Source organism: Sardina pilchardus, chromosome 1 (genome assembly GCF_963854185.1).
Source record: "Sardina pilchardus chromosome 1, fSarPil1.1, whole genome shotgun sequence".
Classification (NCBI taxonomy): domain Eukaryota; kingdom Metazoa; phylum Chordata; class Actinopteri; order Clupeiformes; family Clupeidae; genus Sardina; species Sardina pilchardus.
Window position 1 is genome coordinate 15,164,732 of NC_084994.1, and position 72,089 is coordinate 15,236,820.

Consider the following 72,089-nt stretch of genomic DNA (forward strand, 5'->3'; position numbering starts at 1 on the left):
CACATGATTCTGCCATCTGCTGATTTCACAGGAGGATCTGCTGAACTACAAGTACCCAGTGCAGCCAGTGCTTATGTGAACAGCACTAGCAGGGTGGAACCAGAGCTGCAGTTCTGGCCCAAATCCACATGATTCTGCCATCTGCTGTCTGGGGGCCTTGCTGTCCAGCCCTTCATCTATTGAGGTGTCCAGCACCATGGCAACCTTGACAGGGACAACAAGGAGGCGGACATTCCCATCCGCATTCCCCCTCCGGACAATCGCACTCATTGATGCACTTATTCTTACAGCACTCTACTCTACCCTTTTTAATGTTTTCCTAGAATTGTGGTGAGAATTGCTTTAAAAGGCTTACAATGTTTACCATGTTGTAGGTCGTTTTGCCTGTAAAGTATCAGCCAAATGTAATGTAATGTACTGTAATGTAATGTATTGTATTGCACCCCTCACCCCGGACCAGCCATCTATGGAGGGCTTATGCCTGCTGGAGAACAGCATGAACCCAACTGAGATGAGGCCCAGGAGTGTGCAGCCCGTATGTCTTCGACAAATTGATATTATATTTTGCTATTCTTAATTCTGTTAGGGAATATGAAGGCCTGATATGTAATGTAACTGCTGTCCTGATATTGCGGTATTGATACTCTCCCTTCATGCCAGTGACCCCATTACTTCCATCCTGGTACAATCTGTATGTAAGTCTTGAACACATTTTGCTATTCTTTATTCTGTTAAACCACTTCCAATTCTAGCATCCTCGTTTGTTAAAGACGCTCTACATGAAGGGCACAGTTGATTTGTGGTTTCTGGTGAATGACCAGTGACTCTGTTCAAATACTCTGTGTCCACGCCCTGCTCACTCTGTGCTGGAGTGTCCATGCCCTGCTCACTCTGTGCTGGAGTGTCCACGCCCTGCTCACTCTGTGCTGGAGTGTCCACGCCCTGTGGTGAGCTCTTGGGCAGCTCCATGTCAGACCGGTCATCTCCTCCCACTCCCCTCCCATAAAGAGCAGCTCGGTCCAGCACTGGTCCTGCACCTTCCTCAGCAGCTCCTCCTGCACCTTCCTCAGCAGCTCCTCCTGCACCTTCATCAGCACCTCCTCAGCACCTCCTCCTGCACCTTCATCAGCACCTCCTCAGCACCTTCATCAGCACCTCCTCAGCACCTCCTCCTGCACCTTCATCAGCACCTCCTCAGCACCTTCATCAGCACCTCCTCAGCACCTCCTCAGCACCTTCATCAGCACCTCCTCAGCACCTCCTCCTGCACCTTCATCAGCACCTCCTCAGCACCTCCTCCTGCACCTTCCTCAGCACCTCCTGCACCTTCATCAGCACCTCCTCCTGCACCTTCCTCAGCACCTCCTGCACCTTCCTCAGCACCTCCTGCACCTTCCTCAGCACCTCCTCAGCACCTCCTCCTGGACCTTCATCAGCACCTCCTCCTGCACCTTCATCAGCACCTCCTCAGCACCTTCATCAGCACCTCCTCAGCACCTCCTCCTGCACCTTCATCAGCACCTCCTCAGCACCTCCTCCTGCACCTTCCTCAGCACCTCCTGCACCTTCATCAGCACCTCCTGCACCTTCATCAGCACCTCCTCCTGCACCTTCCTCAGCACCTCCTGCACCTTCATCAGCACCTCCTGCACCTTCATCAGCACCTCCTGCACCTTCATCAGCACCTCCTCAGCACCTTCATCAGCACCTCCTCCTGCACCTTCATCAGCACCTCCTCAGCACCTCCTCCTGCACCTTCCTCAGCACCTCCTGCACCTTCATCAGCACCTCCTGCACCTTCATCAGCACCTCCTGCACCTTCATCAGCACCTCCTGCACCTTCATCAGCACCTCCTCATCACCTCCTGCACCTTCATCAGCACCTCCTCCTGCACCTTCCTCAGCACCTCCTGCACCTTCATCAGCACCTCCTGCACCTTCATCAGCACCTCCTGCACCTTCATCAGCACCTCCTGCACCTTCATCAGCACCTCCTGGACCTTCATCTGCACCTCCTCATCACCTCCTGCACCTTCATCAGCACCTCCTCAGCACCTCCTCCTGGACGTTCATCAGCACCTCCTCAGCACCTCCTCATCACCTCATGCACCTTCATCAGCACCTCCTCAGCACCTCCTCCTGGACCTTCCTCAGCACCTCCTGCACCTTCATCAGCACCTCCTGCACCTGCTCAGCACCTCCTCCTGGACCTTCATCAGCACCTCCTCAGCACCTCCTGGACGTTCATCAGCACCTCCTCAGCACCTCCTCATCACCTCCTGCACCTTCATCAGCACCTCCTCAGCACCTCCTGGACCTTCATCAGCACCTCCTCCTGCACCTTCATCAGCACCTCCTCAGCACCTCCTGGACCTTCCTCAGCAGCTCGGTCCAGCTGCTCTCCCTCTCCATGTCCACATGTCTGTTGCCACTCTTCTCCAAGAGCCAGTGCAGGGGCCCCAGTGCCTTATTGGCTCTCAATGTGTTGATCCGGGGTCCATCCTGCTGAGGAGTAAAACAGCACCATGTTGTGCTGCCAGACGCCCCTGCAGCAGCCGCCCACTGCTCCAGCTCCAGCTGCTCTTGGATCTCTCTCCGCCACTTCTGGGAGAAGGGCAGGTCCGTGCACACGGCCGTTATAGGAACGCACTGACACTGACACGCCCGATGCTAACTAGACTACACACTCACACACTAACTAGACTACACACTGACACGCTAACTAGACTACACACTAACTAGACTACACACTCACACACTAACTAGACTACACACTGACACACTAACTAGACTACACACTCACACACTAACTAGACTACACACTGACACACTAACTAGACTAGACACTCACACACTAACTAGACTACACACTGACACGCTAACTAGACTACACACTGACACGCTAACTAGACTACACACTCACACACTAACTAGACTACACACTGACACGCTAACTAGACTACACACTGACACGCTAACTAGACTACACACTGACACGCTAACTAGACTACACACTCACACACTATCTAGATTACACACTGACACACTAACTAGACTACACACCCACTACAGCTAACTAGACTACACACTGACACACTAACTAGACTACACACTGACACACTAACTAGACTACACACTGACACACTAACTAGACTACACACTCACACACTAACTAGACTACACACTGACACACTAACTAGACTACACACTCACACACTAACTAGACTACACATTTGGGGTTGATCACAGTATACCCACTACAGCTAACTAGACTACACACTGACACACTAACTAGACTACACACTGACACACTAACTAGACTACACACTGACACACTAACTAGACTACACACTGACACACTAACTAGACTACACACTCACACACTTCTGGGAGAAGGGCAGGTCCGTGCACACGGCGGTCAGGAGCGCGTGTGGGCCCGGAACACACACTGACACACACACGCCGGACGCCGTCTGGCTCCTGGTCAGCTCCAGAGCCTTCCTGCACGGGGTCATAGAGACGGACGCCATGGTGATCTGCTGCCCACAGCACTCCCACCGCCTCGTCGCACAATCCATGGGGTCTCGTCCGGTATCGGAGTTGTCCTCGTTGTCTTTGTTTTCAGTGCCATGAAAACTTCTTGGAAACATGCACATGAAAATGCAGGTACACACACACACACACACACACACGCACACACACACACACACACACACACACACAAGCATAGACACTCTGTTTAACCCAGCATGCATCACATCAAGTCAGATCTGCGCAGATTTTCGTCAAGTCAAACGCACCTAGATTCAGCGCAGATCTGACTTGATGTGATGCATGCTGGGTTAAACACAGTGCATACTGGGACAAACGAAATGCAAACTGGTTAGAAATCATGTCCGACTTCTTGCAGTCGCGGTGGGAGTTACCACCGTGACATCATGTCACATGTCCTTAAAATATCGCGGGCGTCTGCGTCTAGCCAGAGCCCCTTTAGGGAGAGCCGGTCCACTTCCTATTAACTCCATTGTACCGGATTGTTCATGCAATCTGTTGAAATTCCGCTAGGGGCGTTGCCGAGCAAGTGATACATGAATTGTGGTCTATGGGGCTAAGCGGCTAGAACTCGTTTTTTTCACAGTTGACAACTTCATTTCTTAATGTACATTGTCGTAGTAGCTACCTGAGTATAGGTTTTCCACTGGAAATTAAATGAAAAGTCACTCATGTCCTTTCTGCTTTTCATAGGATGGGCCGTTTTCCCTGTAACATGCTAGCATTTAGCTCATGGATGCTCGCGACACTCGCGACCGATTACGACCGTCGTGAAGCTGAACCTTCTTTTAGGTGTATGGCCGTAAAGTGGTTCGCTTGTGTCACGTGACATGAAAACTTTGAAAGGGTTTTTAGGAATAACAACACATATTGAAAATTGTATTGGTCAGCTGATTGTCAAGTCAAGTTATCCTGCATCGCATGCATTAATGCAATTTCAGGAGAAAAAATTATATAACGAGAAATGTGGTACTGGGGGGGTTCAGCTCCATTGCTACCCATTCATTCATCACTTGCTCGCGATCGCCCTCTAGTTGCAGTACCATGCGGAAGTGTTTCGCTAGTGGTCCTTCTCCCCTTATTAGACATTCTCTGGTCTAGCTTAAGCCAGCGCAGTTGTCTTCTAAGCAACTGCGCTGGCTGAAACCCACCCCAATGACGTCAGTTCAAATTTGTGATAGGGCCGTTTGGAAGGAATCTCCCCATGCCAAGTATGACAGGTGTCTCATTCTGCCTCCTTACCAAAGACTCTAGAGCGGATCAAGACGGATCAGTTCAACAGCACTGTAACCAAAGATCCTTCCGCTTTAACCCTCTCTGCTGTAACCATGCGTCTTGGACGACGCTGGAGCTTATCCCTGTGATCCATCTTGCTCTGTTCTAGAATATTTGCTCCTTACGTTAGAATCTGCTAAAATGAACAGAAATCGAAGGGATACCTTCTTATTTGTGATTTCTGGAACAGCGGTAGGCTAGCCTACTGGAAACGTGAGGATATTCTGCTATTTTATGCTGTTGGTTAAATAGATACGTATACACTTGATATTTAATTAATGTGCTACAATGCAGGCCTATAACTGTATGACAACAGTGGTTTATTTAAACACATCATATCAATTTATTTCGTCAGTCACCATGCTCATTTTAATGAGTAAGAATACAAGTTTTACTGTAGGCCTATTTAATACAAAATCCCGCAATATCTCCCGCGAGGTCTCCTCCAGCGAGGTCTCCCGCGAGTGAATTCAGTCACATGGCATCTCAGGTGGAGTGTCCGGGATCAGCTACGTGTGCTAGTTGCCCCACCCACTACTCTCAAGCTCTCGTTGACGTATGAAGCCAGCCTAAAAGTCAGCCGCAGCTCATCGCCAACGCACCTACTGTGTAGCCTACGCGGGGTTACACCCCGATGACAGAAGTGAAAGCTGGCAAAGTTAACACAATTTTAGAGATTTTGTTCGACGGACGAAATGGACAGTCGTTGTTGGACTTAAAACACTGATATTTTGGAATAACCTATTTTGTGGTGAGTAGACGTATGTCCTACAATCTATGTTTATTTTGCTTCTGAAATGGCCTGATTAAGAGAGATGGGTGGTCCGTGTAGGCTGTGCATTTGATTCAAGGTTGAAACAGTTATCAAAAAAAGGATTTTAAGACCTTTACCTAAAACAGTCTACTACCCAGAGAAAAATAAAACTCAAGTAGGCTATTGAAAAAAAAAAAGGAAAACATAATCCAATATACAACTAAGGTTTCAATTTCAATATTGTACATTTCAATTAGTCTTTATCCCTTTTATGTCAAGTCAAAAATTAAAACCCAGGCGCGCAAGACCACGCACCGAACATTCACTACTGCATGCTGTCAGCAACATGTTTTCCACTGACCGAATGGATTATTAGCCTACTATCCTATATGTTCATTAAAGAGAGCAAGATCCAGATGTTGAAGGAGATTGATCTGCACAATAATCGCCATAACATTCCAAACTTCTCATTTTGATCGATAGGCCTATGTATTTAGCCTATGCCCAGGTGTGCTGCATCGGGAATGGGATTAAAGTTGTTCACCCTTCGAAGAAAGAGTGGAAATGTCACTGAAAGGACAATCGACATCATGCATTTATAGGCTGTTTTGGAGGCTAAAGCAACAGTTTAAACTGCAATACATTTTATGACGTCGGTGCGTGTATTGGACTCCCATATGTGTACGCCTATATGTTGGAATGTAGGCTATAATGTCGGTTTTAGCCTAGTCCTAGTTGCAGGTTATTTGCGTTTACCTTGTGGTGTATGCATGTGTAGGCTAGTCTTTCCTTGTGTGTTTATTCCTGTGCGTTGTATGTGACCCCGCTCATCTATTATGCATGTCTTAGTGACTACTGTGTGTTCTTTAAAGATGTTTTTGATCTGTCCGTGTTCCCCGCTCCTGACCCAATAAACGTGCTGATTTGAGCCTTGACGCCACGAGTTGTTACAACATTATAAATATGAATTATAGGCCTATATGTTACTTTGAACAGAAGCGTCTGCCCAATAGATCTGCTGCATAGGATAGGCCTGATCACGTCCACTCCACTCCACCCCCCAATCCAAGGACAGGTAGCGCATAACAACAGAGGAGCCCAAATGCATATTTTCGTGCCTCATAAACCGGTTCTAAGAATTTTTCCAACTCTGCGTTCTTCTACGCCTCCACTCCCCTTGCTACTTGTTGAGACAACGTGTCTGACATTTCTGCCTTAGAAACGTGTACAAACATGTCTGTTACCAGAGTTAATACGAGGGAGACGTACTCAGAAAGACTATCCTATATCGACTTGACAGAGGAACTACGCTTCACACACAACTTGTGGAGAGTTCAGCCAAAGAGAAAGTTTATTGTTGCACACACACTTTTATACTCGCACATCACGTGCCCTTATTAAAGCATATTATTGGTTCTTAACAACCAGCATTTATAACCATAAAATAAAAGGTGTATTACGGTACAATTGAGGGCATAATTCTATGTCAACACCCCCACTTGCACTCACATTGTTAGCTAAATAACTGAAAACATTCATTTCAACTGTGTGCTGTCTAGACTAACAATACATTTATTCTCCAAACATATATCAAACTTAATCAACTTTTGCTTTGTTACAGGCTTTGTCATTGCATCTGCAATCATCTCCTCAGTTGGGCAATATTCCAGACTCACTTTTCCATCATTCACAGCTGACCTCACAAAATGATATTTTATGTCAACGTGTTTGCACCTCTGTCTATTGACAGAATTCTTGGCTAAAGCAATAGTGCCCTGGTTGTCCTCGTACACTTTTGGTGGCACACACTGACATCCATCAATGCCTTCCAGCAGTTGTACAAGATACATACTCTCCTGTATAGTTGCAGCTAATGCCATGTATTCTGCTTCACAGGTAGATAATGCAACAGTGGGCTGCTTTTTGGTTTTCCATGAGACCAGAGGTCCATCCTTATTAAGACTCACACAATAGCCTGTAGTGCTTCTCCTGTCTGTCTTGTCACTTGCCCAATCTGCATCACTGTATGCTTGTAACCACAAATCAGTATTGTCACATTTTCTGTAACACAATTCTTTCCCACTAGTGCCCTTAAGATATCTCATAACATGTTTTGCAGTAGCCCATTGCTGTTCTGTTGGCTCTGCAAAATATTGTGACAGTTTGCTAACTGTGAAGCTGAGGTCTGGCCTAGTGCATGTAGTAAGATAAATTAAACTACCCACCACTTCTCTGTATTTCTTAACATCACTCATTTTCTCTGCATCCTCAGTGTAATTCAGCTCTTGTTCACAGGGTGTGGCCCTAGGCTTACAATCTTGCATGTTAAACCTCTCAAGTAATTTTTCCACACACTTCTTCTGTGACATTTTAACACATCCATCACACTGGTCAAAATTAATCCCAAGAAAATATTTCAGTTGACCCAAATCTTTCATTTTGAATTTAGATGTGAGCATCTCTTTCACCATCTTTAGAGCATTTTTGTCACTGGCAGCAATGATCACATCATCCCCCCACATTATCATGATCACCTTTTCATCACTGGTTTCCCTTGTGTAAACACAATGATCAGCTTCATTCAATTTGAAGTCATTTGCAATCAGGTATTCATGAAACATCTTATTCCAATTCCTGCCAGACTGCTTTAATCCATATAGTGACTTTTTCAGTTTGTACACCAACTTTTCATTTCTGTTTGTTTTAGTCTCATATCCTTCAGGCTGCTCCATTTATATCTCGCAATCTATTGGTGCATGCAGATAGGCCGTTTTGACGTCCATCTGATGCAGAATCAAATTATCCTGAGCTGCTTTTTGCATCAACACCCTGATGCTAGTTAAAGGGATAGTTCGGGTTTTAAGACACGAAGTTATATGGGTTCCCCGTCAGCAACGTTGTGCATCAGCACTGACTTACCCCGCAACAGCGTCCTGTGAGCCGAGATCCAGCCGGTTTTTGATGGTGAAGAAAGTAGTCCGGCAAGTTTCTGGGGTCACGAAAGTAAAGTGTTTTTCTTCTCAAAACCATATGCGTTCAAAAGAGTGATATATTTGCACCACAAAAACGTTGTCCAGGAAAAATTCAAACCTCGTTATCACTTACTTATTTTTCGCGATTCCTATCACTGCGCGCTACTGACAGCTGGACAACGTTTTTGTGGTGCAAATATATCACTCTGTTGAACGCATATGGTTTTGAGAAGAAAAACACTTTACTTTCGTGACCCCAGAAACCTGCTGAAGAAAATAGTCCGGCATCAAAAACGATCAAAAACCGGCTGGATCTCGGCTCACAGGACGCTGTCGGGGGGTAAGTCAGTGCTGATGCACAACGTTGCTGACAGGGAACCCATATAACTTCGTGTCTTAAAACCCGAACTATCCCTTTAATTTGGCAGTAGGAGAAAAAGTCTCCTCATAGTCTATACGATCTTTTGACTGTATCCTTTGGCTACGTAGCGTGCCCTGTATCTGTCTGAACCATCACAATCACTCTTCATTGCAAACACCCATCTACCCCCCACTGCAGTCTTTCCCTCAGGTAAACGTGTCATTCTCTCTCAGTGATTGCATTTCTTCATCCATCGCACTAACCCATTTTTGTGATTCAGTTGAGGCTACTGCTTCCCTGAATGTTAGGGGTACATTGCACATCAGTCTGTAACAGTAATCTATGTTGACCAGAGCTTGATCTTTCTTACCATCAGTAACATATTCGGTCAGATAGCTTGGTTTCTTCCTCTCTCTAGGAGGGTATCGCCCAAAGATCCTTAATTATTGACAAGATAGAGCAACGTAATGCATCTCTATGGAAGCAAAATTCGAACAGTTCCGGTCTGCTTAAAGGGGCGTGTTGCAAAGACGTCATAGTGGGATATCGATCTCTGTCAGATCGGCAAGCAGTTCAGTTCGAATGTTAGCAGGTCTGCTTAAAGGGGGATTTAGCCCCCCTCCCCCTTGTGAAGACAGAACGCGGAAATGATCGAACGTTTGCGCCTCTCGCTCCGCTTTAACCCTCTCTGGTATCGCTTAGTCTCCTGGTCAGTCTGACTATCCTGCATCTGGTCACTCTGACTATCCTGCATCTGGTCACTCTGACTATCCTGCAACTGGTCACCTGTTTCAAGCTCTGCTCCTGGTCACCTGTTTCAAGCTCTGCTGCTGGTCACCTGTTTCAAGCTCTGCTGCTGGTCACCTGTCTCAAGCTCTGCTGCTGGTCACCTGTCTCAAGCTCTGCTGCTGGTCACCTGTTTCAAGCTCTGCTATTGGTCACCTGTTTCAAGCTCTGCAACTGGTCACCTGTTTCAAGCTCTGCTACTGGACACCTGTCTCAAGCTCTGCTACTGGTCACCTGTTTCAAGCTCTGCTACTGGTCACCTGTCTCAAGCTCTGCTACTGGTCACCTGTCTCAAGCTCTGCAACTGGTCACCTGTTTCAAGCTCTGCAACTGGACTTTGGTTCTCAGTGCGCCCAGCACTAGCATCACTATCCTGCCTGGGCCTCACAACTCTTCCCTGAATAACGTCATCGTTATTGTCATCAGGTGTTGCGTTGGCTAGGCTACTTGGGCCACCGAGGAGCACAGGGAGGGAGCAAACGCTGACGCGCAAACAGTCTTGTTCAGAGTTGTTCTGTCGTTTATTAGCAAAGTTTAAAAACATCCAAAAATTCATGTTTAAAATGCAATCCAATGCAATCCAAAGTATCCGTGCAGTGCCAGTGCTAGTGCCAGTAAGACGAGATATTAAATGATACAAAAACTGATACGGTCAACGAAAAGTGTGCTCTCCCTACTGAGCCCCTCTCCAATACTGCAATACCAGTGCCCAGGTGCCTATATTGGCTAATTGGTTCCCACACCCTGCACTCACGTGACCCACACACCGCGGGTGGATATCAAAACCCCACACAGACTCACATACGGAACAGTCAAGGCATAAGGCTACATCAGGTGTCATGTCAGTCTGTGTCTGTTGTTCTGCTCTCGTCTTAGAAACAAACTTCACTAATCTGTGCTTCTGCACTTTTCTGCTTCCAGGATAGTAAACCATGTAAGCTGGACTATTTTTGTCGTATCCAACAAAGATCCCTTTCTCACATCTTGAGTCAAGCTTGCTCTTGTCTTGCTTGTAAGCGTAACATGCTGACCCAAACTTCTGCATCCTAGAAACATTAGGTTGCTTTCCTGTGAGCATGAAGTAAGGCGTCTGCTTTGTGCGATTGTTATAGCATCTGTTCCTCACTATAGATGCAGTCTGTACTGCATAGGTCCATAACACCTTAGGTAGCCCACTCTCAATAAGCATACACCTGGACATGTCAAACAAGGTCCTCCAATTTCGCTCGGCGGTACCATTCTGGTGTGGGGAATATGGTGCCGAAGTCTCGTGCCTAATCCCATTTCTGCTGAGTAGTGCCTGGTAATTTCTTCCCATAAACTCTGTACCATTGTCTGACCTGATACATTTAACTTTCCTGTATGGGGCTGTGTCAGCTAGACATTTCTCAGTTGCTTGTACTGTGTCACTCTTATGTTTTAGAAAGTGCACAAAAACGGCACTGGAATAATCATCAGTGAACGATACTACCCATCTATACCCATCTCTGGACTGTGGGTCTATAGGCCCTGCTAGATCGGTGTGTACTAACTGCAGAGCTGCTTTGGCTCTTGCATCAGGCTCTCTGCTTCTAGTCTGAACGAATTTCCCCTGAGTGCACACATCACATAAGACAGACTTATCTACCTTCCCCTTAATTGTCATGCCATTAACCACATACTGCCATTTTTGCACATCATCATAATTGCAATGGCCTAAAATCTCGTGCCATGTCTGTATGTCATAACACCCATTGCATTTATCATCACACTCACCATGTACAGTCTCTAAGTAGTAAAGTCTGTTGTGTTCGTGAATGTGGAATTCGGTACCGTCTCTGTCCTGTAGCACACTTTTCTTTTCTCTGAAGATCACAGTCGCCCGCTCGCTGTTGCGGGTATGAAGGGATACATAACGTTTGCTTCAGCGTCACGTTGTGGCTTCGTCCTCCGCTGTCCATCAAGCACACATCCGCATCTCCTCTGTGCTCTGCGATTCCGTTGCTCCTCGTGCCGTCAGCCAACTCAACGCAGTGTGTCTCTGACTGGAAACTTTCGTCGAATCTTTTGAACTTTGCAATATCCGTGATGATATGCGAAGTCGCCCCTGTATCCACCATCAGACCTTTCTCCTTGACACCGCGGCCTAGCTGATAGGCCTTGGCTGGTTCCACCTCCCTGTCGCTCGTCAGGAATGCATACGACTTGGTTGACTCCTCAGACACTTGCCGCGCATCATCTCGGCGCTGTTTCTTTCTGCAGTTGAAGTCCCGGTGCGTGGTGGTCTTGCAGTGACTGCACCACTGCCGGCGAGTACAAGCTCTCGCCTTGTGCCCTTTCTGTCCGCACTTGAAGCACACGATATCCACATTTACCTCGGCTCCCCGGTTACTTGCCACCTATGGTCTCGGACTCGGCTGTGCTCGCGCCTTCATGACGTTGTCATCAGAGGCTGTTGCGCGCAATTTCTCTGTGTCCTCATAGCTCCGTAGCTTTGTTTTAAATTCGGCGAAAGGCATGGTCACATCGGCCTGTGTAACGTGAATGGTAAATGGTTTGAATGACTCAGGTAGTCCTTTCAAAACCATTGCCACCAGCAGTCCATCACTCAACGTTTCACCAGCATTTCTCAAAGCAGTGATCACCGTCTCTGCACGGATAACGTATTCAGTAACGCTTTCGCTATTCGACTTCTGCAGTGAAGTTAGCTCCGTGTAGAGGCTGACTATTCGTGGCTGTCCCTTGCCCGCATAATAGTCTCTTAGGATCTTCAATGCTTTCCGACCATCATCCGCCCCGTCTCGCATAACCAGCGATAATCTCTTGTCATCCAGGAACTGTATTAACTCTGCAAACGCCTCGCCGTTTCTCACCCCGTCTACTGGCCAGTCGCTGTCCTCAGTAGGTTCTCCAAGGATAGTATCTTTCAATCCTTGCAATCTTAGATGTCCTAAGAATTTCATTTCCCATAGTTCATAACTCTTTTCATCTCCGTCGAAAACTAGCCGGGACCAACGGCTGCTAATACTCGATCTGTCCATGGCCTTCCTGCTAGCCATCTCGGCTCTTCAAGCACGTTGCTCAGCTAGCTAACACGCCTGGTACTTACTTTCGATATTTCTTTTCGTTTATCTCTCTGAGTAACCCTGGGCCCATAACCTGTTACCAGAGTTAATACGAGGGAGACTCTTGCGTACTCAGAAAGACTATCCTATATCGACTTGACAGTGGAACTACGCTTCACACACAACTTGTGGAGAGTTCAGCCAAAGAGAAAGTTTATTGTTGCACACACACTTTTATACTCGCACATCACGTGCCCTTATTAAAGCATATTATTGGTTCTTACCAACCAGCATTTATAACCATAAAATAAAAGGTGTATTACGGTACAATTGAGGGCATAATTCCATACATGTCAACAATGTCTCTAATTAAAATGTCATAGGTTTCAATGTAGGACAGCCTGGGGGATAGGCCAAATGAAAAGAATGAGACAAGTTCCGATTTCACATTATTGTTGTGCGGATTTTGGATTTCGGTCGTGGGTATACAAAGTGTAATATTCAAAACAAAAACACGAGGAAATTTCCTATTTTGTTTTTAAAAAATACAGATATAAGGTCGTTTTTCGATTTTCAATTTTTGTTTTGAATTTAAAAATCAAATGAACAGAAGGTACACGGACCATGGGTATCTAGCGCACTTAGTTTTCAGTAACGGAAAGAAAAGGTGCACGGAAGGAAAGGGAGTGGTGTTATCGAGTGCACAAGATGTCAAGATGGTTTGTCGATCTTTGAAACACAAAGTCGCCTAAAGGAACAACATGGGTGGTTTATTGTAGCATGACTTTTCCTTGAATTGTTCCTTCCCAAATGATAATCTGTGTAATAATAAGGGTTGAACATTGGCAGACAGGTGACACACACACATACACACACACACACACACACACACACACACACACACACACACACACACACACACACACACACACACACACACACACACACACATAGACTACAGAGAGCATAACCTTGTGAGTCATCTAGGCTACCAAAATTGTGGCAGGCTATGTCTTAATAGAGCCCTACCATGGATTATGATATTCATCCCTGATATCTGAAATAACACAAGTTATGCTGTGTGATTATCATGCTTTGTATGTGGCATCTTTTTTTCTACAGCAAGTTGCCTTGAATCAGTTAATTATTATTTAGGCCTAATAGTCTCAATCACAACCATTCAAGTCTCAATCTGTCCATTTAATTTCACAAAACTCCATAAAATGCCCCTTTATCCCCTAAGCTCAACTGAGTTACCAACATTTTAAGGCAGGCAGGCAATTGCCCCTTCTCCCGTCTGTGCCCAGAGGCTCATAACAAAGATCCTTAAGGCGTAGCAAGATACGTCGTCGTAGTTCATGTCTATGGGCGCAAAACGGGGATCACTTCCTCTGCATAAAGAGGCGCGTCATTGCGTGTCAGACGTATTCATCATGGGTTTCATCAGGTCCCTCCACAGGTGTACAAAATCAAGCACTCGATTATCAATGCTTGATGATGTTCCAAAATAATCTTGCTGCTCTTTCAAGCCCTCTACATTTATTAGTTCTAATATGGAAGTAACACACACAAAGCATACATTTCAAGGAATTGAATAAAAACATCAATGGAATAATGGAAATATGTCGCTGCTCTCATTAAGTTACCCCAGCGCCATCTGATCGTCGTTAGCACAAATCAGGATTTGGTTCAGCTGGCTGGCTAATGTGTTGTCAAGGTAGAGCGTACGTAGCAACCGGCCAACAGCAGAATAAACAAGAGGGGCACACCTGATATAAAGTCGATTTTCTCCAGCCGGGAATGCTCAAAAATGCTAAAAAGGTACCTGAAGTGGTCAGAAGGGGTTGAGGGTCATGAAACCGTGCCCAAAATTCACATTCCTAACTCTAGAGAATGGAGATTTTAGCATATAGTTGAAATTCTGATCTATGTCCATAGACTTCAATGGAACAGTTGCTGCCTCTGCTCTGCATAAAGGGGGATTTTGACCCCCCCTCTTGCGATTCGGGTTCCAGGAAGTGGCTTCTCATGAAGTATCTTGTTCCGCCCCTTAATGATCTTTGGTAGGCTAGAGTAGCCTGTGTCTGTAAAATCCATTTCCTGTTCTCTCGACTCAGAGAGGAAAAAAAAAAGGTTTTGTTGAAGTAGATGTCTGTGGTTTTCCTGTGGACCTGAAAGCTGCTGGCCACATGGCAAATGAGACGTTGCCTACAAAAGAGAAGTGAGATATAGCCTATGTGACAAATGAACATGGTAGATAATTATCAAGAGATTATGTATTACTATTGCTGGTGGCACTTGCTACTCGCCTTCTGTCTTGTGTCACTTTCCTCCTATCCCATGCCACTTGCCTACTGTCCCTTGCTACTATCGTGTGACTTGTGCCACTCACCTACGGTCCCTACTGGGCTATATATCAACCCTAACTCTAAACCTAACCCATAGAGCAACTGGCACAAGACAGTAGGCAAGGCATGAGGCAGTAGGAGACAGTTGCGAGTGGCGTGGGACAGGATTCAGATTGCCCAGTAGCCTAATGCTTACAATTTCGCACCGAGGACCTTGTCCAAATTAAGTGGAATGATGATAGTTAAAGGGATATTCCACCATTTGGGGAATTACACTCATTTTTCACCTCCCCTTGAGTTAAGCAATTGATTTTTACCTTTCTCCAGTTCATCCAGCCGTTCTCTGAGTCTGGCGATACCACTTTTAGTTCCAGCCTAGCATAGATCATAGAATCGGATTAGACTGTTAGCATCTCGCTTGCTAGCATCACATTTAAAAGTGACTAAGATTTCCGGTAATTTTCCTATTTAATACTTGTCTCCCCTGAAGCTAGAAAGTGTAATAAGACCAACAGAAAATGAAAGGTGGTGATTTTCTAGGCTGATTTGACATGGGACTATTCATGGGTTTCACCAGGTCCCTTTCCACAGGTGTATAGAATCAAGCACCTTGATTATCAATGCAGACTGCATGGTGCTTGATTAATACACCTGTGGAAAGGGACCTGATGAAACCCATGAATAGGCTACTCCAGGGGCAGGGGCGCCTGCAGGAATTAATGCTATGGTACGCACACCAATCAACACCCCCCCCCCCCCCCCCCCCCCGAAAATATTTTGCTGATATTGTACAATATTTGTCCGTTTCTCGGTTTTAGATTTGTGCATTAGTCACCAAAAAAGTAGCCTACATAGTAGGCTATAACATCCACATGCAATAACACGATTAGAAATTTGAAAGTGATAGTAGCAGTGGTATAAGCGGGATAATCAACTCCGCGCCGTGCGTTTATAGGAAAATAATGCACTTATCGAAGTGTATAGTCCCCTCCGCCTGCGGCGTCGGGTCCTTATTACCACTTCGAACGTGCATTATTTTCCTTTATCTCCCTCAACAATGGAATTCTCTTCTCTGATTGGCTAATGGGGTGGCCATTAACTTCGTATAACCTGCTACCTTCGAAGTAGTTCCCGTATCACACTTGAATATTAATTCGCCAAACTCGTTGCGAAGTTTAAATGAACTGTCACGTTGCATCCAAGCTGAAATACAGACGTGCAGAACCATAGTAACATTGTAGCATATGACGGAGGTGGATTGTAGCTAGTTGGATGCCATGTAGGCTATAAAAGTAGCGATCTTTCAAAGTTAAAGTTAATCAAAATCCTGGGAAATGCCCGCTTGACAACGGCAGAGATAGAACTAACGACTGGCTTTTGGCCGTAGCAACCAGCCATTTAGAACTAACGACTGGCTTTTGGCCATAGCAACCATCCATTTAGAACTAGTAACGGCAGTTTTGTCCTGCAAGTAGAAAGTTGATATGTGGCGGAAAGTAGTCCCACAGTCAAGACAATTTTAGCGATGTTAACGGACGCAACGGTGGAATAAAACTATGTTCTAAATATACAGGTTATGAATACAAACGGGAGATAAGCGGGATAACGGCCTTCGAGGTCGACCGGTTCGATGGAAATAATGGCACGGCGGAGGTAACGGTGCAGTCAGACGCTTCCGTCCGCCAACGTATGCCAACGTATGCCAACGTATGCCTCATTTTGTCACATTTCCATAAACACTAACTGATTGGTTTGTCAGTATTTGCATACACGGAATTTCATTGGCTGGCGCTTGCGCGATCCGTCAAAAGTTGAACATTTCTCAACTTTTTAGCGGAGGCAACGTATCTCAGGCAACGCATCGGACCCACAATTCAGTGCGGCATGAAATGAAGTCCAGCCAATGTAAAGTGAATGGGAAAACAACGGACGAACGTTGGCCGACGCAAGCGTGTGACTGCCCCGTAACTCCGTCTCCGTGCTTCGCACGTCGCCGGAGTTCTAGACCTCCACCTAGCCATTATTTCCATCGAACCGGTCACCTCGTCGGCCGTTATCCCTTACATAAACGCACGGCGCGTCGTTGATTATCCCTTACACAATACTCATTTGGACAACGTACACAGCTAAGTTACTGCTAAGTTACGTTTAGTTTTGTTCAAGCATTAACGTCTGATGTTAAACAGTGTTGTAATGCTAGTCTAACCTTCCGACAAGCACACAAATTGTCTACCTAGCTTGTTATTGCCCATCTGGAATCTCCTCTAGCTTTCCTGCCTCCATCTTCCATTCTTTCTCTTTTCGTTGTTTAAAAGAACTTGCGATATCCACTATGAGTATTTGAGTTAGTGATGTAGCGTCACATTGTGTTCTGATAACCATAATAGATAGCCGAGTAAAATAAAACAACAAGTAGCCTACTTGCGCGCCTGCGTGCGTAATCTCTCCTGCTCAAATGAAATATGTGCGCGTGGATATACAGTAGCTCTGCATTAAGTTAATTTTGATAACGTGTTGACAAACTTCATATAGAAAATTGTAAATAGCCTGATGGCATGGCATGCGGCTAATGGGATACTGTGCATAGTTGGGAAGTTATGGTAGGCCAATTTGATGTGAATACACATGTACAAGGGTAATTTTCTTTCCTTGATGTCTCAAGGTACGCACAGTGCGTACGGCCGTACGCCTGCAGGCGCCACTGTCCAGGGGTGCGTTTCTAGAAAGCGTCGTTTGCTAACTTGCGTCGCAATCTTGGGAGTTCGCTCCGTCGTTCTTGAATTTGGTGTTTCTAGAAAAGGTAGTTCAAACTCTCAATCGCAAACAAGGACGCAAAGTTTGGTCGTTTGAACTACTGCCCCTGGGCAGTCGCATCTGTGTCGTACCTTGGGAGTTCCAGTTGCTGATGTCGTCAGTGCAAGATCGCCTGACCAAAAATCACAAGCGCCCAACCAAAAATCACTAAGTTGTTGTTTTCTCGTGACTCAATGATTGCGCTATACTGTAGGCTAATATAAAGTAAAATACCGTTGGGCTCATTCTTGCTACGTGTGTTACCTTGCGTTCATTTGCGTGTTGGTTTGCGTTTTGGTAGGCTACTATTAGGCTATGATATTGACAAACCCTCGGGTCAAGCATACCGTTCATTAGTATAGTGGTTAAGGCAGGTGGCTTATCATCTCAATATCGTAGGTTCTTTTCCCGTATGCATCACACATGCTTTTGTTTCTGACTAGTGAAACGTGGAAATAACCCTAATAAGTAATGTCGTGGAACTATTAAACTGATGTCGTGTTCCTGGCCACTCGAAAGCAATTAAATATATTTAGGGTCTGACCTATCGTTGTGTGTGTGGTATGCCTGCTCTTACTCAAAAGTGACATGGAGAGGTAAGATGCGAACTTGTGCCGCGCGCGCAATGTACTGACATGCAACAGCTAAACCACCAGACACCGATTTAGTATTGTGATCATTTGTAATTAGTCTAGGCCATATATATTTTGCACAGATATTTTTTAGATATTTCACACAAATAAGTAGGCTACATATATTGGACAGCTTAAGCAAACTGTTTCATGTGCTTGCATAGGTTTACGTTTTTTTCTGATAGCAATGATAATGCCAGCATGAATCACTTTGGGTTTAAATTAGACTCGTCGACACATAGTGGGTGCCTCTCAACATCCCTCCTCGATCCTCGGTCCTCTATCCCATTGTTGCCGCCCTATCATTCAATGAGGACGAGGATCGAGGAAGGAAAGGAGAATCTATAAAAGACAAGTGATAGGCATCCAGTGACGGAGCATTTCTAGTGGGTGGGGTATTATACGTTGACACCTTTTCCACCAATGAAATGTGCCGCTGGGTCCTCAACAACGTTGTTGGAACAACGGTGTTCGAACAACGGAGGTAGCGAATTGCGACACAGGTACGATGCTTTCTGGAAACAGGTGTAACACTGTCGTTGTTTGATAGCAAGTTGCGTCGCACCACGGTGGTTAAACAACGCTGTTGCTAACTTTTCTAGAAACGCACCCCAGAGCGGTAGATAAAACAGAGTGGCGACACTCCCATAGACCTCCATAGGAAAAAATGGCAGCGCTTTTTCCAGGCTATTTCCTCGTTATGGGGCTTTTGGAACTGTTTACAGCCAATCTCTTGGTCAGTAGTCAATGAGTTAATTGATTACACCTTCCAGCATCAGAAGTACATCCCACCCTCCTGCAATTCAGCCATTCAGCACAGTTTTTTTTGGAACTGTTGATCGTGGCGGCAACATCAAAGAGTGTCGCAACTCTCTCTATCTATGGCTCTGGGCTACTCTCATTCAAGTGTATTAATCCAGTCACGGCTGCTGCAGCTCAACCTTTTTGCTGGAAGTTCGCCTACAGGGACTATTTCAGGTGCTGCATGATACCCTTGTGCTGCTGTGCCCAGGGTTTCCCGCAGTGCTTTCCTGCTAAGGCGACCGCCTTAACAACACAGGGCTTCCACCTTCACTAACGTCTTCAATAAATGAATAAATAGATACAAATAATATTTATTTATATAGATATAATTTGTTTTATGTTTATGTAAAGCACATTGAATGACCTAGCTGTGTATGAAATGCTCTAAACTTGACTTGACTTGACTCCTTGCAACGTGAATGTGTTATTGTCTTTTTTAGGCTACATGTCTCGCAGTGTAGCCTACATTGAACGTAAAACATGTCCAATAATGTTTAAGAAGAAAATAATCCAAAGAAATTATTATTGTTATGACTAGGAAATTCTAGCTCTAATTTTTTTGCGAGGCTACAGCACTGAACCGGCAAATGCGTCATTCTCCACCGTGTTAAAGTAAACCATTTATTCCGTTATAGGATACGAAGCTATAGCCTACTACAGTATGTCTTTCAAGCAAAAGCCCCAGCAGCAACGGAGTGGCAATCGGGATTCGTTATTTGTAAAAGCTGTTTACTTCAACTGCTTTGTAATTTGTGCGATCGCCTTATAGTCCATGGGCCAGGACCCTAAAAATCACATATTGGTATCACCTGAGGTGGCAAAATCTATCAATGATTTTTGTAATCCTCCATGCCTGAGGGACATTATTTGGTATGATAACCCTCTCTAAGTGGTAGCTTAGTTGTATTTTTCCTAGCTTTTATACATGCACACAGTAAATTATACAATACAAGCCTATGTACAGATGTGGGTGCCTCAAAGTCTGGAGGAAGGTGGGACATGTCTTAATCCATGTTATATCACATGTAGATGCCATAGGCTTTTAGAAAATATATAGTTTAGATGGATTATATAGCTTTTCATGAATCACATAGGCTAAAATGTATCCGTCATACACTTTTTCACCTACATAATATAGGATTAGATAGAGGCAAAGGACTGAAAGTGGGTGGGTCAAATCCCAACTCTTGCTATATCACATCTAGAGAGTATGGGCTTTTAGAAAATGTATGGGTTAGATAGCTGAATATACTTTACACAGCTATTTTAGACCCATAACCAATAGCTGTCCATTGAAAATCAATGCATTTCAATGTAATGCAAAATACATTACAGCTAGGGTATAGTGATATGGAGGAAGTTGGGAGATATCTCAATACACATTTTTATCACATCTAGAGTATATAGACATCTCAGAAAAATATATTTTAGGGTAATTAACCTGTTTTCTTTAATGATACCAGAACTATAATGATCGTATATGCCATGATATTTCAATTCGAAAGAGAGTGCATGTAGGTCCTACATAAGTATTGGGCCTAAATTCTGCTTTTTCAATTTGTCTGGAAGAAGATTTCTTTTCTGAACATTCTACAGTAGAAATGTAAACCGCCAACTTTAGAATTGTTAGAGTGTGTTGGTGTTTGCTGGGTCAGTGTGTGGAAGCAGTACAGTTAGGCTACAGAACAACAATGGCTGTTGTAGCGTCAAAAACAGATTACACCTTTTTACCTTTATACTTTGTTGTACAAATAGGGCATAAGGTGAGTCCTGTTTATTTTTTATTTGCGCTATGACTCAGATGTGTGAGAAAGAGTAAGGATATGACCAATAGGCTACTTGTGAAAGACTAATAACCCAACCGGCCCAAGTAAGGTACTAACATCATTATCAAGTAAACCGTACTCAATAGATGTAGCCAGTTTAAGCTGTAGACTTCCAATTTGTGCATGAACAATAGAAAGGACAAAAATAACATTCAGAGATGTAGCCTATGTATGAGAGAGCAGTTTCAGTTATACAGTACTACTACTACTACTACTATTACTACTAATAATAATAACTTGGATTTATATAGTGCCTTTCATGGTACCCAAGGTTGCTTAAAAATTTGGGAGAGGGGTTAAGGGTCAAAGGACTTAATAAATGTAAATAAATGTTTTCAGGTGCTTTTTGAATATGGGCAGGGACGGGGCAGAACAGACATGGAGAGGTAGAGTATTCCAGAGTGTGCGAGCATTGACAGAGAAAGCCCTGTCCCCAAAAGTCCGCAACCTGGTGCGGGGGGTGGCCAGCAGGTCCTTGTTAGAGGACCGCAGGGAACGTGACTGAGTGTAGGGGATGGGGTGCAGGAGATCTGTGAGGTGAGAGTCCATGGAGAGATTTATATGTGAGCAGGAGGATCTTGTAGGCAGTGTGTGACTTGACTGGCAACCAATGGAGCTGTTGGAGGATGGGAGTGATATGCTGCCAGGGCTTTGTGTGGGTTAGAACCCTGGCAGCTGAGTTCTGGACATACTGGTGTCTGCTAAGTAGTCCGGGCGGGAGGTGATGAAGGCATGGATGAGTGTCTCTGTTACTGAATGTGTGAGCGAAAGCCGGAGTGAGATGCTTCTGAGGTGGTAGAAGAACTTGATGACATTGTTCATGTGGAACCCGAAGGAGAGAGTGGAGTAGGATAACACCCAGGTTGTGCTCCTCGGTAGATGGGGAAGTGTAGCAGCCATCCATGGCCATGGCCAGGTCTCCAATTTTTCTGAGCAGTGGTGCAGGGGCCACCACCATAACCTCTGTCTTATTACTGTTGAGTTTGAGTAGGTTTGTGGTCATCCATGATTTGAGTTCCCGCAGGCAGTTGACACGCTGTGTGGGTGGGAGATGGGAGAAGGAGTTTGTGCTGATATAAAGTTGAGTGTCATCGGCATAGGAGTGGAAGATGAGTCCATGTTTACGGATAATATGACCTAGGGGTAACATGTAAATGGTGAACAGCAGAGGACCAAGCACAGAGCCCTGGGGTATGCCATGGTTGATGGCCATTTAGTAGGAGCCATTGAGAGTGATTAATTGTGTCCGGCCGGTGAACCAGGGCAGTGTTGTGCCACTAAGGCTGATGAGCTCAGAAAAGCAATGGAGAAGGATGGGAAACTGTGTCAAAAGCTGCAGAAAAGTCAAGGAGGATGAGGATGGTGTCGGCAGCATCAGTAATGGTGGATCCTGAAATCAGATTGGAGAGGTTCAAAGAGCTCATGGTGGGACAAGTGATGTTGAAGCTGGGCAACCACTGCTCTTTCCAGGATACTGATGAAAGGGAGGTTGGAGATTGGACGATAGTTGTTGGGGTCATCAGGGTCTGAGCCTGGCATCTTGAGAGTGGGGATGCCTACTGCCATTTTGAAGCTGGATGGTACCACACCAGAGACAAGAGATGCATTTATGATGTTTTCAACTGACGGAGAATGGGAAGACAGGCCTTGACCAGGGTGGTGGGCATTGGGTAAAGACTGCTGGTTGATGTCTTAGCTGAGGTGACCAGTTTTTCAACTTGGTCGGCATCCAGTGGAGAGAAGGCAGTTCGTAACTGAATTTATTTGAATTTGGAAGTTTGACTGGCAGAATACTGATGATAGAGTCAAGCCACAGTATTGCTCTCTCTCTCTCTCTTCCTCACATACACAAAACATGTTCTCTCATTTGTAAATGTTGGGAATTCAGGAATGGCTGAACTAAATTTGATGTATGAGGATTTCCTAATTTCTTAAAATTTTGTGAATTCTGTTTATATGACCCCCAAAGTGCAGTGTGGGCACAATCTTTCCTCTCTGGCCAGCCAGGTTTGCTTGCGTCTGCCTTTTTCTATGGCAAGATTGTGTTCACTGAGTCTGTACATTGTCAATGTTTTCCTGAGTTTAGGGTCTTTTACTGTGCTCAGGTAGCTGTTGTATATTCATGTTTGAGGGCCAAATAGCATTGTAATTGTGTTTTGGTGACTTCTTTCCAATATGTAATGTATTCTTCCTTTTCAGTGTTTATAATTTGGTTGGGTCCAATTTTTCTGACAATAAAGTTGTCCTGAGACTGAGTGATGTTGGTTGGAGTTATGTCACGGAGTCTATAGGACAAGTTGGCTTAGTGCACTCTTTTCTATATTTTGTTCTTGGCATTTCAGGGCTAAATAGTGGAGTGAAAGGGGGTTGCTAATTTTAAATATTGCCAAAATGTAAGGGCTCTTTTCTGAATAGTAATAATAAGTGGGTACTGACCTAATTCTGCCCTGCATGCATTGTTTGGAGATTGCCTCTGTACTCGGAGGATGCTTTTACAGAACTCTGCATGCAGGGCTTCAGTTGGGTGTTTGTCTACTTTGGGAAATTCATTGTGTGTTACTGGACCCCACACCTCAGAACCATATAGTGCGATTGGTGCAATTATGCTTTGGAAAAAATGTATCCAAATTCTAATTGATAGCTCTAGTGTAGTTGATCATTTGATAGCGTTTCTCTCCCTCACATGCACACACTCACTCACTCACTCACTCACTCACTCACTCACTCACTCACTCACACACACGACACACACATACAAAACACACTTCACATAGTCCCTCTCTCTATGTCTTCTCTATTCTGGGATGTACAGTACAACAATCTGCAATATTCCCTCTCTCTCTCCCTCTCTCTATGTCTTCTCTATTCTTGGATGTACAGTACAACAATCTGCAACCTGAAAGCAACAGAGAATCAATGATGTGCTGAAATGAGGCCTTTTCTTACTCAGCAACAGTGTATGTGTGTGTGAGTGAGAGAGAGAAAGAGAGAGAGACAGAGGGAATACTGTATATGAAGTGTGTTTTGTGTGTGTCTGTGTAAGAGAAAGAGAGAGAGAGTGTGTGTGTGTGTGTGTGTGTGTGTGTGTGAAGGAGAGAATGTGTTTGTATATATGAAGTATGTGAGTATATGTGAGGAAGAGAGAAAGAGAGTGAGAGTGCAATACAGTGGCTTGAGCTGTGGATCTGACTGTGGATTTGACTGTTCATCATCAGTATTCTGCCACTGTAAATTCCAAATTCAAATAAATTCACTTACCAACTGAAGTATAGTAGCCTACTTTTACAGTTTACAGCAGGCATCATTGCTTGATAATGATGTTAGGACCTTACTTGGGCCGGTTGGGTTATTATGTCTAGTCTTTCAGTAGTAGTCTAGTAGCCTAGTCATTGGTCATATCCTTACTCATTCTCACACATCTGAGTCATAAAGCAAATAAAAAACTGAATTTAGGCCCAATAGTTATGCAGGATCTACATGAATTGAAATATCATGGCATATCCGATCATTATAGTTCTGGTATCATTAAAGAAAACTGGTTAATTACCCTAAAATATATTTTTCTGAGATGTCTATATACTCTAGATGTGATAAAAATGTGCATTGAGATATCTCCCAACTTCCTCCATATCACTATACCCTAGCTGTAATGTATTTTGCATTACATTGAAATGCATTGATTTTCAATGGACAGCTATTGATTATGGGTCTAAAGTAGCTGTGTAAAGTGTATTCAGCTATCTAACCCATACATTTTCTAAAAGCCCATACTCTCTAGATGTGATATAGCAAGAGTTGGGATTTGACCCACCCACTTTCAGTCCTTTGCATCAATCTAATCCTATATTATGTAGGTGAAAAAGTGTACGACTGATACATTTTAGCCTATGTGATTCATGAAAAGCTATATAATCTATCTAAACTATATATTTTCTAAAAGCCTATGGCATTTACATGTGATATAACATGGATTAAGACATATCCCATCATCCCACACACTTGTATACACCTATACCTACACATAGGCGTGTATTGTGAATTGTACTGGGTATGGGTATAAAAGCCAGTAAAAATACAACTAAGCTACCACTTAGAAAAGGTTATCATACCAAAACATATCTTTCAGACATAGAGGATTAAGAAAATCATTGATAGATTTTGCCACCTTTGGTGAGCCCAACTTCTGCTCTGGCCCATGGACTATTACTTTCACTTTCCGCTGCCCTCATAGTCGGCAAGGAGGTAGCCTAATAAGGTGGGATGTGTTTGGTACAGACTGGGCTAGTAAAGATTTTATGTAAGTGACTGCGATATACAGTAATCTTAAGCTTTCTTGCTAGGATCAATGAAGGCTGGCAATGTGTAATACCGCTTTGGCTCACAGGCCGCCTTTTGCCGACCCCATGCACTGCAAATGATGTTAGTAGGAAGAATAATTATTACCCCACTACTGCTGTGATATGTAAAGCTATATTATTCCTCTTCAGGTCAAGAGAGACTCTCCCACTGCTGCTGGGATGAGTGACTCTCAGGAGAGAGAGGAGGCTGCAGGTCCCAGTGAGACACTCAGACCAGAGTCTGCAGCACATGGCTTTAGGACCATGAAGAATGATGAAGACATGGCTGATCCTGGGTCACCAACACACTCTGGTGGAGGGTGAGTTTCCTGATCTCAGACCTACTCGCTCCACTCATTCTCATGCATTCACATTGTTCTGTTTTTGTTTGAATCTGAAACACATTTGTTGCATTTTCTTCTCTCATCCGGCGTTGAAATGGCATAGTTTCCCTTTAAGTGGGAATGTTACACTTACAAAAGGTTTAAGATATAACCATGATAAATCTGGGTAACTAAATGAAAGATAGTTATGGCAGTAGAAAAGGTAACATGAATTTTATTTACCTAGTCATCACAACCTAATGGCCAACCTGTGTGTGATATGTGTCATGCCAGCCATGACCATCCTTATGAGCAAAAATAGTTATTTAAGTCAAAACCTCTAATAGTGTAGTAAGAGCTGTCATGCAGTTGCTACACACAAATGCGTTCATCCATTCACCGGCCACATTTACATTGAATTGAAATGTTAAGAAAGACATGTAATATGATGTATTGTATCTGCGGTTGAAATGTAACCATATTATTGGTTTTAGGTCATACAGCTGAGCCTCATTTTGTTGTTTTTGTTCTACAATGCACGCTAGTGAGTGATCATATCAACACCTGGCACTCTAGTCTGATTCAAGTCTTGGTCTTGGTCTCGTCTGTCTTGGTCTTGGTCTCGACTGGTCTGTCTTGGTCTTGTCTTGGTCTTGATACCCTCTAGTCTTGGTGTGCGTGCATGCATGTGTGTGTTGTGTGTCGGTTTGTCACACCAGCCATGTTTCTCAGATGGGACTGCACCGGGCAATCATTAGTCTCTTGTGTAACAGTTTGGCTATAACTTGGTGCTTCATGTGCTTTGAGTCTGATGAGCACAAGCTGCTGAGTGGATGTGAGGAACACTTTGTTCAGTTTGCCGGCAAGACATTGCTGGATTGCTGTCGATTTGATGTGCATAGTACCGTGCTGTTAGCCCGACAAGCCAGACCCACATCAAGATGTAGGGTCTGGACACTCACCGTAGACAGGGCGCAATCGGAGGGGTGGGATAAACAGTTGTCTTTCAAATTCCCTCCCCGCAATAGGATAACGCTAAACGAATCATCTTCTTGTTTTCAAGTAGCAGGATGCGTAACCTTCCCTCTCCACGCAATAGGATAACGCTAAACGAATCATCTTCGTGTTTTCAAATAACAGGATGCGTTACTGTCGCAACTTCTGGTCGCATGTCAGTCACCATTATGTTAAAGGAGAATTCCGGTGTGAAATTGAGCTTAACTGTACCGAAACATGTTAAGGTGTACTCACACGTGTTTTAGACGCACTTTCACTCACCCCCAGCATTCCGAACTCCTCCGTTTTCAGCCTAGCTTACAGTAGGCTTGAATCTATTAGATTGGGCATTACGTAGCCTATTCAGCTAAATAGCTATTTTTAAACCATTAAAAAGGTTCCAAGTAACTCCACACTGCATTGGTTGAATTCTGAGGGTCCTGACATTTAAAACGAGATACTTAGAACTTTGGAAGTGCACAGGAAGTTTATTTAAAAAGACTGTTTATTCAAGCAGTACCTTCATAGAATCTCTCCGCTGGGCGCCATCTTGTGGTGAAGTCGCGATAAGTCGACTGACGAGCACAAACGAACAGGAAAGACAGGGGGACATATTGCAAACATTTTGAGCTTTCTTACTCATCATGCTCATGTAGACAGTATAACTATATATTTCCTATGGAATTACTTTAGCAATATGTTCCCCTGTCCTTCCTGTTCGTTCGTGCTCGTCAGTCGGCTTATCGCGACTTGATTCCAAGATGGCGCCCAGCGGAGAGATTCTATGAAGGCACTGCTTGTAAACAGTCTTTTATAAATAAACTTCCTGTGCATTTCCAAAGTTCTCAGTATCTCGTTTTAAATGTCAGGACCCTCAGAAGTCTACCAATGCAGTGTGGAGTTACTTGGAACCTTTTTAATGTTTTAAAAATAGCGATTTAGCTGCATAGGCTACGTAATGCCCAATCTAATAGATTCAAGCCTACTGTAAGCTAGGCTGAAAACGGAGGAGTTCGGAATGCTGGGGGTGAGTGAAAGTGTGTCTAAAACACGTGTGAGTACACCTTAACATGTTTCGGTACAGTTAAGCTCAATTTCACACCGGAATTCTCCTTTAAGCCCACCCACCGACTCTGATTGGAACGCTGGTGCTGGGGGTTCTCAGCTCCCTGGCTCAATGGATCGTGCCTAGACTGCCCTGCCAGCCAAATTACATTTGCTGCCGCTAGGGGCGTCTAGATTTCTAGGCTACCGTGCTGTGTCAGGAAAGTGTGTTATGCGAGCAACCAGCAATCACTTGAATTAGCATAACAACCATCACGTCCAGTCTATCAACACCTCAGTAAATATTTCAATGAATTACCATAGCAACAATATGATATTGTTAATCTAGCAGCAGTGATAGGAACCAACATGAACTTGCATAGCAACTGTGTATACTGAATACTATCTATGTCAATTTTTTGGAAGTCACTTTAGATCAAACTGTCAGCTAAATACCAGTCAGATTTAAATGTATGGGACTCCATATACTGTACCTCTCCACTAGTACTTACCTTCATGCTAACTGACTCCAATGTTTATGTGCTTGTAGTGAGTTGACGGCTGATCAGTTGATGGGTGGAGTGCATCAACAGGTACTGAGTGACACCATCACCTGTGAACACAACATCAACAAGAGCACAGGTGAGGATTAGAGAAATGACAAGTTACAATGTTGAGTTAAGTCATAAGTTTGACATACTAAGTCAAAATGATGAGATGCAACTCAGATTTTTGAGATTTTAAATAATAATAATAATTATTATTTTAGGATATTAAAATATTGGTAGTAATGCAATGACGATATCAACATGATGATAATCTGATAGACATTAAAAAGCCATATTTCCATCCCCCTTTGGAATTGATATGGTCAAAATCATCCCCCCTCTGAAACGGCCATCCCCCTCCCCATCCCCTGTAATTTTTCAATGAATGTGGAAATATCACCACTATTTCATTTTCAACATTTAGCTTTTGCGCACATCGAGGCTAAAATACTGTGGACGAGGGACATGCTTCTCCTATTGTCACGGCAGTCAGCGACATATGCATGCAGCCTTCTTTTACTGTCTATGCGTACGACAGGTGATTTCATTCAGCAGCATCATGGCCAAGCGACAAGCAAAGTTTGATCTAAGGGACGTCGGCTTAATTAAGAGGACAAAAAGTTGATGAATTAGAAAGAGTAGGCTACATTTATACTCAAACCTGAAACGCCCAAGGGGCAGCGAACGTTCTGAGAGGGTAGACAGTATGGCGGCCGCCATGCTAAACAGTAGACCGTGGCTAGCTGGCCATTCCATTGAATCCTATGGGGCGTAAGCGCCACTTTTGACATCAAATAACGTTACAGCTGAAGCGTTTTAAACCTTTATATGAACATTTTCTATTGTCGGAGTGCATACTACATTGTGAAATTGGCGTCATAATCTCGTAACTGTTTTATCGGCAGAGTAATAAACTTTTTCCGAAATCAATGCTAACGTGGGAATGCGCATGCGTCCATAGAGAGTAAAGCGTCGCCATAGGTCAGACTCGGTCAGACTACGTGCCTACGTCACATATACGACACTTGAGCCTGCGCAGGAGACCTATGACGGAAATAGTAGACCAATAAAAAACGTTGAAATTTGCTTCCTTGGTCTCTGCTGACGTCTACGTGATAGCTCTGTCCATATCTTTTACTGTCTATGGAAACGCCCCGTCTCCCCGGTTTGCTAAATTGAAGGCACCTAGCCCGCTAGCGAGAGCTAGGTGTTCACTCCAGCTATTTCTGAACAAACTTGCCATTATGTAATTTGAAAGGATAGGCTACCGTAGCGGCTCATGGCGAGCTAACGCAATGTTGTCCAACTTTTTAGGTCATCTTATTGAGAGTGATGTATGAATGCATCCTCACTCACACAAAATAATAGTTTTGTAGTGTGCGGTTCTGCAAATAGACAATGTCACGAGGTGGCTGAAGAGACAAACGTCTGAGCATCTGTTCATCTTTAGAATTATTATTCCGCTGTGCAGGTAGCCTAGGCACAAAGAATACGCTTTTGTTTTGCATTTTTAAAGGTAGAACGTAAGACTGAGACTGAGCTACAAAGTATACCACCAACATTGTTGTGTGGCAATTAAAGTTTCTGTTCTAGGCTACTGTATGGTGGTAGAATTTCAGAGTGAAAGCAAAAAGTCTCAACTTTTTTTGTTGGTTCCATTTAACTTGGCTAGATTGGTAATTATAAGTCATCGTTGAATGCATTAAAATTGATGTCTGGTTCACTAATTCAGATCTGATAGATATTTAGTATATTTAAGTGATAATGTTACTCTGCATGGGATCAGTTTTAGCAACTCGAGTAGACATGATCTAAAATCTTAGTGACACATAAAATGTACATGAATTGGAAGAAATGTAGGATTTGCCAATGTCCAGCAGGTCACGCTATAAATGGACTAGAATACAGGAAATTGCATCTTTAAAATTATTTTTTTTTCTGGAGGAGGACCCCCATCACCCCCGCAACACTAATACCCAGATGTGCATTTTAAAATCCACCATCCCCCCTGCCATTTTTTAACAACTCGACTACTGCTGATATTGTCACCTTGTCTGGTGAGAGCACTAACCGATCTGAAGTTCTAATCCCCAGTCTAAGGTCCTATCAAAAAGTTAATATTATTTTCTCAACTTTGCTATATGTGTGTCTTTATGTCTGCCATTTTCCCCAAGTGGTAGAGATGGGCTTCCACAATTTGCAATAGTTAAAATGTATTAACATCAGCTTCTTAATACCAAACAGATAAGGAAGTTCTGAGGAGAGTTAAAGAGAAACATAAAGCCAGTCTGAAGAGGAGGTTTGAGAACATATCTGAGGGCATCATCAAACCAGGAGCTGAGATACTCCTCAATAAGATCTACACAGAGCTCTACATCACAGAAGGAGAGAGTGAAGGGGTGAATAAGGAGCATGAGGTCTGGCAGGTAGAGTCAGCATCTAGACTACAAACCACAGAAGACAAACCAATCAGCTGCAATGATATCTTCACGCCCTTACCTGAACAGGAGAGGCACATCAGAACTGTGATAACCAAAGGTATTGCTGGCATTGGAAAAACGGTCTCTGTGCAGAAATTCATTCTTGATTGGACAGAGGGGATAGCCAATCACGATGTAGACTTTATGTTTCCCCTTCCTTTCCGTGAGCTGAATTTAATCAGGAGTGATGAGTATAGCCTTCACAAGCTCCTGATTGACTTCCACCCTGAGTTGAAGGAGCTAAAGGATGGTGAAGAATACAATGACTGTAATATTGTGTTCATCTTTGATGGTTTGGATGAGAGTCGGTTACCTCTGAATTTCCAACAGAGCATGAGATTGTCTCATTTAAAACAAGCAGCATCAGTGAATATTCTGATGACAAGCCTCATTCAGGGAACTCTTTTCCCTTCTGCACATATCTGGATAACCTCACGACCAGCAGCAGCTGGACAAATTCCTGCTCAGTATATCAACCAAGTTACAGAAATACGAGGATTCACTCACCCACAGAAGGAAGAGTACTTCAAGAAGAGAATCAGTAATGAGAGTCAGGCCAACAGAGTCATCTCACACATTAAGGCATCCAGGAGTCTCCACATCATGTGTCACATTCCTGTCTTCTGTTGGATTGCAGCCACTGTACTTCAGCAGATGCTGGAACAGGACACCGCCCAGAAAATCCCTAAAACTCTGACTGAGATGTTTGTACACTTCTTGCTTATTCAGACCAAAAAGAAGGATCAGAAATATCAAGGCAGATATGCAAGAGATATGAAGAGGCTCTTGCAATCACAGAAAGAAGTCATACTGAAACTGTCAGAACTGGCTTTCAAGAATCTGGAGAATGGCAACCTCATGTTTTATGAGGAAGACCTGCAGAAGTGTGGCATTGATGTCAGTGAAGCCTCAGTGTACTCTGGCATGTGCACTGAGATCTTCAAGGAAGAATCTGTGTTTCAGCAGAGGAAAGTCTACTGCTTTGTGCATCTGAGCATCCAGGAGTTCCTGGCTGCTGTGTTTGTGTTTCACTCTTACGTGAATGAGAACTTTGAGGCACTACAATCCCTCCTCAGTGAAAAACCTACCAGCCCCTTCAGATTTTCATATTTTCGATCAGTGCTGGGCTCTCAATCACAAGATAATCTCTGTAGGTTACTTAAGAGTGCAGTGGATGAGGCTTTGAAGAGCAGGAATGGACATCTGGATCTTTTCCTTCGCTTCCTTGTGGGCGTCTCCATGGAAAGAAATCAGAGGCTTCTGAAAGGACTCTTAAATTGTACATACAGGAGCTCAAAGAGCATTAAGAAAACATGTCAGTATATTAAGGAGCTCAACAGTGAAGGTCTCTCTCCTGAAAGATGCATCAATCTTTTCCATTGCTTGTTTGAAATGAATGATCATTCCATGCACCAAGAGATAAAAAAATATCTGGAGTCACCAAAGGATTTCAAAGGCCAGTTGTCTCCAGCTCATTGTTCAGCACTGGCCCACATGCTTCTGATGTCTGAGGAGGTGCTGGATGAGTTTGACCTGAAGAAATACAACACCTCAGATGAGGGCCGCAGGAGACTGATCCCAGCTTTGAGATGCTTCAGAATCGGACGGTGAGTTTCCAATAGAGATGGATAAGCTCATGAATGACCAACATTTTTAATCGTTTTTATTTTAGGGGTCCAAACATTCTCAATTACTTTCTTGTCTAAACATGTCAACTTTTCGCAATGTTCAAATAATTGAAAGTGAACGTGAACATGATCTGTCTTTGTTCTGTCTATACAGACTAGCTGTCTATGATCTCAATGATAAATCCTCTGAGACTATCGCCAGTGTTCTGAAGTCACCCAACTCCCCACTATACCCATATCTATACATACTCTCAGTACCCGCCCATGTATTATGGTGGACTTTTCCCCAAATTTATTTTGGAACACTGAGGGTAACAATCAAGGGTATTTCTTTAACTGAAAATATTTTTACCTGTGTAGGAAGTTAAACCAAGTTATAATATATCTGTTCGATATTTATGTTTATGCCATACCACCCAAGGCTACTGAAATAGCATTGACTTGGCATGAAGTTGGGTTCACTTTATTTACTTTACGTCAATAACAAAGGAGCTTCTGTTGTAGTGGCTACTTTTGCTATGTTTTTTAACTTGACTTGCTACATTTATTTTAAGGAAGCTTTTTATAGTTAAACTTCATTCAATATAGAGTAACTAGTAACTTATCTCAGCACATTTTCCAAGTAGCTTGCCCAACACTGATGACCATACACTGTATGGTGAAGCTTTTCATGTAATGTAATTTTACCATTACAGTGTATACCATTACATCAGAGTATTCATTCATTATGTTATTTATAGGGAGAGTTTGTTAAAACTATCCCCTCTTCGTCATTAATGGAACAGTCCACCGTTTTTTCATATTAAGCTATGTTATTCCGTTAACTAAGATAAGTTGATACATAGCTCGCCCGTTTCAATGCGTGCACTTAATGGCTGTGGCGCGCGGCGCTACTTTGATACCACTTAGCTAGCCTACGTCATTCACTCGGATCTGAACAGAGATGAAGTTAGAAGCGACCAAATACCGTTACACGAGTGGTTACGCGATCAAGTATGGTGAGACAAAAACTTGGCGCTTTTCTAAGCAGGTAAGAAGGATAACTATAATGTGTGGCGGAATAGCACTTGGGAGCATTTTGACACAGCGCAGTAATATCAAAGATCGTATAGTTACTAAGATGAATCAAAAAGGGGTTTTTCAATGGACTGAAATGGCACCACTTCCGCCTCCTAAAGGGGCGTGATCAGTGACGAGATAATCGGTTTAGAACGGTGTAGAATCAGCAGAAGCAAGTGCCGTTAATAACAGGTTTATTTCTCCCATAGAAATGCTCCTGTTTGCCTCCTAAATGGGAGTGGCAGTTGCGTCACAATGAAACCAGAATTTAGCCTCATATGAATCGTCTCGCTTTATAAACCGTCTCTGGTAATATCCTCACTCCAAAGTGAAACTGAAAATCCAAGAGTGATGATATTACTGTGCCGAGTCGAAGTGCTCCCAAGTGTTATTACGCCATACAGTACAGTTATCCTTCTAACTTCATCTCTGTTTGGATCCGAATTAATGAATTGGGCTAGCTAAGTGCTATCAAGTAGCACCGCGCGCCAGAGCCATTGAATGCACGCATTGAAACGTGAGAGGTACAGTCATTGTCAAAATTGTTGTCACCCCATGCTAAAGTTGACTAAAAAGAGGAATATAAAATCATCTTTTGGAAATTGATTTTAATGGCTTATGTAATAAAATTAGGAACAATCCAACCTTTAAGGACACACCAATTTTCTATGTGAATGAATAATGTATCACAAATAAATAAATGTTCTTCCCAAAATACTGGGGTCAAAAATCTTGTCACCCCTATGTAACCCTATGGGAATTTAACAGATAGGGTTAACATAGGGGCAGGCAGTTTTTTATTTTTATAGGCTACTTATTTCATGGATCCAGGATACTATGCATCCTGATAAAGTTCCCTTGGTCTTTAGAACTAAAATTGACCCACATCATCACACACCCTTCACCATACCTAGAGATAGGCATGGTGTTTTGTTCAGTTTTGTTCAGTTAGCCTATTAGCTTGTTTGATTTGCATTGAGTTCAATGAGCATCAAACAGGCTAATAGGCTAACTGAACGAACTCGTCTTAGTCAAAGGGATACTTCACCGATTAGCATTAAGCTTTGTATCTTTAGAAAACAAGTCATGTTTTTGAACGAGTAAGAACTTGTATTTTGTCAAATTACCTCACAGACTCGCTGACTGCAAACTCACAGAAAAGTCCTGCGAGCATGTGGCCTCAGTTCTGCAGTCACCAAACTCCCTGATAGAGCTGGACCTGATGGATAATGATCTGACAGATTCTGGAGTTCAGCTTCTGTCTAAAGGACTATCTAGTCCCCACTGCAAACTGCAGATGTTAAGGTTGGTGTTTGAGTGTTATTAGTTGTGCATTTCCTAATTAGACCTATTTTATAACTGACGTTGTGAACCGATGTTGATAAATGAAACTCATACAAAAGCATTTTGTTAGAATTGATTCAATTTTGATAGTGAACCCAGAAGTTTTACTGGACCCAGAAGTTTTACTGGACTCACTTATCAGGATGTATACAGTTTGTCATGTTAATATCTCATATCTCTCTCATTGTCTCTGTATTTCTGTCTCTCTCTCAGGCTCTGCAAGTGTGGTGTCTCAAATGAGGGATATGTTTGGCTGGCTCTGGCCCTGATGTTAAACCCCTCCTGTGTGAAAGAGCTGGATGTGAGCAACAATCATCCTGGAGAATCAGCACAGAAGCTGTTATCTGTTACACTGGAGGATCCTCACTCCAAAGTTGAAGCCCTTCAGTATGTACTCTAGAAACGGGAATCTTGAGTTGCATTTCTAGTTTCACAAGTGTTTCGATTTCCTGAGACAGTTTTCCACTCAGAAAAAGTAACAAAATGCAAATTTTACAGTTTGAACACATGATACGTTGAAATTGGACAGGTCATGTTTATGTGAAGATCCACCTACACATGAGAGAATTATTTATACAATAATAGATGAGGCATAATGAATATGTTTTACATCTGGAATAACAGTGAGAACCTCAGTACACTAAAGGAAGTAGTGCTAGGAATATGTGCACTTTCATTGTTTCAGAAAGTGTTGTTTAACAGTCATGCTATCTGCTACTGTTGTGTTTGTTCCTTTAAAAACTAGCTGACTGTAAACTCAGAGATAAATCCTGTGATATTTTGAGACAGTTTCACACTCTACCGGCAGTTTTTAACAGGGACTTAAAACATTTATTTTAAGCAGCGCATATGTTTTTAATTAACCTGGCTAGCTGTTATAACCTCAATTTTTAACACATCACTTTTTAGAGTGTACAATTGCAGTATTGATATTACCTTAGAGTATTCATCCATTACACTTCTTTATGAGGATAATTTGAAAACAATATGCCTTCTTTATCATTAATGAGAAATAAATTGTCTTTTGTCACAATGTTTTACAGACTTGCTGGTTGCAAACTCACAGATAAGTCCTGTGAGATTGTGACTACTGTTCTGCAGTCACCAAATTCCCCGATAGAGCTGGACCTGAGTAACAATGACCTGGGAGATTCTGGAGTTCAGCTTCTCTATAAAGGACTGTCTAGTTGCCAGTGCAAACTGCAAACATTAAGGTTGGTGATTGACATTTATTCATGACAATTTATTTCCTGATAGTTTCTGAGAGCCACATCAACATAACAGTCAAACGGTGTCTACCTACATCACTGTACTTGTGGTGTCCTACCAACCAAGTTTTCAAAAGAGAATGGCTCTGGATTCTCCGGTTCACTTTCAAGGGCATGACCAGCGGAGAAAACTAATGTTAGTTTATTTAATTATTGGAATCTTCCAACAGTTAATATAAGTAGGGCAAGTAATTAAGTAAAATGTGCTTGTAAACGAAGGCTTCAAATGCAATTTGAACTAATTTCCAATGAAAATACACATCTACATTGTGTACTGATGCCATCAGCACAGCCATTGATTGTGCACAAAGTAGTAACTGTCCTTCTCTGTCTCTCATGGTTTAAAGCCCACCTCATGCGTGATTATTGGTTCCTGGGTTTTGGTTGTGTGGAAATGGGCTTGAATGGAGGGGTGGCCAGATAAATCTGCCAATGCAAATTCAAATGTGCTCTCAGATTTAAATGGGTTCCCAGACCAACATGTGAGCCTATTTCTGAGAGAGTGAAAATGAGAATTTAAAGACATGTCATTATTTACACCTTTCGTCATTGCTTTTATCATTCAAAGGTAAAAGGGATATTCCACCATTTGGGGAATTAAGCTCATTTTCCACCTCCCCTCGAGCACAACAGTTGATATTTACTTTTTTCCCATTCATCCAACCGTTCTGTGAGTCTGGAGATGGAACTTTTAGCTCCAGACTAGGATATAGATCATCGAATCGGTTTAGACCATTAGCATCTCACCTGCTAGCATCACGCTTAAAAAGTGACTAAAATTTCCGGTAATTCTCCCATTTAAAACTTGTCTCTTCTCAAGTTAGAAAGTACAATAAGACAAACTGAAAATGAAACCTGGCGATTTTCTCGGCTGATTTGACATGGAACTACTTATCTGGCGTAATAAGCAAAGAAAGTTGCAAATGTACCATGGGAGCAGTGATATCACCCACCACTACTGCTTGTTGCCTATGGGGACTATTTTCAGATGCTGTGTGATATCACTGCGCCCATGGAAAAAACAGAGAGTTGGGGGTCTCATAAAACGTAGGCTCTGCTCTAGTAAACTTCTTCTGCAGCGTTTTTGTAACTTGCTACATTATCCCTTCATCAGTAATGAGTAATAATGTGTCTTTTGTCACACTATCTTACAGACTTGCTGGCTGCAAACTCACCGATAAGTCGTGTGAGCTTGTGGCCTCAGTTCTGCAGTCTCCAAACTCCCTGATAGAGCTGGACCTGACGGATAATGATCTGACAGATTCTGGAGTTCAGCTTCTGTCTAAAGGACTATCTAGTCCCCATTGCAAACTGCAGATGTTAAGGTTGGTGTTTGAGTGTTATTTATAGTTGTGCATTTCCTGATTAGACCTATTTTATAACCAGCGTTGTGTGAACCGATGTTGATAAATGAAACTCATACAAAATCATTTCGTAAGAATTGACTCAATTTTTTTATTTTTTTTTTAAGATTTATTTTTGGGCTTTTTATGCCTTTATTTGGACAGGACAGTAGAGAGAATGACAGGAAGTGAGTGGGAGAGAGAGTTGGGGTGGGATCTGGAAAGGACCACGGGGCGGGAATCGAACCCGGGTCGCCAGCGTACGGTGCAGGTGCCCCAGCCAGTTGCGCCACTGCCGGGGCCAGAATTGACTCAATTTTGATAGTGAACACAGAAGGTTTATTGGACTTATCAGGATGTTTACAGTTCATCATGTTAATATCTCATATCTCTCACTCAGGCTCTGCAAGTGTGGTATCTCAGGTGAAGGTTATGTTTGTCTGGCTCTGGCCCTGATGTTAAACCCCTCCTGTGTGAAAGAGCTGGATGTGAGCAACAATCATCCTGGAGAATCAGCACAGAAGCTGTTATCTGCTACACTGGAGGATCCTTACTCCAAAGTTGAAGCCCTTCAGTATGTACTCTAGAAACAGAATACTTGAGTTGCATTTCTAGTTTCACAAGAGTTTACAGTTTGAACACATGATATGTTGAAGTTGGACAGGACATGTTTATGTGAAGATCCACCTTACACAAGAGAGAATTACTTATGCAATAATAGATGATGTATAATGAATATGTTTTACATCTGGAATAACAGTGAAAACCTCAATACACTCAAGGAAGTAGTGCCAGGAGTATGTTTGTGCACCTTTGGTGTTTCAGCAAATGTTGTTTAGCAGTCATGTGATCTGCCACTGTTGTGTTTGTTCCTTTAAAAAGCTGGCTGTAAACTCCTGTGATATTTTGAGACAGTTTCACACTCTACCGGCAGTTTTTAACAGGGACTTAAAACATTTATTTTAAGCAGAGCATATGTTTTTAATTGACCTGGCTAGCTGTTATAACCTCAATTTTTAACACATCACTTTTTAGAGTGTACCATTGCAGTATTGATATTACATTAGAGTATTCATCCATTACACTTCTTTATGAGGATAATTTGAAAACATTATGCCTTCTTTATCATTAATGAGAAATAAATTGTCTTTTGTCACAATATTTTACAGACTTGCTGGTTGCCAACTCACAGATAAGTCCTGTGAGATTGTGACTACTGTTCTGCAGTCACCAAATTCCCTGATAGAGCTGGACCTGAGTAACAATGACCTGGGAGATTCTGGAGTTCAGCTTCTTTGTAAAGGACTGTCTAGTTGCCAGTGCAAACTGCAGACATTAAGGTTGGTGATTGACGTTTATTTATGACAATTTATTTCCTGATAGTTTCTGAGAGCCACGTCAACATAACAGTCAAACGGTGTCTACCTACAGTACATCACTGTACTTGTGGTGTCCTACCAAACAAGTTTTCAAAAGAGAATGACTCTGGATTCTCCGGTTCACTTTCAAGGGCATGACCAGCGGTGAAAACTAATGTTAGTTTATTTAATTCTTGGAATCTTCCAACAGTTAATATGAGTAGAGCAAATAATTAAGTAAAATGTGCTTGTAAACGAAGGCTTCAAATGCAATTTGAACTAATTTCCAATGAAAATACACATCTACATTGTGTACTGATGCCATCAGCACAGCCATTGATTGTGCACAAAGTAGTAACTGTCCTTCTCTGTCTCTCATGGTTTAAAGCCCACCTCATGCGTGATTATTGGTTCCTGGGTTTTGGTTGTGTGGAAATGGGCTTGAATGGAGGGGTGGTCTGATGGACATGCCAGTGCAAATTCAAATGTGCTCTCAGATTTAAATAGGTTCCCAGACCAACATGTGAGCCTATTTCTGAGAGAGTAAAAATGAGAATTTAAAGACATGTCATTATTTACACCTTTCGTCATTGCTTTTATCATTCAAAGGTAAAAGGGGTATTCCACCATTTGGGGAATTAAGCTCATTTTCCACCTCCCCTCGAGCAAAACAATTGATATTTACTTTTTTCCCATTCATCCAACCGTTCTTTGAGTCTGGAGATGCAACTTTTAGCTCCAGACTAGGATATAGATCATCGAATCGGTTTAGACCAATAGCATCTCACCTGCTAGCATCACGCTTAAAAAGTGACTAAGATTTCCGGTAATTCTCCCATTTAGAACTTGTCTCTTCTCAAGTTAAAAAGAACAATAAGACAAACTGAAAATGAAACCTGGCGATTTTCTCGGCTGATTTGACATGGAACTACTTATCTGGCATAATAATCAAAGAAAGTTGCAAATGTACCATGGGAGCAGTGATATCACCCACCACTACTGCTTGTTGCCTATGGGGACTATTTTCAGATGCTGTGTGATATCACTGCGCCCATGGAAAAAACAGAGAGTTGGGGATCTCATAACACTGCCTTGGCATGAAGTAGGTTCACATTTATTTTTGCATTTTTTTGTCAATTAAACGTAGGCTCTGCTCTAGTAAACTTCTTCTGAAGCGTTTATGTAACTTGCTACATTATCCCTTTATCAGTAATGAGTAATAATATGTCTTTTGTCACACTATCTTACAGACTTGCTGGCTGCAAACTCACCGATAAGTCATGTGAGCTTGTGGCCTCAGTTCTGCAGTCTCCAAACTCCCTGATAGAGCTGGACCTGAGTGACAATGACCTGGGAGATTCTGGAGTTCAGCTTCTTTCTAAAGGACTGTCTAGTCCCCACTGCAAACTGCAGACATTAAGGTTGGTGATTGACATTAATTTATGGTCATGTATGTTCTGATAGTTTAAGAAAGGCACATCAACATAACAGTCAAACAGTTTGCCAATTGATACAATACTGGATCTTGGAGGTTTACTGGACTCAATTGTCTCGTTCTCTCTGTATTTCTCTCTCTCTCTCAGGCTCTGTAATTGTGGTATCTCAGATGGAGGTCATGTTTGTCTGGCTCTTACTCTGATGTTAAACCCCTCCTGTGTGAAAGAGCTGGATGTGAGCAACAATCATCCTGGAGAATCAGCACAGAAGCTGTTATCATCTACACTGGAGGATCTTCATTCCAAAGTTGAAGACTTTGAGTATGTACTCTAGAAACAGAAAACTTCAGTTGCATTCCTAGTTTCACAACTGTTTTGTTTTCCTGAGACAGTCTTGTCCACACAGAAAATGTAACAAAAGGCAGAGTTTACAGGTTGAACACATGATAAGTTGAAGTTGGAGTGGACATGTTTATGTGAAGACTAACCTACACAAGAGAGGATAACTCTAAAGATAATAGATTATATATAATCTATGGAATGATAGTGGAATAATAGTGGAAACATCAATGTACTAATGGGAGTAGAGCCTATTTCAGCAAGTGTTGTTTAACAGTCATCTGCTACTGTTACTAGCTGGCTGTAAACTCAGTGATACATCTTTTGAGACTGTTCCACACTCCCACCTTAAACAGGGACCTAAAACTGTTATTTTAAGCAGAGCATATTATTTTTAATTAACCTGGCTAGCTGTGTTCAAGTCAATTTTGAACACACCACTTTTTAGAGTGTACATGTACAATTGCAGTATATGGCATTACATTACAATATCCATTCATTTAGTTATGATTTATCAACAGTGTCCCTTCTTTATCATTAATGAGAAATAATTTGTCTTTTGTCATAATGTGTTACAGACTTGCAGGCAACAAACTCACAGACAAGTCCTGTGAGCTTGTTGCCTCAGTTCTGAAGTCTCCAAACACCCTGTCAGAGCTGGACCTGAGTAACAAGGACTTGGGAAATTCTGGAGTTCAGCTTCTTTCCAAAGGACTGTCTAGTCCCCACTGCAAGCTGCAGATATTAAGGTTGGTGATTGACATTTCCTTATTGCTGTGCATATCCTGATGGTTTAAGAGAACCACGTCAACATAACAGGTAGACAGTCTACTTACATCCCTGTACTGTGGTGACCTACTTGTGAATACACCAAACCAACTCTCGAAAGAGAATGGCTCTGGATTCTCTCAGTTCATTCTCAAGGGTGTGACTAGTGGTGAAAACTAATGTTGGTTCATTAAACTCATACAAAATCTTCTTGTGAGTGCAGGAAGTAAGTAAGTTGAACTTGTAAGCTAAGGCTTCAAATGCAATTGTTCACTCATTTCTAAAGAAAATACATGTCGACATTGTGTAATACTGATGCGATCAGCACAGCCATTGATTGTGTACAAAGTAGTTCAAGTTCAAGTTCAAGTTCAAGATACTTTATTGCCATTTATGTAAAAACATATAGGAATTTGTTTCAGCAATACAGTGTGTGTTTTCTTCAATACATATAGTGCAGCTAGACAAAGACAGTGATGACACAACAGACAGACAACAGTGCATAGATACTGTAGAGGTACTGTAGTGATGATATTAATAATAATAAAGTGCAATGGGATGGGCATCAGTCATAATCATAGTTCATTGGCCAAGTGACACTCAGATGACACTCAGTGGGGTAGGGGTGGTGGTAAAGGACCAGCCACATTAATCAGTCTGACGGCTGTGGGGAAGAAGCTGAGGCGGGTCGTCCTGGTCCTGGGCACCCGCAGCCTTCTCCCAGAGGGGAGGATGGAAAACAGGCAGTTACCTGGGTGTGTGGGATCAGCTATGATCTTACCTGCCCTCTTCAGTGCCCTGGTGTCATGGAGGGACTTAAGAGAGGGCAAGGGAGTAAATGTGGAAAACTCCCTGCTGGACGAGGGCATACGTCACATATTCGCGCATATGCGCAATTACGTCCTTTTTATAGGAGCTTAGTTCACTGCCGACACGAGTCCAGCAGCTGTAGAGTTGTTAATATTTCCTGTTCTGTTTTACTTTCATATTGTGTTGCTGTGTGCGTTACCGACCATGTAAGTACACAACTGGGACAATTGACATATAGTAAGACCTTAATTTGTTGTGATTTGTGAACTACAGTCCGAATAATAATCCATCCGTTGCTGTTGCTAACAGCACACATTAGACACATTAATTAGACACATGTCATCGTTTCATTCGCGCCACTAGTCTATCACGTGATTACAAGATCCAAATGCTAGTGACATGTTTCATTTGTGGTCTTAGAGCGCCATCTAGTGGCCAATGTTGGTATAACATGGTGTAACTGCTGATTTCTTTTGTATTGGTTTCTATTAATACTCATTGTTACTCAGCATTGTGTTTGCACAGTCATTACTTAAACTTCAGAGCTATTATTGTTACATGCTCTTGGCCTGTACTGCATGGATATATTTATATATTCATGTATATTGTATGTTATATTATTTATGTATGTATGTACAATTCATATTGATATTCTGTATTTACTTTATTTACAGAAAACCACACACACATACTCAAACACAAACACATATACACCTACACTCCAGTACATTCACATACATGTAATTGGAAGCAACAATCCTCTGTTGGACGTGAATGGCAATAAACCTGTCAAACTAAACCAAGTTGCAGCGACTCTCTTGCCGGAGTGCATAGCCAGTTTGGGTGGCGCCAGCGTAGTAACGTACACAGACTTCACAGTAAACGTCCTTCTATGTCCTTCATGGTGTAAAATCTGCCACATGCGGATTTACATGCATGATTATTGGTAAAAAAAATAAATAAACTGTTTATTAATACCCTCAATATCACACTTAATGCACATTTTTTCCAAAATGTAGGGCCCTTTTGAAAGTCAAGAGACATTTTAGTACAGATTTTAAATAGACAACGTTTAGACGTATAGACAACGGTATAGATGTTGCAGCAACAACCTCTCTCTCTCTCTCTCTCTCTCTCTCTCTCTCTCTCTCTCTCTCAGGCTCTGTAAGTGTGGTTTCTCAAGTGAAGGATATGTCTGTCTTGCTCTGGCCCTGATGTTAAACCCCTCCTGTGTGAAAGAGCTGGATGTGAGCAACAATCATCCTGGAGGATCAGCACAGAAGCTGTTATCTGCTACCCTGGAGGATCCTCACCGTAAAGTTGAAGCTCTTCAGTATGTACTCTAGAAACAGACAACTTCATTTGCATTCCTAGTTTCACAACTGTTTTTCCTGAGACAGTTTTGTGCACACAGAAAAAGAAACAATGTGTGGAGTTAACAGGTTCAACACATGATAAGTTGAAGTTGGAGAGAACATGTGAAGATTCCCCTAGACACAAGAGAGGATAATGGATTAGGTATCATTAATATGTAGAAATATAAGTAGAGCCAGGAATATGTGCATCTTTGCTGTGTCAGCAAGTGTCATGTAACAGTCATGTTATCTGCTACTGTCATGTCTATTCCTTAACAGATTAGCTGGCTATAAACTCAGTGATACAGTTCGTATGAGATTGTGAGACAGTTCCACAGTCTACAGACAGTTTTAAACGGGGACATAAAATTAGGGGTCCGCATTAATGTGTTAATCGCGATTCGATTAAAGGGATAATCCGGAGTGAAATGCACTTTAGATAAATTTTTCGGACTATTGGGAGTACATACGTTGAGTTGACACCAAAATCATGTCAAAATCGAGTCAGTACCTTTCCGGAAATGTCGCAGCTGCAGCTGACAACGCTTTAACAACACTTTATTAACATTTCCGGAAAGGTACGGACTCGATTAAATTCATTCTGGACTCTCTATCCGACCACATAAAGACGTGGGGATACTTCGGTTTGGCTTTAGGGATCCTCTACTCACTACCACGTAAGTGTAGTGTTGTTTGGAACAGTAGAAGAGGTATAAAAATAGCGTTTTGTAGCGGCGAAAGGACATGCCCGCGTCACTTCCAGGCTAACGAGTTTTGGCTAAAAACGGTGGGCTCGAACTTTCTCAAAATACATCCGAATGACATGATTTTGGTGTCAACTCAACGTATGTACTCCCAATAGTCCGAAAAATTGATCTAAAGTGCATTTCACTCCGGATTATCCCTTTAAGGAAAAAGCATAACGCGTAATTTTAATCGTGTGCCGGCACTTTTTTATTTTACACCATCACTTCTTCTGTTATCAACGATGTTCTTTGGCTGCTACCATTTAGATCCTTTGATGCAGCGTTTCTTGTCCTCAAACTGCCACAGACACGTCCTAGTGGGCTTCTGCCTTGTCCTCTTCCTGTAGTCATGGAGTTGCAGAAGCTGTGGCCTACTGGTTAGGGCTGGTTAGGGCTTTGAGCTTGTAGCCAAAGTGTTGCCGGTTCAATCCCCGACCAGTAGGAAAAATGTGGGTGGGGGGAGTGGTTCAGCACTGCTCTCCCATACCTGCATCGACGGCTGAAGTGCCCTTGAGCAAGGCACCTAACCCCTCACTGCTCCCCGAGCGCCGCTGTATGAAGGCAGCTCACTGCTCTGGGTTAGTGTGTGCTCACCTGTGTGTTCACCAATTCACAGATCACGGCTCCACGGATGGGATAAATGCAGAGACCAAATTCCTTGTATACGCAAGTATACTTGGCCAAGAAGCCTGCTTTTTAAAATGATTATTATTATAACTAGATGTACCACAAAGTTCTTCTTTTTTCCCGCATCAGTAATATTCTGTCCAGGATTCATGGGGCACTGAAAGAGCGGGGTGCATGAAACTTGGAGGGCCCCACAAGGATGATGACACAGAACCATTCAGTGGGGAGACCCAAGGTCAAACTAGGACCACGGGGCGAAACCAGAGCACTCAATGGGTTCTTCTCAACCCTCTCTCCTCGGTCCTCGATCCTCCGGCTCGTTCCCACTAGTGCTGTGCGATACTACGGTATATATCGTTGTACAACAGAAAAATGTCTATCGTACGATACAGTCCTCTACCGTTTATATCGTAATTTTAACGTGTGTGGCTGTGACTGCTCAGACAATTTAACTGCAGCTGTGTTGCCGCTTCTGGCAGCGGGCAACGTAAACTTAATTTACTGACTCGGGATGGGTGGCCAGGCAAATGAACGCAGGCAGCTAATAGTAAACAAATTAAACTTTTTTGACGTTGGCATAAAGACTAGTGTTGCACGGTGCACCGATACAACAAAAGTATTGCAATACCCTGAAATTAAAAATGTCACAACACCTAATGTTAGCCTACTTTACAAAACGTTAAGAATGTGTTCTTCTGAAGAAGCGGTGCGCAAGGCAGGTCTCCCCTAAAAGCTAGCCTGTGGCTGTGCGTCTTTCCCCCCCTCACACGCACTGGTATGCGCAGCAGTGCTATTAACAGCGAGACATGCTGCTAGTTTAAGTGATGCTATTGTAACACAAAAGTATAGGCTAATATCAAGTTGATTTGCTCATTTGCATCTCTCAAATGTGTGTTGCTAACCAATCTAGGCTATGGCATTTAGATCATTTAGGCTTACTATTGGGTTTAACGTCATTATTTTCTCTCACGTATTTCTTAAAGTGACAGGCACTTAATTACACCTACTGTACACAACCACAACTGATAAAAAAATTAAAATAAAAGAAATTATAAGAAAAATTTGCATTAATGTGTGGGTGTAAATATATAATTTTAAGTAGAAATTCTATATCGGGATATATATCGTTATCGTGGTATAGAATTGCCTATATCGGGATATAACTTTTTGTCCATATCGCACAGCACTAGTTCCCACTGATCTATAGAGCACCCATTGTTGCCGCCCCATCATTCTTTAGATGTCTGATGATGATATACTGTATACAGTATAGACAGTGTTGCATGCTTTATGCCCAAGCTAATATTTTGACAAGAAAATTCCATATGTGCTCTGACAAAGCAAAAATCCAACCTTTTATATAAAGTCATACTGTACTCCACTGTACACTGCAGCCCTATGGGCAGAGTTTAAAAAGGCCAGTCTACAGAAGCTACAGGTTGTTTAGGATTCTACTGAAGAGGCCTAGGTGTTGTAGTGCTGTGGACATTGAGTCTGTCAAATAAAAGATGATGATGATGATGATGATAGATAAGCACACGCATAAACGCACACCCACACTCACAAACTAACCCACACACACAGAAGCACACATGCTGTACACAAAAACAAGCACACATGCACACACTCATTTACAATCACAAGAGTAGGAGATGGAGACAAATTGACAAGCGTGATTTATGTTTGAGGAGAGAATGTGCAGGACTGGGCAGCGGTACTGCTCTGCGTGCACACTCAGCAAATGTGTTAAAATTCTACACAATTTGTGTCATTTTTAACACATCACTTTTTAGAGTGTACCATGGCAGTATATAACATTACCTTAGAGTATTCATCTATTACATGTATTTATAAGGATAGTTAAAAATCATGATCCCTTCGTATCATTAATGACTAATAATTTGTATTTTGTCACACTGTCTTACAGACTTACTGGTTGTAAACTTACAGATAAGTCCTGTGAGCTTGTGGCCTCAGTTCTACAGTCACCAAACTCCCTGTTAGAGCTGGACCTAAAGAACAACAACTTGGGAGATTCTGGAGTTCAGCTTCTTTCTAAAGGACTGTCTAGTCCCCAGTGCAGACTGCATACATTAAGGTTGGTGTTAGATTATTTGTATTGCATTGTGCCACATTGTGCCACTGGAAATCAAGAGCTCTTGCGAGAACACAATATGAATATGACACTCTGGCAATCAGCAATGATGCACGTTACTTTTACTTTTACTTTTAAGTTAGCTTGCTCCTCAGCATGCGTCCCTACATTTGGACAGCACTAACTAGTTGGCGTCACCTGACTCGGGGAGGGGGGTGTGTTGCTTGACGATTTGCATGACGTGTGGAGCTTGACCTGCGCTGTACAATGGATCATGGAATATCTGAGGCCAAAAAAGATGCATCGATGCACGCTTAGAAATCACGCCAAACGAAGTACCAATTTTGTGAGAGCGCTTGACTTTCGGACAGTCTATTCTGACGTAACTTCCTGAAAATTTTATTTGAGACCTACTTTAGTTTGACAAAAAGCTTTCAGGTACTCCTCTTTGCTGTTATGGACCCATCTGTAGGTTTCTCTAGTGCTATGCAGCAGACTGGGCCTTGTGTGTGCGACGTGCGTGTTAGTATTTTCACTCATTTTGAGACACACAGTAATTTGACTGTGATCAGACAGAGGTGTTAGTGATTTGAGCGTGAATGCTTTGAAAGTGAATAGGTCCAAATCTGTAATCATGTAATCAGCTGTTGAGCAGTGATGAGCTGTAGGTATATCTCCCTAACGAGTCCCCTTGCACCCTACCATTGAGCAGGTACACACCAAGGCTTTTACAGAGCAACTCATTTCTCTCTCATGCACATTCCAGTGCACATATTGTTTGTCCACACAACCTTATTCAACAGATAATTAGAGTACTATTTGATTGCTATGGAAATTAAGATGAAGTATTTCGTATTTTCTCCTAATGTCGTTGCAAACGGAAGTTCGAGAGGAACGTGATGAAACTTTGCCACGCCTCCACTTCCTACTAACCTGATAGCTTAGTCAAGGCTCACCTGCCGGTGCTACTGCAGCAGTTGTTGTCGCTCGTAACCCACCACCTTCCCGCTCATCTCCCGTTCACCTGCCATCTCACTTGTGATGGGGGTGATGATCTCACCAGATGCTGCCAGTGCAGCCAGTCAGTGGGATCCAGCGGGGCACTTCAGGACCACGGCCAGCGACCAACACCCAACTGCTACCTCTGCTTCTCTGTTCACGAGGAGCTCGTCAGGAACCTGACTAGTGACCTAGACAAAGCGCTCCCACATTTATCTATCTGGCAAATAAAGGATAGTGAACTCTTAAGCCGCCTTCACATTGGCACTCCGTAATTCGCAGTGCTCCCCCGTCGGACGTCGGACTTGACCGTTGGAAGTGTCGGAGGCTTTTCGAGTTTGGGAGTAAAATGTACAATAGTGCTATTTTATTTCTAAATTAATTGTCTAACTGCCCTAATAGTGTTAAGAGACCATGTAAGACAGTGACATGACAAAAAACTTCGTTTGGAAATAATTATTTATTTTACATCAACCGTTCATTTTATTTTTCACAAGATGGGCTTGTGCACCACTATGGATCATACACGTTCCTTTTCGATGACTTTTGTTTTAAACTTTATCGTTTAAAAGCATGTAATATGACATTATAAAAGATAGATATTCAATTTGTTTATCAGTACCATAGCAACGCTAACTTCCTTCGGATAGGAACCGTCCGTTGCTGTCGTACGAGTTCAATTTTTTTAACGCATGCGGATGACCAACGGACCCAATTTTTTTCGCACCGCACTGTTCGGACCCATTCGCATACGGTCTGCGAATCTCCATAGGAAATGAATGACTTCCGGCCGTTTCGCAGCCGTATCTACTGTGCCAATGTGAAGGCGGCTTTAGTCTTCTCTTTACAGCCTGCAGAAGTGCAGCATTGGAGAGGAAGGCTTCACAGCTCTTGCATCAGCACTGAGATCAAACCCCTCACACATGAGAAAGCTGTGGCTGGAGGGGAGTAAAGCAACAGACTCAGGAGTGAAGTATCTTTCTTCTCTTCTGGAGGATCCCAACTGTAAACTGGAGAATCTAGAGTATCACAAGACCAAATACTGAGTTGCTATCAGTGAATTTAACAGTACATTTTAAAATGTTATGTGTTCAAAAACACAAGTTTTTCTTCTTTCACATGAAATCTGTTGACATTACTTTAAACACTTCTAAACCCAAAAGCCTTTTCATCTCTCACTCACTCACTCACTCACTCACTCACTCACACACACGCACACTCTCACTCACACACTCTCACTCACTCTCTCTCTTCTCTCTCTCTCTCTCTCTCTCTCTCTCACACACACACACACACACACACACAGTGTCACACTCACAGACACATACTATACACACACACACACACACACACACTTACTCACTCACTCACTCACTCACTCACTCACTCACTCACTCACTCACTCACTCACACACACACACACACACACACACACACACACACACACTCACTCACTCACTCACTCACTCACTCACTCACTCACTCACACAACACTCACTCACTCACTCACTCACTCACTCACTCACTCTCTCTTCTCTCTCTCACACATACACACGCACGCACACACACAGAGACACATACTACACACACACACTTACACTCACTCATACACACACACACACACACACACACACACTCTCTCACTCACTCACTCACTCACTCACTGACTCACTGACTCATTCACTCACTCACTCACTCTCTCTCTCTCTCTCTCTCTCTTCTCTCTCTCTCACACATACACACGCACGCACGCACACACACACACACACAAACACACACAGAGTGTCACACTCACAGACACATACTACACACACACACTTAGGGCCCGTCCCATTTCAGCCCCTAGCCCTAGATTTGAACCCTTTCCCTAGATTTTGCGCGTTCCCGCGGGGGGGTAGGGTGTCCCAATACGTTAGGGAGAATGGGAAAGTGTCTATCCACCCCTAAAAATGCCCCTCGGCCGCAAGTCAGCTTTGGACCAGACTTGCGGCCAAGGGGGTATCCCATGATGCTTTTCGAACTCAGCCAGCGGCAGTTTTTTCGGAACAAGATGGCGGACGCCGGTGGAAACGAAGTTTACAAATGTAAGTATATATTCGCAAATAAGTATGTAAAAATTCTGAAATGTGTCGGAATGTGTTAGTTAAATGTATATGAAATGGACTTTTAAGTTAATTGTTTAGAAATCACTATTTGACGACGATCGTAAATATGCCGAGAGCTTCGCAAGAGTCTACCCATTAGCTAGCAGCTACCTGCTACACTGACAGGCAGGGGGGTGTGTCCCGTTGTATACAGATGTTTCGTGCTTATCCATGCTTCAAATATTCGTGATAACAATGTTTAACTAGAAATGCAATTCCAAGGAATTACCAGTGCATGAAAATGCAAAAATAGATAGATAATGTAGATATGGTTACTAAGGTGTAGCTAGGGTAAACATGGTGGTTGCATAGTTTACAGAGAGTTGATAGTGTGAAGGTAGACTGTTTAAAGATGAAACATTCCAGTTCTAACTTAACTAATGATTTCTATTCATGTTAAAATGTTGATTAGCTAACTTAGCTAATGATTTCTAGCAGTTATGTTAAAAATGCTAATTATGCTAGCAATGCTAACTTTATTAACAATGCTAACCAGGTTGATTAGCTAACTTAACTGATGATTTCTAGCAGTAATGTTAAAGATGTTAACTATGTTAAATATGCTAACAATGCTAACCAGGTTGATTAGCTAACTTAGTTGATGATTTTTTGCAGTTATGCTAAAAATGCTAACTATGCTAACAATGCTAACTATGCTAACCATGCTAACTAGCTAACTTGCTAGTGAGGACTTTTATTTTGAAACATTTGTTGTTAGGGTATCCATGGTGGCCACTATCAGGAAACAAGAAGTTACTGCAGTATAATCATGTTGGTTGCTATGGAAACGGTCATAAACACTTCATTTTAATGGTTGCTATGTTGGTTGCTAGGTACATGGAGGTTTCATGTAGTTGACTGGATGCATAGTGGATGATAACTGACAGTTGGAATGGTTGAACAGTTCAATAGTTGAGTAGTTTCAATGGTTAAATGATTTAATAGTGTATAATTGCAGTGAGGACTTTTATTTTGAAACAGTTGTGGACAGAGGAAACAGTTAACAGGATATGTAGTCTTCTGAGAGACTGTATGCTTAAAGCCAGAGAAACTGACAGTTGGTGCCCAGGGGCCGGTTGCACCAACTGGTCTTTACTAAGTCTGGTCCTAACTGCTAAGTTGGTCTTTGTTAGGACCAGTCTTTAGAATTCAACTAAAGTCGGTTGCACCAGCAGAACTTACGCCTGGTCTTAACTACGCCCGGTCTTAGCGATGCGCGTCCATGTGAATGCCTACGGAACAATGACAACTTGCCTGTTTTAAAGATTCTCTGTCAATCACGTCCCCCGTTCGGAGGAAACAGCGGATGACATGTAGCCTAATGCGTGGAAGTGGCACCTATTTAAATAGCTAAATAAATAACTTAACAATTACTGTAGCCTAGTTCCTTCTCATTATGTCTTGATATAGAATAAGCAAAGGAGACGCATTATAGCATTATCTTTTCAGAGATTAAGGCTACCAATAGGCTGTGGCAGAACAACACTAACTGGTAGAAGCGTTATCTGCACTGTAAAATGCAGGTAAAAAGTTTGCATGTTATGTAAAGAGCTAGACCCATTGGAATACGGAATAACGTCAGCCAACCAGCCATGTTGTGCTAGGAATGCCGTAACAGGCAATTATCTAACAAATGTAACGTTAGCTTACACGGTTTATTTTTATGCACTAAACGTAATTGTAGGGCGGGCTAATATGCATCTTTGAAATGTTTCCAAGTGTATGGTTATGCTATTAGGAATGTACAAAGCTGTTAATAAAGGTTTTTAATTCGTGAATGATACCGAAAGCCCCTGAATGATTGGCAGGCTGGCGTAGTGCAGTGTCAACCTAAAACGAGTGCTAGCTGGCCAACAAGCGAGCATGGGATTAATAACAATGTAGTTTGCGCTTTAGAAACGACTGTGAGAAGTGCTAAAATGTTGGTCTTAAGAACTTACGCCTACTACCGAGTAGGCGTAAGATTTACGCCCGGTCTTAGCGAAAAGAAGGCTTAAGCCTTGATGGTGCAACTGGCGTATCTATCAGGTTTGACTTAGAACGCTGAGTTAGGACCGGCGTAGCTTAAGCCCGGGCGTAAACATGTTGGTGCAACCGGCCCCAGGTGGCCGGCCACCTGGCGTAAGATTCTAATTGCTGCCGTGATGTCATAATGAGCAATGTTAAGTCTATGGGGAAAAAGCTCAATGTTAAATCTATGGGGAAATCGTTTTTTAATTCATAGTTTAAAAAGTATAAAAGTTACAAAGTTGAAAAATACAAAGCACACATGGCATAAGCGAGACCTACGCAACAAAGTTTGAATGAAGTTTCTACGTTAAACGGTTCAATCTGAATTGCGTGCGTTAGAAGAATAACTAGAAATGCAATTCCAAGGAATTACCAGTGCATGAAAATGCAAAAATAGATAGATAATGTAGATATGGTTACTAAGGTGTAGCTAGGGTAAACATGGTGGTTGCATAGTTTACAGAGAGTTGATAGTGTGAAGGTAGACAGTTTAAAGATGAAACATTCCAGTTCTAACTTAACTAATGATTTCTATTCATGTTAAAATGTTGATTAGCTAACTTAGCTAATGATTTCTAGCAGTTACGCTAAAAATGCTAATTATGCTAGCAATGCTAACTTTACTAACAATGCTAACCAGGTTGATTAGCTAACTTAACCGATGATTTCTAGCAGTAATGTTAAAAATGCTAACTATGCTAACAATGCTAAATTTGCTAACAATGCTAACCAGGTTGATTAGCTAACTTAGTTGATGATTTTTTGCAGTTATGTTAAAAATGCTATCAATGCTAACTATGCTAACCATGCTAACTAGCTAACTTGCTAGTGAGGACTTTTATTTTGAAACATTTGTTGCTAGGGTATCCATAGTGGCCACTATCAGGAAACAAGAAGTTACTGCAGTATAATCATGTTGGTTGCTATGGAAACAGTCATAAACACTTAATTTTAATGGTTGCTATGTTGGTTGCTAGGTACATGGAGGTTTCATGTAGTTGACTGGAGGCATAGTGGATGATAACTGACAGTTGGAATGGTTGAACAGTTCAATAGTTGAGTAGTTTCAATGGTTAAATGGTTTAATAGTGTATTATTGCAGTGAGAACCTTTATTTTGAAACAGTTGTGGACAGAGGAAGTAGTGAAACAGGATCTGTAGTCTTAATGAGATTGTATGCTTAAAGCCTGAGACAGAAGGTGCCTCTCATAGCGTTTACGCGTCCTCTCTCGCTCCTCACTGATCTACATAAAGAATGATGGAGCGGCAACAATGGGATAGTCTAGCCCTTCTTCTATCTTTCTTTATGTAGATCATTGAGGATCGAGGAGCGAGGGAGGACATATAAACGCTGCTTGAGAGGGACCCACAGTAAATACTTTAAAAGTTGTATGTAGATAGTCTAATTAATGTTGATAGACAGAATGTTTAATGGATGTTGATAGGCAGATTGTTTAATAGATATTGATTGACAGTTTAATGGGTGGATGAGTGAATGGTCTGAAGAAGATGAATGGATAGAATGTTGGATGGAATGTGCCTTATATTCTTGTTTAGAGAGACACTGATACAGCTCTCTGAGAGTAGTTGACACAGGTGTAATCAATTTAACTGGCTAGTCTTACGAGAGCCAGAGTACTCTTAAAGCCTGAGACAGAGTAAATAATTTAAAAGTTGAATGTAGATAGTCTAATTAATGTTGATAGACAGAGAGTTTAATGGATGTTGATAGACAGATTGTTTAATAGATGTTGATAGACAGTTTAATGGGTGGATGAGTGAATGGTCTGAAGAAGATGAATGGATAGAATGTTAGATGGAATGTGCCTTATATTCTTGTAGAATGGAGAGACACAGCTCTCTACTGAGAGTAGTGGATACAGATACAGGTGTAATCAATTTAACTGGCTAGTCTTAAGAGAGCCAGCCTGAGACAGAGTAGATTGTTTAAAAGTTCAATGTAGAGCGTCTAATTGATGTTGTTGATAGGCAGACTGTTTAGAATGGGTGGATGAGTGAATGGTTTGAAGAAGATGAATGGATATAAAGTTGGATGGAATTAGGAGGACTTATTTTGATACTGTTGTGCGCAGAGGATACAGGGGAACAGAATATGTAGTCTTCAGAGAGGAGCCTGAGAGAAACTGACAGTTGGTGCCCAGGTGGCTGACCAGCTGGGGTAACATTCTAATTGCTGCTGTGATGTCATAATGAGCAATGTTAAGTCTATGGGGAAATTGTTAATAGTTTTTAATTTATAGTTTAAAAAGTATAAAAGTTACAAAGTTAAAAAATACATTGCGCTGATGTCCTAAGCAAGACCTTCGTAACACAGTTTGAATGAAGTTTCTACGTTAAACGGTTCAAGCTGAATTGCGTGCGTTAGAAGAAGAACTAGAAATGCAATTCCAAGGAATTACCAGTGCATGAAAATGCACAAATAGATAGATAATGTAGATATGGTTACTAAGGTGTAGCTAGGGTAAACATGGTGGTTGCATAGTTTACAGAGAGTTGATAGTGTGAAGGTAGACAGTTTAAAGATGAAACATTCCAGTTCTAACTTAACTAAAGATTTCTATTCATGTTAAAATGTTGATTAGCTAACTTAGCTAATGATTTCTAGCAGTTACGCGAAAATGCTAATCATGCTAGCAATGCTAACTTTACTAACAATGCTAACCAGGTTGATTAGCTAACTTAACCCATGATTTCTAGCAGTAATGCTAAAAATGCTAACTATGCTAACAATGCTAAATTTGCTAACAATGCTAACCAGGTTGATTAGCTAACTTAGTTGATGATTTTTTGCAGTTATGCTAAAAATCCTAACTATGCTAACTATGCTAACCATGCTAGCTAGCTAACTTGCTAGTGAGGACTTTTATTTTGAAACATTTGTTGCTAGGGTATCCATGGTGGCCACTATCAGGAAACAATTTACTGCAGTACAATCATGTTGGTTGCTATGGAAACGGTCATAAACACTTCATTTTAATGGTTGCTATGTTGGTTGCTAGGTACATGGAGGTTTCATGTAGTTGACTGGAGGCATAGTGGATGATAACTGACAGTTGGAATGGTTGAACAGTTCAATAGTTGAGTAGTTTCAATGGTTAAATGATTTAATAGTGTATTATTGCAGTGAGGACTTTTATTTTGAAACAGTTGTGGACAGAGGAAACAGTTAACAGGATATGTAGTCTTCACAGAGAGATTGTATGCTTAAAGCCTGAGAGAGAGAGGGCTGCTGCAGGTGGGGCTGGCCACCTGGCATAAGATTCTAATTGCTTAACGACCCGATTGTGATGTCATAGAGGCCAATGTTAAGTCTATGGGGGACTTTTTAATAGTTTTTAATTTATAGTTTAAAAAGTATAAAAGTTACAAAGTTAAAAAATACATTGCGCTGATGACCTAAGCAAGACCTTCGTAACACAGTTTGAATGAAGTTTCTACGTTAAACGGTTCAAGCTGAATTGCGTGCGTTAGAAGAAGAACTAGAAATGCAATTCCAAGGAATTACCAGTGCATGAAAATGCAAAAATAGATAGATAATGTAGATATGGTTACTAAGGTGTAGCTAGGGTAGACATGGTGGTTGCATAGTTTACAGAGAGTTGATAGTGTGAAGGTAGACAGTTTAAAGATGAAACGTTCCAGTTCTAACTTAACTAATGATTTCTATTCATGTTAAAATGTTGATTAGCTAACTTAGCTAATGATTTCTAGCAGTTACGCTAAAAATGCTTATTATGCTAGCAATGCTAACTTTACTAAAAATGCTAACCAGGTTGATTAGCTAACTTAACCGATGATTCCTAGCAGTAATGCTAAAAATGCTAACTATGCTAACAATGCTAAATTTGCTAACAATGCTAACCAGGTTGATTAGCTTACTTAGTTTATCATTTTTTGCAGTTATGCTAAAAATGCTAACAATGCTAACTATGCTAACCATGCTAACTAGCTAACTTGCTAGTGAGGACTTTTATTTTGAAACATTTGTTGCTAGGGTATCCATGGTGGCCACTATCAGGAAACAAGAAGTTACTGCAGTATAATCATGTTGGTTGCTATGGAAACGGTCATAAACACTTAATTTTAATGGTTGCTATGTTGGTTGCTAGGTACATGGAGGTTTCATGTAGTTGACTGGAGGCATAGTGGATGATAACTGACAGTTGGAATGGTTGAACAGTTCAATAGTTGAGTAGTTTCAGTGGTTAAATGATTTAATAGTGTATTATTGCAGTGAGGACCTTTATTTTGAAACAGTTGTGGACAGAGGAAGTAGTGAAACAGGATCTGTAGTCTTAATGAGATTGTATGCTTAAAGCCTGAGACAGAAGGTGCCTCTCATATATAGCGTTTACGCGTCCTCTCTCGCTCCTCACTGATCTACATAAAGAATGATGGAGCGGCAACAATGGGATAGTCTAGCCCTTCTTCTATCTTTCTTTATGTAGATCATTGAGGATCGAGGAGCGAGGGAGGACATATAAACACTGCTTGAGAGGGACCCACAGTAAATACTTTAAAAGTTGTATATAGTCTAATTAATGTTGATAGACAGAATGTTTAATGGATGTTGATAGGCAGATTGTTTAATAGATATTGATTGACAGTTTAATGGGTGGATGAGTGAATGGTCTGAAGAAGATGAATGGATAGAAGGTTGGATGGAATGTGCCTTATATTCTTGTTAAGAGAGACACTGATACAGCTCTCTGAGAGTAGTTGACACAGGTGTAATCAATTTAACTGGCTAGTCTTAAGAGAGCCAGCGTGTACTCTTAAAGCCTGAGACAGTAAATAATTTAAAAGTTGAATGTAGATAGTCTAATTAATGTTGATAGACAGAGAGTTTAATGGATGTTGATAGACAGATTGTTTAATAGATGTTGATAGACAGTTTAATGGGTGGATGAGTGAATGGTCTGAAGAAGATGAATGGATAGAATGTTGGATGGAATGTGCCTTATATTCTTGTAGAATGGAGAGACACAGCTCTCTACTGAGAGTAGTGGATACAGATACAGGTGTAATCAATTTAACTGGCTAGTCTTAAGAGAGCCAGCCTGAGACAGAGTAGATTGTTTAAAAGTTCAATGTAGAGCGTCTAATTGATGTTGTTGATAGGCAGACTGTTTAGAATGGGTGGATGAGTGAATGGTTTGAAGAAGATGAATGGATATAAAGTTGGATGGAATTAGGAGGACTTATTTTGATACTGTTGTGCGCAGAGGATACAGGGGAACAGAATATGTAGTCTTCAGAGAGGAGCCTGAGAGAAACTGACAGTTGGTGCCCAGGTGGCTGACCAGCTGGGGTAACATTCTAATTGCTGCCGTGATGTCATAATGAGCAATGTTAAGTCTATGGGGGAAATGGTGATAGTTTTTAACTAATAGTTTAAAAAGTATAAAAGTTACAAAGTTGAAAAATACAAAGCACATATGGCATAAGCAAGACCTACGCAACAAAGTTTGAATGAAGTTTCTACGTTAAACGGTTGAAGCTGAATTGCGAGCGTTAGAAGAAGAAGTTTAACTAGAAATGCAATTCCAAGGAATTACCAGTGCATGAAAATGCAAAAAAAGATAGATAATGTAGATATGGTTACTAAGGTGTAGCTAGGGTAAACATGGTGGTTGCATCGTTTACAGAGAGTTGATAGTGTGAAGGTAGACAGTTTAAAGCTGAAACATTCCTGTTCTAACTTAACTAATGATTTATATTCATGTTAAAATGTTGATTAGCTAACTTAGCTAATGATTTCTAGCAGTTGTGCTAAAAATGCTAATTATGTTAGCAATGCTAACTTTACTAACAATGCTAACCAGGTTGATTAGCTAACTTAACCGATGATTTCTAGCAGTAATGCTAAAAATGCTAACTATGCTAACAATGCTAGATTTGCTAACAATGCTAACCAGGTTGATTAGCTAACTTAGTTGATGATTTTTTGCAGTTATGCTAAAAATGCTAGCTATGCTAACAAAGCTAACCATGCTAACTAGATAACTTGCTAGTGAGGACTTTTATTTTGAAACATTTGTTGCTAGGGTATCCATGGTGGCCACTATCAGGAAACAAGAAGTTACTGCAGTATAATCATGTTGGTTGCTATGGAAACGGTCATAAACGCTTAATTTTAATGGTTGCTATGTTGGTTGCTAGGTACATGGAGGTTTCATGTAGTTGACTGGAGGCATAGTTGATGATAACTGACAGTTGGAATGGTTGAACAGTTAAATAGTTGAGTAGTTTCAATGGTCAAATGATTTAATAGTGTATATTGCAGTGAGGACTTTTATTTTGAAACAGTTGTGGACAGAGGAAACAGTTAACAGGATCTGTAGTCTTAATGAGATTGTATGCTTAAAGCCTGAGACAGAAGGTGCCTCTCATATAGCGTTTACGCGTCCTCTCTCGCTCCTCACTGATCTACATAAAGAATGATGGAGCGGCAACAATGGGATAGTCTAGCCCTTCTTCTATCTTTCTTTATGTAGATCATTGAGGATCGAGGAGCGAGGGAGGACATATAAACGCTGCTTGAGAGGGACCCACAGTAAATACTTTAAAAGTTGTATGTAGATAGTCTAATTAATGTTGATAGACAGAATGTTTAATGGATGTTGATAGGCAGATTGTTTAATAGATATTGATTGACAGTTTAATGGTGGATGAGTGAATGGTCTGAAGAAGATGAATGGATAGAAGGTTGGATGGAATGTGCCTTATATTCTTGTTAAGAGAGACACTGATACAGCTCTCTGAGAGTAGTTGACACAGGTGTAATCAATTTAACTGGCTAGTCTTAAGAGAACCAGAGTGTACTCTTAAAGCCTGAGACAGAGTAAATAATTAAAAAGTTGAATGTAGATAGTCTAATTAATGTTGATAGACAGATAGTTTAATGGATGTTGATAGACAGATTGTTTAATAGATGTTGATAGACAGTTTAATGGGTGGATGAGTGAATGGTCTGAAGAAGATGAATGGATAATGTTGGATGGAATGTGCCTTATATTCTTGTAGAATGGAGAGACACAGCTCTCTACTGAGAGTAGTGGATACAGACACAGGTGTAATCAATTTAACTGGCTAGTCTTAAGAGAGCCAGCCTGAGACAGAGTAGATTGTTTAAAAGTTGAATGTAGAACGTCTAATTGATGTTGATAGGCAGACTGTTTAGAATGGGTGGATGAGTGAATGGTTTGAAGAAGATGAATGGATATAAAGTTGGATGGAATTAGGAGGACTTATTTTGATACTGTTGTGCACAGAGGATACAGGGGAACAGAATATGTAGTCTTCAGAGAGATTGCCTGAGAGAAACTGACAGTTGGTGCCCAGGTGGCTGACCAGCTGGAGTAAGATTCTAATTGCTGCCGTGATGTCATAATGAGCAATGTTAAGTCTATGGGGGAAATTGTAATAGTTTTTAACTAATAGTTTAAAAAGTATAAAAGTTACAAAGTTGAAAAGTCATAGCACACATGTCCTAAGTAAGACCTACGTAACGCAGTTTGAATGAAGTTTCTACGTTAAACGGTTCTAGCTGATTTGCGTGCGTTAGAAGAAGAATAATAAGAAGAAGAAGCCTAGGAAGAACAGTACAGTGCATTTTCATGCACTGTAATAATAAGAAGAATAGGAAGAACAGTACAGTGCATTTTCATGCACTGTAATAATAAGAAGATATCGGATAACAGTAGAGTGCATTTGCATGCACTCTAATAAAAATCGTCATATAAACACCTCAATTGGAATGAAAATCCTGATCCGATCAGAATTGTGATCGGAATAGAAGAGGTGGTGTAGTCCATTCCTATTCCGAATGAACGCTCATGTATACGGTCATTCGGATTGACCGTAATATCTTCCCAATGAAAAGTAGCAAACAACGGCTATTCCGATCAAAGATTCTAAAGCGCTTACAGACGTCTGATCGGAATAGAATGTAGCCCATGTAAACAGACGGCGCAGAAATGTTCAATCGGAATAGTTTAATCGGAATGACAAAAAACTGTCCATGTAAACGTGGCTAGTGTTAACCAGGTTGATTAGCTAACTTAGCTAATGATTTCTAGCAGTTATGTTAAACATGCTAACTATGCGAGCAATGCTAACTATGGTAACAATGCTAACTTAAACTAACAATGCTAACCAGGTTGATTAGCTAACTTAGTTGATGTTTTTTGCAGTTATGCTAAAAATGCTAACTATGTTAACTATGCTAACCATGCTAACTTGCTAGTGAGGACTTTTATTTTGAAACATTTGTTGCTAGGGTATCCATGGTGGCCACTATCAGGAAACAAGAAGTTACTGCAGTATAATCATGTTGGTTGCTATGGAAACGGTCATAAACACTTAATTTTAATGGTTGATATATTGGTTGCTAGGTACATGGAGTTTTCGTGTAGTTGACTGGAGGCATAGTTCTAGTTGATAACTGACAGTTGGAATGGTTGAACAGTTAAATAGTTGAGTAGTTACAATGGTTAAATGATTTAATAGTGTATTATTGCAGTGAGGACCTTTATTTTGAAACAGTTGTGGACAAAGGAAGTAGTGAAACAGGATCTGTAGTCTTAATGAGATTGTATGCTTAAAGCCTGAGACAGAAGGTGCCTCTCATATAGTGTTTACGCGTCCTCTCGCTCCTCGATCCTCACTGATCTTTCTTTATGTAGATCATTGAGGATCGAGGAGCGAGGGAGGGCATATAAACGCTGCTTGAGAGGCACCCACAGTAAATACTTTAAAAGTTGTATGTAGATAGTCTAATTAATGTTGATAGATAGAATGTTTAATGGATGTTGATAGGCAGATTGTTTAATAGATATTGATTGACAGTTTAATGGGTGGATGAGTGAATGGTCTGAAGAAGATGAATGGATAGAAGGTTGGATGGAATGTGCCTTATATTCTTGTTAAGAGAGACACTTGCTGCGTTTACATGAGAGCTTTAATTCCGAATAAAACCAAGTTAATTCTGAATAAAAGTTAATTCCGCTTTAAAAGAGACCATTCCGCTTGAAAATGATTATTCGGAATCAAACTTAATTCCGATTTAAGTGGTTGGTTTATTCCGATGCTAAAGCGGAATTAACTCCCCTCCTTGATCATGTAAACCTTTATTCCGATTAAAAGTTTATTCCGTTTGTTTGGCGCATGCTCGTAGAAGGAGGAAGAAGACGCGCATGCTCGTTTCATTGCTAATTCGGCTCCGTCTTCTTCCCCCCTTCTCCGACAGTCTTCTCCCCCTCAGCTAGCAAACGTGAAGCTTGACAATATTTTCGAGCTGCCGGTTAAATAGTAGGCCTATTATCAGAATTACTGTGAAACCCGTTTTCATTATGTTATTGTCCATGCTGTAACGTTAACCCGAGATGACAAAAAAGTTGCTAGCCAGCTAAAGTTTGTTTTCTTCCGGTAGGCCTTATTAGGCTACGTTCATGCGCCGCCTGTCCAATCGGAACCCTTCCCGACCCTCAGACGTTCAGCGGAATACAATAAAGCGTAATTAACGTATGTTCCATGTAAACGCCAATTCGGAATTATTATTTCCATGTAAACTTGAAGGAGAATATTTTAATTCCGATCTATTTAATTCTGAATAAACTAATTCAGAATTAAAAACATCATGTAAACGTGGCCACTGATACAGCTCTCTGAGAGTTGTTGATACAGGTGTAATCAATTTAACTGGCTAGTCTTAAGATAGCCAGAGTGTACGCTTAAAGCCTGAGACAGAGTAAATCATTTAAAAGTTGAATGTAGCTAGTCTAATTAATGTTGATAGACAGAGAGTTTAATGGATGTTGATAAACAGTTTAATGGGTGGATGAGTGAATGGTCTGAAGAAGATGAATGGATAGAAAGTTGGATGGAATGTGCCTTATATTCTTGTAGAATGGAGAGACACAGCTCTCTACTGAGAGAGTAGTGGATACAGATACAGGTGTAATCAATTTAACTGGCTAGTCTTAAGAGAGCCAGGCCTGAGACAGAGTAGATTGTTTCAAAGTTGAATGTAGATCGTCTAATTGATGTTGATAGGCAGACTGTTTAGAATGGGTGGATGAGTGAATGGTTTGAAGAAGATGAATGGATAGAAAGTTGGATGGAATTAGGAAGACTTATGTTGATACCGTTGATACAGGGGAACAGAAAATGTAGTCTCAAGAGAGCCAGTTTAAAGCCTGAGAGAGAGAGAGAGAGAGAGAGCTGCTGCACCTGGACTGGCCACCTGGCGTAACATTCTAATTGCTGCCGTGATGTCATAATGAGCAATGTTAAGTCTATGGGGAAATGTTTAATAGTTTTTAATTTACAGTTTAAAAAGTATAAAAGTTACAAAGTTGAAAAATATATTGCACAGGTCTCCTTAGTAAGACCTACGTAACAAAGTTTGAATCAAGTTTCTACGTTAAATGGTTCAAGCTGAATTGCGAGCGTTAGAAGAAGTTGGAATAATAAGAAACCTAGGAAGAACAGTACAGTGCATTTTCATGCACTGTAATAACTAGAAATGCAATTCCAAGGAATTACCAGTGCATGAAAATGCAAAAATAGATGGATAATGTAGATATGGTTGCTAAGGTGTAGCTAGGGTAAACATGGTGGTTGCATAGTTTACAGAGAGTTGATAGTGTGAAGGTAGACAGTTTAAAGATGAAACATTCCAGCTCTAACTTAACTAGTGATTTCTATTCATGTTAAAATGTTGATTAGCTAACTTAGCTAATGATTTCTAGCAGTTACGTTAAAAATGCTAATTATGCTAACAATGATAACTTTCCTAACAATGCTAACCAGGTTGATTAGCTAACTTAGCTAATGATTTCTAGCAGTTACGCTAAAAATGCTTATTATGCTAGCAATGCTAACTTTACTAACAATGCTAACCAGGTTGATTAGCTAACTTAACCGATGATTTCTAGCAGTTATGCTAAAAATGCTAACTATGCTAACTATGCTAACTAGCTAACTTGCTAGTGAGGACTTTTATTTTGAAACATTTGTTGCTAGGGTATCCATGGTGGCCACTATCAGGAAACAAGAATTTACTGCAGTATAATCATGTTGGTTGCTATGGAAACGGTCATAAACACTTAATTTTAATGGTTGCTATGTTGGTTGCTAGGTACATGGAGGTGTCATGTAGTTGACTGGAGGCATAGTGGATGATAACTGACAGTTGGAATGGTTGAACAGTTCAATAGTTGAGTAGTTTCAATGGTTAAATGATTTAATAGTGTATTATTGCAGTGAGGACCTTTATTTTGAAACAGTTGTGGACAGAGGAAGTAGTGAAACAGGATCTGTAGTCTTAATGAGATTGTATGCTTAAAGCCTGAGACAGAAGGTGCCTCTCATAGCGTTTACGCGTCCTCTCTCGCTCCTCACTGATCTACATAAAGAATGATGGAGCGGCAACAATGGGATAGTCTAGCCCTTCTTCTATCTTTCTTTATGTAGATCATTGAGGATCGAGGAGCGAGGGAGGACATATAAACGCTGCTTGAGAGGGACCCACAGTAAATACTTTAAAAGTTGTATGTAGATAGTCTAATTAATGTTGATAGATAGAATGTTTAATGGATGTTGATAGGCAGATTGTTTTATATTGATTGACAGTGTAATGGGTGGATGAGTGAATGGTCTGAAGAAGATGAATGGATAGAAGGTTGGATGGAATGTGCCTTATATTCTTGTTAAGAGAGACACTGATACAGCTCTCTGAGAGTAGTTGACACAGGTGTAATCAATTTAACTGGCTAGTCTTAAGAGAGCCATAGTACTCTTAAAGCCTGAGACAGAGTAAATAATTTAAAAGTTGAATGTAGATAGTCTAATTAATGTTGATAGACAGAGAGTTTAATGGATGTTGATAGACAGATTGTTTAATAGATGTTGATAGACAGTTTAATGGGTGGATGAGTGAATGGTCTGAAGAAGATGAATGGATAGAATGTTGGATGGAATGTGCCTTATATTCTTGTAGAATGGAGAGACACAGCTCTCTACTGAGAGTAGTGGATACAGATACAGGTGTAATCAATTTAACTGGCTAGTCTTAAGAGAGCCAGCCTGAGACAGAGTAGATTGTTTAAAAGTTCAATGTAGAGCGTCTAATTGATGTTGTTGATAGGCAGACTGTTTAGAATGGGTGGATGAGTGAATGGTTTGAAGAAGATGAATGGATATAAAGTTGGATGGAATTAGGAGGACTTATTTTGATACTGTTGTGCACAGAGGATACAGGGGAACAGAATATGTAGTCTTCAGAGAGGAGCCTGAGAGAAACTGACAGTTGGTGCCCAGGTGGCTGACCAGCTGGGGTAACATTCTAATTGCTGCCGTGATGTCATAATGAGCAATGTTAAGTCTATGGGGGAAATGGTGATAGTTTTTAACTAATAGTTTAAAAAGTATAAAAGTTACAAAGTTGAAAAATACAAAGCACATATGGCATAAGCAAGACCTACGCAACAAAGTTTGAATGAAGTTTCTACGTTAAACGGTTGAAGCTGAATTGCGAGCGTTAGAAGAAGAAGTTTAACTAGAAATGCAATTCCAAGGAATTACCAGTGCATGAAAATGCAAAAATAGATAGATAATGTAGATATGGTTACTAAGGTGTAGCTAGGGTAAACATGGTGGTTGCATAGTTTACAGAGAGTTGATAGTGTGAAGGTAGACAGTTTAAAGATGAAACATTCCAGTTCTAACTTAACTAATGATTTCTATTCATGTTAAAATGTTGATTAGCTAACTTAGCTAATGATTTCTAGCAGTTACGCTAAAAATGCTTATTATGCTAGCAATGCTAACTTTACTAACAATGCTAACCAGGTTGATTAGCTAACTTAACCGATGATTTCTAACAGTAATGCTAAAAATGCTAACTATGCTAAATTTGGTAACAATGCTAACCAGGTTGATTAGCTAACTTAGTTGATGATTTTTTGCAGTTATGCTAAAAATGCTAACTATGCTAACAATGCTAACTATGCTAACCATGCTAACTAGCTAACTTGCTAGTGAGGACTTTTATTTTGAAACATTTGTTGCTAGGGTATCCATGGTGGCCACTATCAGGAAACAAGAAGTTACTGCAGTATAATCATGTTGGTTGCTATGGAAACGGTCATAAACACTTAATTTTAATGGTTGCTATGTTGGTTGCTAGGTACATGGAGGTTTCATGTAGTTGACTGGAGGCATAGTGGATGATAACTGACAGTTGGAATGGTTGAACAGTTCAATAGTTGAGTAGTTTCAGTGGTTAAATGATTTAATAATGTATTATTGCAGTGAGGACCTTTATTTTGAAACAGTTGTGGACAGAGGAAGTAGTGAAACAGGATCTGTAGTCTTAATGAGATTGTATGCTTAAAGCCTGAGACAGGTGCCTCTCATATAGCGTTTACGCGTCCTCTCTCGCTCCTCACTGATCTACATAAAGAATGATGGAGCGGCAACAATGGGATAGTCTAGCCCTTCTTCTATCTTTCTTTATGTAGATCATTGAGGATCGAGGAGCGAGGGAGGACATATAAACGCTGCTTGAGAGGGACCCACAGTAAATACTTTAAAAGTTGTATGTAGATAGTCTAATTAATGTTGATAGACAGAATGTTTAATGGATGTTGATAGGCAGATTGTTTAATAGATATTGATTGACAGTTTAATGGTGGATGAGTGAATGGTCTGAAGAAGATGAATGGATAGAAGGTTGGATGGAATGTGCCTTATATTCTTGTTAAGAGAGACACTGATACAGCTCTCTAGCTGAGAGTAGTTGACACAGGTGTAATCAATTTAACTGGCTAGTCTTAAGAGAGCCAGAGTGTACTCTTAAAGCCTGAGACAGAGTAAATAATTAAAAAGTTGAAGGTAGATAGTCTAATTAATGTTGATAGACAGAGAGTTTAATGGATGTTGATAGACAGATTGTTTAATAGATGTTGATAGACAGTTTAATGGGTGGATGAGTGAATGGTCTGAAGAAGATGAATGGATAGAATGTTGGATGGAATGTGCCTTATATTCTTGTAGAATGGAGAGACACAGCTCTCTACTGAGAGTAGTGGATACAGATACAGGTGTAATTAATTTAACTGGCTAGTCTTAAGAGAGCCAGCCTGAGACAGAGTAGATTGTTTAAAAGTTGAATGTAGAACGTCTAATTGATGTTGATAGGCAGACTGTTTAGAATGGGTGGATGAGTGAATGGTTTGAAGAAGATGAATGGATATAAAGTTGGATGGAATTAGGAGGACTTATTTTGATACTGTTGTGCACAGAGGATACAGGGGAACAGAATATGTAGTCTTCAGAGAGATTGCCTGAGAGAAACTGACAGTTGGTGCCCAGGTGGCTGACCAGCTGGAGTAAGATTCTAATTGCTGCCGTGATGTCATAATGAGCAATGTTAAGTCTATGGGGGAAATTGTAATAGTTTTTAACTAATAGTTTAAAAAGTATAAAAGTTACAAAGTTGAAAAGTCATAGCACACATGTCCTAAGTAAGACCTACGTAACGTAGTTTGAATGAAGTTTCTACGTTAAACGGTTCTAGCTGATTTGCGTGCGTTAGAAGAAGAATAATAAGAAGAAGCCTAGGAAGAACAGTACAGTGCATTTTCATGCACTGTAATAATAAGAAGCCTAGGAAGAACAGTACAGTGCATTTTCATGCACTGTAATAACTAGAAATGCAATTCCAAGGAATTACCAGTGCATGAAAATGCAAAAATAGATAGATAATGTAGATATGGTTACTAAGGTGTAGCTAGGGTAAACATGGTGGTTGCATAGTTTACAGAGAGTTGATAGTGTGAAGGTAGACAGTTTAAAGATGAAAAATTCCAGTTCTAACTTAACTAATGATTTCTATTCATGTTAAAATGTTGATTAGCTAACTTAGCTAATGATTTCTAGCAGTTACGCTAAAAATGCTAATTATGCTAGCAATGCTAACTTTACTAACAATGCTAACCAGGTTGATTAGCTAACTTAACCGATGATTTCTAGCAGTAATGCTAAAAATGCTAACTATGCTAACAATGCTAAATTTGCTAACAATGCTAACCAGGTTGATTAGCTGACTTAGTTGATGATTTTTTGCAGTTATGTTAAAAATGCTAACTATGCTAACAATGCTAACTATGCTAACTAGCTAACTTGCTAGTGAGGACTTTTATTTTGAAACATTTGTTGCTAGGGTATCCATGGTGGCCACTATCAGGAAACAAGAAGTTACTGCAGTATAATCATGTTGGTTGCTATGGAAACAGTCATAAACACTTAATTTTAATGGTTGCTATGTTGGTTGCTAGGTACATGGAGGTTTCATGTAGTTGACTGGAGGCATAGTGGATGATAACTGACAGTTGGAATGGTTGAACAGTTCAATAGTTGAGTAGTTTCAATGGTTAAATGATTTAATAGTGTATTATTGCAGTGAGGACCTTTATTTTGAAACAGTTGTGGACAGAGGAAGTAGTGAAACAGGATCTGTAGTCTTAATGAGATTGTATGCTTAAAGCCTGAGACAGAAGGTGCCTCTCATAGCGTTTACGCGTCCTCTCTCGCTCCTCACTGATCTACATAAAGAATGATGGAGCGGCAACAATGGGATAGTCTAGCCCTTCTTCCATCTTTCTTTATGTAGATCATTGAGGATCGAGGAGCGAGGGAGGACATATAAACGCTGCTTGAGAGGGACCCACAGTAAATACTTTAAAAGTTGTATGTAGATAGTCTAATTAATGTTGATAGATAGAATGTTTAATGGATGTTGATAGGCAGATTGTTTTATATTGATTGACAGTTTAATGGGTGGATGAGTGAATGGTCTGAAGAAGATGAATGGATAGAAGGTTGGATGGAATGTGCCTTATATTCTTGTTAAGAGAGACACTGATACAGCTCTCTGAGAGTAGTTGACACAGGTGTAATCAATTTAACTGGCTAGTCTTAAGAGAGCCAGAGTAGGCCTACTCTTAAAGCCTGAGACAGAGTAAATAATTTAAAAGTTGAATGTAGATAGTCTAATTAATGTTGATAGACAGAGAGTTTAATGGATGTTGATAGACAGATTGTTTAATAGATGTTGATAGACAGTTTAATGGGTGGATGAGTGAATGGTCTGAAGAAGATGAATGGATAGAATGTTGGATGGAATGTGCCTTATATTCTTGTAGAATGGAGAGACACAGCTCTCTACTGAGAGTAGTGGATACAGATACAGGTGTAATCAATTTAACTGGCTAGTCTTAAGAGAGCCAGCCTGAGACAGAGTAGATTGTTTAAAAGTTCAATGTAGAGCGTCTAATTGATGTTGTTGATAGGCAGACTGTTTAGAATGGGTGGATGAGTGAATGGTTTGAAGAAGATGAATGGATATAAAGTTGGATGGAATTAGGAGGACTTATTTTGATACTGTTGTGCACAGAGGATACAGGGGAACAGAATATGTAGTCTTCAGAGAGGAGCCTGAGAGAAACTGACAGTTGGTGCCCAGGTGGCTGACCAGCTGGGGTAACATTCTAATTGCTGCCGTGATGTCATAATGAGCAATGTTAAGTCTATGGGGGAAATGGTGATAGTTTTTAACTAATAGTTTAAAAAGTATAAAAGTTACAAAGTTGAAAAATACAAAGCACATATGGCATAAGCAAGACCTACGCAACAAAGTTTGAATGAAGTTTCTATGTTAAACGGTTGAAGCTGAATTGCGAGCGTTAGAAGAAGAAGTTTAACTAGAAATGCAATTCCAAGGAATTACCAGTGCATGAAAATGCAAAAAAAGATAGATAATGTAGATATGGTTACTAAGGTGTAGCTAGGGTAAACATGGTGGTTGCATCGTTTACAGAGAGTTGATAGTGTGAAGGTAGACAGTTTAAAGCTGAAACATTCCTGTTCTAACTTAACTAATGATTTATATTCATGTTAAAATGTTGATTAGCTAACTTAGCTAATGATTTCTAGCAGTTGTGCTAAAAATGCTAATTATGTTAGCAATGCTAACTTTACTAACAATGCTAACCAGGTTGATTAGCTAACTTAACCGATGATTTCTAGCAGTAATGCTAAAAATGCTAACTATGCTAACAATGCTAGATTTGCTAACAATGCTAACCAGGTTGATTAGCTAACTTAGTTGATGATTTTTTGCAGTTATGCTAAAAATGCTAGCTATGCTAACAAAGCTAACCATGCTAACTAGATAACTTGCTAGTGAGGACTTTTATTTTGAAACATTTGTTGCTAGGGTATCCATGGTGGCCACTATCAGGAAACAAGAAGTTACTGCAGTATAATCATGTTGGTTGCTATGGAAACGGTCATAAACACTTAATTTTAATGGTTGCTATGTTGGTTGCTAGGTACATGGAGGTTTCATGTAGTTGACTGGAGGCATAGTTGATGATAACTGACAGTTGGAATGGTTGAACAGTTAAGTAGTTGAGTAGTTTCAATGGTCAAATGATTTAATAGTGTATTATTGCAGTGAGGACTTTTATTTTGAAACAGTTGTGGACAGAGGAAACAGTTAACAGGATCTGTAGTCTTAATGAGATTGTATGCTTAAAGCCTGAGACAGAAGGTGCCTCTCATATAGCGTTTACGCGTCCTCTCTCGCTCCTCACTGATCTACATAAAGAATGATGGAGCGGCAACAATGGGATAGTCTAGCCCTTCTTCTATCTTTCTTTATGTAGATCATTGAGGATCGAGGAGCGAGGGAGGACATATAAACGCTGCTTGAGAGGGACCCACAGTAAATACTTTAAAAGTTGTACAGTATGTAGATAGTCTAATTAATGTTGATAGACAGAATGTTTAATGGATGTTGATAGGCAGATTGTTTAATAGATATTGATTGACAGTTTAATGGTGGATGAGTGAATGGTCTGAAGAAGATGAATGGATAGAAGGTTGGATGGAATGTGCCTTATATTCTTGTTAAGAGAGACACTGATACAGCTCTCTGAGAGTAGTTGACACAGGTGTAATCAATTTAACTGGCTAGTCTTAAGAGAACCAGAGTGTACTCTAAAAGCCTGAGACAGAGTAAATAATTAAAAAGTTGAATGTAGATAGTCTAATTAATGTTGATAGACAGAGAGTTTAATGGATGTTGATAGACAGATTGTTTAATAGATGTTGATAGACAGTTTAATGGGTGGATGAGTGAATGGTCTGAAGAAGATGAATGGATAGAATGTTGGATGGAATGTGCCTTATATTCTTGTAGAATGGAGAGACACAGCTCTCTACTGAGAGTAGTGGATACAGACACAGGTGTAATCAATTTAACTGGCTAGTCTTAAGAGAGCCAGCCTGAGACAGAGTAGATTGTTTAAAAGTTGAATGTAGAACGTCTAATTGATGTTGATAGGCAGACTGTTTAGAATGGGTGGATGAGTGAATGGTTTGAAGAAGATGAATGGATATAAAGTTGGATGGAATTAGGAGGACTTATTTTGATACTGTTGTGCACAGAGGATACAGGGGAACAGAATATGTAGTCTTCAGAGAGATTGCCTGAGAGAAACTGACAGTTGGTGCCCAGGTGGCTGACCAGCTGGAGTAAGATTCTAATTGCTGCCGTGATGTCATAATGAGCAATGTTAAGTCTATGGGGGAAATTGTAATAGTTTTTAACTAATAGTTTAAAAAGTATAAAAGTTACAAAGTTGAAAAGTCATAGCACACATGTCCTAAGTAAGACCTACGTAACGTAGTTTGAATGAAGTTTCTACGTTAAACGGTTCTAGCTGATTTGCGTGCGTTAGAAGAAGAATAATAAGAAGAAGCCTAGGAAGAACAGTACAGTGCATTTTCATGCACTGTAATAATAAGAAGCCTAGGAAGAACAGTACAGTGCATTTTCATGCACTGTAATAACTAGAAATGCAATTCCAAGGAATTACCAGTGCATGAAAATGCAAAAATAGATAGATAATGTAGATATGGTTACTAAGGTGTAGCTAGGGTAAACATGGTGGTTGCATAGTTTACAGAGAGTTGATAGTGTGAAGGTAGACAGTTTAAAGATGAAAAATTCCAGTTCTAACTTAACTAATGATTTCTATTCATGTTAAAATGTTGATTAGCTAACTTAGCTAATGATTTCTAGCAGTTACGCTAAAAATGCTAATTATGCTAGCAATGCTAACTTTACTAACAATGCTAACCAGGTTGATTAGCTAACTTAACCGATGATTTCTAGCAGTAATGCTAAAAATGCTAACTATGCTAACAATGCTAAATTTGCTAACAATGCTAACCAGGTTGATTAGCTAACTTAGTTGATGATTTTTTGCAGTTATGTTAAAAATGCTAACTATGCTAACAATGCTAACTATGCTAACTAGCTAACTTGCTAGTGAGGACTTTTATTTTGAAACATTTGTTGCTAGGGTATCCATGGTGGCCACTATCAGGAAACAAGAAGTTACTGCAGTATAATCATGTTGGTTGCTATGGAAACAGTCATAAACACTTAATTTTAATGGTTGCTATGTTGGTTGCTAGGTACATGGAGGTTTCATGTAGTTGACTGGAGGCATAGTGGATGATAACTGACAGTTGGAATGGTTGAACAGTTCAATAGTTGAGTAGTTTCAATGGTTAAATGATTTAATAGTGTATTATTGCAGTGAGGACCTTTATTTTGAAACAGTTGTGGACAGAGGAAGTAGTGAAACAGGATCTGTAGTCTTAATGAGATTGTATGCTTAAAGCCTGAGACAGAAGGTGCCTCTCATAGCGTTTACGCGTCCTCTCTCGCTCCTCACTGATCTACATAAAGAATGATGGAGCGGCAACAATGGGATAGTCTAGC

General features: G+C 41.2%; 1 protein-coding gene across 1 annotated transcript; it reads left to right on the forward strand.

Moving 5' to 3' along the window:
• Positions 1-5,456: 5,456 nt before the first annotated feature.
• LOC134082758 (NACHT, LRR and PYD domains-containing protein 12-like) lies at positions 5,457-49,060 on the forward strand (the record flags this gene model as incomplete). The annotated part of the gene is made up of 9 exons (XM_062538712.1): positions 5,457-5,578; positions 25,635-25,804; positions 28,398-28,489; positions 30,640-32,482; positions 34,697-34,867; positions 37,329-37,499; positions 40,126-40,296; positions 46,884-47,054; positions 48,901-49,060. Coding segments are annotated over exons 2-9 (2,919 nt in total), but the record flags the coding sequence as incomplete, so codon positions are not given.
• Positions 49,061-72,089: the final 23,029 nt, after the last annotated feature.